Source organism: Protopterus annectens, chromosome 1.part0, assembly GCF_019279795.1.
Source record: "Protopterus annectens isolate FY-2018-M chromosome 1.part0, PAN1.0, whole genome shotgun sequence".
In the NCBI taxonomy this organism is placed as follows: Eukaryota; Metazoa; Chordata; order Ceratodontiformes; family Protopteridae; genus Protopterus; species Protopterus annectens.
Window position 1 is genome coordinate 1,443,765,539 of NC_056725.1, and position 72,089 is coordinate 1,443,837,627.

The window sequence follows — 72,089 nt, forward strand, 5'->3', positions numbered from 1 at the left end:
GTATTTTAGCATTTATCCTTCTGCACAAGGGCACCTATGGACCTAAGAAACTACCAATTCATAAGTCTGTCTAGTCTCATAAGCCATGGAAGGAATAATCATAGACATGATAAATAATGATATAGGAATCCTTCCTAGTTTTGTTTCATCACCACACGCCATGCCTTCTCAACCTGGTGGATTTCTTCAAGAAGGTCACAAAAACAACGGATGAGGCAAAACAGTATATACTGCCTATTACAACCTGACAAAGACATTCATCGCAATACCCAACCCGGGCATTGTAGACAGGCTCATAAAATTAAGTATAAACTGTTATGTCACACACTGAATAGCCAGTTGACTCACAGACAGGAGATAAGATGTCAGGATAGGTGAATCAACCTCCACAAAATGCCATTCTCTACCATCCCCATGTCTCAGTGCAGGGCCTACTCATTTTTAATATCTACATCTCTGAAGTTAAGCCCAACATCAGATATCTCTGGCAGATGATTGCAAACCTGGTACAGTCATAGAGTCTCCCAAAGACATAATTATCCTCCAAGCTGCTTGACACAGACTAATAATTGGTACCAGAGTGACAGTTTAAAACTGAATGCAAAAAAAATGATTAATACTATCTTTTGGAAAGACAACCACCCCTAAGTAGTATGTCATTGGTAACACAAACCCTAAGATTTGACCTGTAGTCAAGTATTTGGTAATATATGTAGGCGGTGACTTGATCTGACCATAATGTGTTTACTGTAGCAAGGAAATCATTCCATGTTGCACAAGTTATAAGCAAGGCTATGGCATCCAGGTCCAAATATGTCATTGTTGTGCTGTACTCGGCCCTCATTAGGCCACTCATTGAGTATAAGTCCCCTTTCACTATGTATCTATTATGGCATATGCAACAAATGGGACATCCACAGAGGTTCGGCACAAAAGGAATACAAGGGGTAGACAACTTATCTTACATGGACTACCTCAATGCCTTACCCTTATACTCAGTCTCCTACAGACTACTCAGAGTTGATCTATGTCTGGCATTCAAAGCATTCTCTCATCCAGCTGTTACGGACCTGTTGCACATCCACAATGTAAACAGCACCAGAAATACCCTATCTAGGGACCTAAACCTCTTCCGTAATATAAATAATACATGTTGGAGAGAAAGGTGTGTGCTCTGAGGCTACCACTTCTGTGGGACAGGCTTCCCATCCATGTGAAACAGAGTTCTTCCCTGCACTTGCTGAAGTTTAACTTGGATCATTGGTAGGGAATCATACATTTATCCCTGATCTGCCACCTACTTTCCTATTAGAAAGAAGAAACTTGTAAATAAATGACCCCTCATGCCAAAAATATGCCCTCTATAAATTGAGTGAAATCAAAAAACTGGCAAATACATTTGGGAAACATGGGTAGGCATAAAAGGGTCCTTTAGGGTAGTTAGACTAGTAATCACCAATGACCCTTCAGTATCCAATTTTTTTGCAAATGTTTCTACTGTTGCCATACATATTCAGTTGTTTGATAGATGTCTGCATTTTGTTAACAATATCTAACAATGAAACAGTGATAAAAGGCAGAAAAAGGAAACATTTACTTATAAACTAACTCCAGTGTCATTTATGAATGTGTTTAACAGAAATGATTCCAGTGATGCTTGCTGTGGCATTTACTTAATATCCATCTCCAGAATGTCTGCTTAAAATCTCTTAACCAGACTCTTAGTACATTTTTTCTCCCTTATCTGTCATACTGATGGCTGTCCCAGTGCCCCATTTCCTTTTCTGGGTCTATCAGTATTTCAGCCTTCCCTGGTCAATGCTGAATTTCAAGGCAAGGCTAATGAGGATCTTAAGGTGTCTGTCTATCTTCAATCTGGGAAGGGGGAGTTCTTTTATGACCTAACTAAGATCCCCCTCCCTTGGTGACTAGTGGTAATATCCATATGTAAGCATGCAGTGGAGAATGCCACAGTGTATTACCCTGACTCCACAGCATCTTAGCCATATCCACATATCAACCACCAGAATTTCACCTCCCAATGCATAACCTCCCCTGTCTCCAAAAAGGATTGTTGTAAGTGACTTCCATGTCACTGCCCACTATCCTGGGATGGTAACAACTCTCCCTCCCTCCCTGCTCCTCTATCAGTCACCTGAGCTGCTAATCAAACCCAGGAACACTGGGCCAATGTCAGAGTCACATCCCTCTTCTCCATTAGAGCAGCAAAGAATCATAGCGATCATAGAGATACCCTCCCCTCTTCCTTTACCCAACTAGACTCCCTGAAGCCCTTTAAAGCTTATCTATAAACTTACTTTTTACAAAATCCAAGCTGTACATTTGAAACACATTGTCATCCCCCTTAATCCCATAACTTATTTTACCAAGAATCCTGCCTTCTAACACCTCTGATTTCAATATACTCCATTGACTGGAAATAATTTATTATTTGTCCATTACTATGTGTCTATTTTTTCTATATAGTTTACCTGTGATATGGTGCTTGTATATTAATTTGTATAACATTTGTTTTCAATTATGTTGTTTATGTGATATTGGTTTGTTTTAACTGTGGAGCCTTTCTCCCCAGATCTGTAATTTAATTGTGTAATATTTTTCTTTTTGTTGTTTGTTTTAACTGTGAATGTTTTCTCCCCAGACTTTCACTGAAAATGGGTTTTCTGCCCAGTGGACCTTCCCGGTCAACAAATGCCAATAAATAAATAAATAGTAGGCCTTCTTCTTATTAATATATTTTGATCAATACTAGCTCACTGTTAAGTATTAAATGCTATGCTGAAATCAGTGCAAGTTACACATGTAATCTTGTTTAATTTTTTACTTATGGACTCAAAGCACTCATTTATTGATTGGATTTAAAAAGGTCTGAGCACCATAACTTGTTTTACTATCCTGAACTTAAAGTTCATCTCTGCCACCAGTCATGACATCATCCAGGAGGGCGGTACGCACCGAACTCAATGCTATGAAATGCTGAGGTACTGAAAGAATGTGTCCTGCGATACCAGGACAAGGCAAGGAGATCATAGTAGATTTATTGCTACCTAACCTGATTCTCATTGATTTATTTTGATCAGTAATACATTATCTGATAAAGCTTGCAGTGCCATGCTAAAATCAATGTCAGTAACACACATAACCCTGTCTTATGCATGACTTATGGACTCAAAGCACTCATTGAGTATGTCCCTTTTCAGTATGTATCTATTACTGTATATGCAACAAATGGGGCATCCACAGAGGTTCATCACAAAAGGAATACAAGGTGTAGACAACTTATCTTACATGGACTACATCAGTGCCTTACCCTCATACTCAGTCTCCTACAGACTACTCAGAGTTGATCTATGTCTGGCATTCAAAGCATTCTCTCATCCAGCTGTTCTGGACCTGTTGCACATACACAATGTAAACAGCACCAGAAGCACCCTATCTAGGGACCTAATCCTCTTCCGTAATATAAATAATACATGTTGGAGAGACAGGTATGTGCTCTGAGACTACCACTTCTATGGGACAGGCTTCCCATCCATGTGAAACTGTTCTTCCCTGCACTTACTGAAGTTTGACTTGGATCAGTGGATGAGGAATCATAAATGTATCCCTGATCTGCCACCTACTTTCCTATTAGAAAGAAGAAACTTGTAAATAAATGACCCCTCATGCCAAAGATATGCCCTCTATAAATTGAGTGAAATCAAAACCTGGCAAATACATTTGGGAAACATGGGTAGGCATAAAAAGGTCCTTTACGGTAGTTAGCCTAGCAATTACCTATGAACCCTTCAGTATCCAATTTTTTGCAAATCTTTCTACTGTTGCCATACATATTCAGTTGTTTGATAGATGTTTGCATTTTGTCCACAATATCTAACAATGAAACAGTAATAAAAGGCAGAAAAAAGAAACATTTACTTATAAACTAACTCCAGTGTCTTTTATGAATGTGTTAAACAGAAATGATTCCAGTGATGCTTGCTGTGGCATTTATTAAATAACCCACTCCAGAATGTCTGCTTCAAATCTCTTAACCAAAGTCTTAGTACATTTTTTCTCCCTTATCTGTCATACTGACAGCTGTCCCCATGCCCCATTTCCTTTTCTGGGTCTATCAGTATTTCAGTCTTCCCTGGTCAATGCTGAATTTCAAGGCAAGGCTAATGAGGATCTTAAGATGTCTATCTTCAATCGGGGGGGGGGTTGTTTTGTGACCTATCTAATGTTCCCCTTCCTTGGTGACTAGTGGTAATATCCATATGTAAGGATGCAGTGGAGAACGCCACAGTGTATTACCCTGACTCCACAGCATCTTAGCCAGATCCACATATCAGCCAGCGGAATTTCACCTCCCAATGCATAACCTCCCCTGTCTCCACCAGGGATTGTTGTGAGTGACTTCCATGTCACTGCCCACTATCCTGGGATGGTAACAACTCTCCCTCCCTCCCTGCCCCTCTATAAGTCACATGAGCTGCTTATCAAACCCAGGAACACTGGGCTAATGTCAGAGTCACATCCCACTTCTCCATTAGAGCAGCAAAGAATCATAACGATCATAGAGATACCCACCCCTCTTCCATTACCCAACTAGACTCCCTGAAGCCCTTTTAAGCTGATCTAAAAACCTACTTTTTATGAAATCCAAGCTGTACATTTGAAATATATTGTAATCCCCCTTAATCCCATAACTTATTTTACCAAGAATCCTGCCTTCTAACACTTCTGATTTCAATCTACTCCATTGACTGGAAATAATTTATTATTTGTCCATTACTATGTGTCTATTTTTTCTATATAGTTTACCTGCGATATGGTGCTTGTATATTAATTTGTATAACATTTGTTTGCAATTATGTTGTTTCTGTGATATTGGTTTGTTTGAACTGTGGAGCCTTTCTTCCCAGATCTGTAATTTAATTGTGTAATATTTTTGCTTTTTGTTGTTTGTTTTAACTGTGAATGTTTTCTCCCCAGGCCTTCACTGAAAATGGGTTTTCTGCCCAGTGGACCTTCCCAGTCAACAAATGCCAATAAATAAATAAATAAATAAATAGTAGACCTTCTTCTTAGTAATATAGTTTGATCAATACTTGCTCACTGTTAAGTATTAAATGCCATGCTGAAATCACTGCAAGCTTCACATGTAATTCTGTAAAATGTTTGACTTATGGACTCAAAGCACTCATTTATTGACTGGATTTAAAAAGGTCTGAGTACCATAACTTGTTTTACTATCCATAACCTAAAGTTCATCTCTGCCATCAGGCATGACATCATCCAGGAGGGCGGTATGCACCCAACTCAATGCCATGTAATGCTGGGCTGCAGTGAAGTACTGAAAAAATGTGTCCTGCTGTAGTAGGACAAGGCAAGGAGATCCTAGTAGATTTATGATTTATGGACTAAAAGCACTAATTTAAATCTGGATTTCAAAAGGTGCAGGGTAGCATAACTTGCTTTACTACACTGATCCTGAAGATTTTCCACAAACCCCAGGCATGGCATCATCCTAAAGGGAAAAGTTCACCCAACTCAGTATCATGCAGTGTTCAGGTACTGAAAGTATGGGTGTTCTGGTACGCCAAGAAGAATTTAATGGCATTCTGAAACAAAGGGTAATGAATATCATTATCCATTCCATTTGGAGCAAGGTTTTACTTCATTATGCAGCAGACCAGCTGAGTCTGGTTAAAGTGGACTGGTGCCACAGCTCCAGTATCATAACTGCAATACAGACAGAGCTGCACAGCCTCGAGACTATTTTGACAGCAGTGACACCTGAAACTTGCACAGAAGAATACATAGATGACAGAGAGCATGACTGGGCCACTAACCTAGCAGGGTTTAATTTATTTTTAACAATTCTACGTGTGGAAGTCATCCTCTGAAATTTTGGGGATGACTTGCACACTACTTAACTGGGCATATAAGTGGTACTCAGCTGCCCACCTTTGACTCCTCACAGAAACAGAAAAGCTCAATGTGGAACTTGCTACTGTAGGTAGTATGGCTTCCCACAATGTATTGACTATAGTGATAGGTACCCCTAATCACTGGGGCTGTTACTACACAGCAACCACCAATAGACTTCAATGGCCTGTTCTATTGCTTTAGGGTTGTACATTGCTGACCTTTACCAATGTACATCTTCAAAGTATTTCACATTACAAGCCTAGTTCTCCATTTGGAACTATGCATAGGGTTCCACCAGTCACCATTAACTTATATGAATGAGGATTTGTGCAGTTATTTATTTTATTTAACATTTGTTGACCGGGAAAGTCCGACTAGGTTCCACAGATCCTGTGGGAGGAAACCGGAGTACCCAGAGGAAACCCACGCGAACACAGGGAGAACATGCAAACTCCACACAGAAGGCACCCCAGCTGGGAATAGAACCGGAGAACCTCTTGTTGTGAGGCGACAGCATTAACCGCTGCACCACTACGCCGTTATATATTCTGCACTCAAATATAGGATAACTGCTAGCTACAGTGTGTTACTCTATACCCAAGTCCTTTTAAAATAAATCTATCTGACTGTATCTTCTTGCTTTAAGCTAGTTCCAAACATTTTTTCCAGTCACCACAGGCCATTAATTAGTTCTCTGCATTCGACAATATTATGGTTCTATTTTAAAACTGTTTTTCATTGTTATTGCTACTTTTAACATTACCATTTTGATATTACAACTATTAGTGTTAATCATACATCACAAGAAAATTACTATGTGTTATTGAATTAGTTTATTACTTCCATCTAACTATCCAGACACATACCTATGTCTAATTCTTTGGGTCTACAGTTGTTATCGGTATGTTATAAAGTTGTAATGTTAATACCTTTAGTGGAAATTCCAGGAATTTGAAAATAATCTAATTAAGAGCTTATGCTTTAAACAAATCACTGTGACTGAATGTAGTACTAAGAAAGTATAAATATCATTGTCCCTGATCTTAGTGGCCCATAAACAATTATGCTATTCATGGACATCCAAGTCAAAAAGTTAGTTTATAGCCAGATGTTCATAGCCATCCTGCAATGATGCATACATTCATCATGTGCAAAAAGTCATGTCCACAACCGTTGAGTATCCTGATTCTTGAACCCAGATCCCATCAGTCATCATTTCTATACCAAACCTCTCCCTCTTTCCAGAAGGGTACACAAGACCACCTAGGGCATCACTCTGAACCAGACACTCATGTGCTCAGGATGCATGAAGGTGCCTTGTAGCATGAAATACTGCACAACATAGAACAGTTCAGTAAGGCATTGCAGACTTTACATGTAATTACTTATTAAGAGACAATAAACATTACTGAGTAGCACCATATAATTACTTAGTAAGAGACAGTATACTTTACTGAATAGCTACATGTAATTACTTAGTAAGGTAGAGTATATGTTATTGAGTATCTCCATGCAATTACTTAGTAAGAGACAAAACACTTTACTGAGTAGCTACACATGCTAATCTGATAAGGGGCAGTGCACTTTACTAAGCAACTTCATGTAATTACTTAGTGAGGGACAATATACTCCACTGAATCGTTACATTTAAGTACTTACTAAGGAAGAGTGCACTTTACTGAGTATCTCCATGTAATTATTTAGTAAATAAGAATATACTTCACTGAGTAACTACATGTTATTATTGTAATTACTTAGTAAGAGACAGAATACATTACTAAGTGGATACATATAATTGCTTAGTCTGGGACAATACACTTTACTGAGTAGCTTCAGGTAACTCCTTAGTAAGGGATAGTACACTTTACGAAGTAACTACATGTAGTTACTTACTAAGGTATAATATACCTCACTGAGTAGCTGCATATAATTACTTAGTAAGGGATAATACACTTCACTGACTAGCTCAATGTAACAATTTTAGATGGGACAGTAAAGGTTCTTGAGTAGCTACATGTAATTACTTAATAAAGGGGTGGTACATGTAGATCATTGTGCGTATTGTACTTATTCAGCTACTGTAGCTAGATAGCACATCCATATAAGTTACTGAGCACGTGTAAGATCAGTGCCATTTTGTATAGTCAGTCAGAGTGAATGCAGGCATGAATGGAGATGCACATGTAAGTGTGTTTAAATTAATGAGTCAGTCATTTAGCTTAAATATATGTCCTAATTACAGGTCCTAATGAGTTTATATACAATATACAGCCTGAACCCTTCACAGAGCCTCACTGTCTCATTTGAATATAAGAGACATGCGCCACGGTGTCAGAATGGGATCCAAAGTTGAAGCAGCTTGCAAACTATGAGGCACACAATTACAACTGGAGATATATACAGGAGCCAACTTGCAAACAGGTCTGTGATTATTCCAAGGCACTTAAACTCATTTAAATGATTTTTCAGTTACTGAATAAGTGGTAAATCATTCAGAACGTTTGAAATAATTACTGAGCTAAACGATATGTCCAAAATAGAGACATACTGATAAAAATATTCAAAATAATACAGGTGTTCAAAATAATTTCTGAAATGTTTAAAATGTTTAAAAAGGCTAAAATGACCCACTTTTTTCACAATGTAGTACTTTTTTGCATTAACTGAAACTCTTGGAAGTATCCAAAGTTTCTGGAATGTTCGCAGTTTTTGCATTGTTAAAGTGAAGCATTTTCAGAGAGATTGTTGTGCAGTTGGGCATAATTACAAGTACCTGGTCTATGCTTATGTGACAACACACCACTGGCCAACAAGTAATTAAAGGAGTCACAATCCTCATCACTGGAAACAGTGGATGACGTTCACTGACAGGCTGGCAAGTACACACATAGTATTTCCAGATGCAGCTCTCTGCATCGAATACAATTTCCCTTAAGAGCACACAGAGACCATGGTAAGTCCAGGGCTGGTTTCTCCCTCTTCCTCCAGATCCCCAAAAAGACTCCCCACTGGCACAGATATAGGGTTGAGATCTCAGCTGAGTTACCAAGCTGAGTCCTCCAGCACCCTCTCTGCCCAAGTAGCTGACATGCATACTCTTTGAAGTTTGATTTACACACACACACACACACACACACACACACACACACACACACACACACACACACACACACACACACACACACACACACATGCACACACACACCTGGAAAAGAAAGGCTGGCACAAGTTTAGTAGCTATGCCCCTTTCTGCCCAGACTATAAGGTAGTTATTACTGCCACCAGTCACTCCTTATCAGCTACTTTAGAGCTCTTAACAAAGAGTGTCCAATCTTACTGTGTAATATTAATATTAAGATAAGGGGTAGTTTGACCAAGAGAAGGCTATTAGGAGTAGCCCACACAGTGTGACCAAATAAATATGCAAGTACTCTCAAAACATAAATATCTCTACACAGATCAGCCACAATAAAAGGTTTAAATATATTTAATAACTAATAAAAGAGCAAGACAATACTAAATATATATTCACAGTGACATCAGAGTTCAAAATCACAGGAAATATTTAAAATAACATTGAAGTACAGTCTCAAATAAAGAAAGAAAAACATCTAAACTAAGCTTTACTATATTACTGACTGTATCCAAGAGAATTGTTATTTTCTAATAACTTACTATTAGAGCAAGGCAGATGAGGTGAATGGATCTTCTAGTTGTAGTCAGGTCCAAGACAGAATAGAGAATGCTCTATCTCACTAAGAGGCTTCTCAAAATAATATCTCAAATATTACTGTTGGGATGGCTTCCAGAATGGCATCATTTCTTTTCATCTGACTTCCAGTTCCCAAGCCAAAACCCCCATTGTTGAAGCTGGCAGTATTTAGCATCTACCTGTAAAAATATACAGAGAAGGGCTTTTCCTCAGATCTCTGGCAGATGCTGAAAGTCATCAAACAATTGCATTCCTTCATGCTTTCAAGACTAGTAATTAATTCACCCTGAAGACGATACAGAAAGTTTCCTAGCACAGACATTGCGTCTCTTGCTGAATTGAAAATTGAACAATACTATCTTTTATTGCCTACCATAAAGTAATTTAAATCGAGTCATTTTTCTGAAGTTTGCTGGACTGAAGCCAACTTCCTGCATTCCAGTTTCCACTGTCAAAATATATACATTTAAATAGTTACAATAGTGTGTGTACATTTCTGTTCTCTTCCAGTAGGGCACACTGTGGATTCATTTTAAAGACAAGCATTTTACAAATACTTGTTCATCGCACACACACACACACACACACATGCACACATACACACACACACACACACACACACACACACACACACACACACACACACACACACACACGCACGCACACACACACACACACACACACACACACACACACATCTGTACAAACAGTCTGATAACTACATAACATACATTCTAATACATTTGTATAACACAAGCATCTTATATAAATCATTTCAATGTTCACCAATGACATATAATTATTTACAAAATTTCAACTAGCTATGCTAATAGCATAAACCCTCATCACAGTTTATTTTTAAGCGAATTTTGTTGTTATGGCAGAGGGATTTTGCAGACCTGGCCCACTGGTGTTTGATAATAATATTGCTGAGAAATGGCAAGCTTTTGAGCAAGAATATGATTTATTTTCATACAGGCTGCATTTTCTGATAAACACGCATGTACAAAGGCATTCATACTTCTTAATTTAGCTAGCTTGGAAGCTATTGAGAGGGAATTTTCATTTGTGTATGCACTTGCCATGTATAAAGGGCAGGGGGAGAACCATCGTATTCTGATACAGGCTGAAACGTGGGAAGACCCTGAGTGCTTAAAACATAAATTTAGAGAAATGTGTAACCCTCAAACAAATATTACAATGGAAAGACACATGTTTTATACAAAAAAATCAAAAGCCTGGTGAAACTATAGCAGCATATATTACCGACTTAAGGAATAAAGCAAAAATGTGCAGATTTGGTGATCTGAGAGATGAGTTGATAAAAGGCAGGCTTATGTGTGGTGCTAATATTAATAATGATGCAGTGAGAAAGATGTTGCTTTGAGACAATGATTTAACATTGAGCAAAGGCATTGAGATTTGTCAAATATATGAGCTTACAGAAAAGTACACAAACAGCTTACCAATGAGAAAAACATGCATGCAGTATTTGCCAGTGCAAATGTCGATAGTGTACAATACAAAGCTAAGATGAAAAAGAAATATAAACTGAATGGGGCCACAACACCCAACCGTATTGTTAGTTGTCATTATTGTGGAGGCAGTCATGAACATAAATGAGAGAAGTGCTTAGCTTTTGGTCAGCAATGTCACAAATGTAAAAGTGGAATCATTTCAAAAGGCTTTGCAAGTCTAAAGTGGCACATACTTTTATTAAAAGAGAGCATCTGAAGAAACAAATAGATCAAATAGAGATCTGTGAGCAAACTTTTCTATGTTGATGGTATATCTGAGATTAATAAAACAGATAACACAGTTTTATCAGTTGTCAGCAAAGAGTGAAATATTTTATACTGTACAAATTAATGGGAAGCCTGTAGAGCTTAAGATAGACACTGGATCTACGTGCAATGTTATATCAGCACAAATATTTGCCAAAGTAAGAGCTGATGAGAAACCTGATTCAGCAAAGTGTGCAAACCTAGTTGCTTATGGTAGTGAAGAGATTCAAACTGATGGCACAGTAGTTCTTTTATGCCTTTCTGCTGGAAACAGCTATAACTTGCAGTTTTACATAGTCAAAAGACATGTGCAGTCACTATTAGGCCTCAAAGACAGTTTGACAGTGGGAGTGATTTCATTTAATAAAGAGGTCCACCATGCAAGTCTGAACAACAACGATAGTTTTATATTTTTAGTGAGCATGCTGATATTTTCAAAGACGAGCTTGGCAAACTTCCAGTCACATATTCTATGAAGTTAAATTATTGAAGTAAGCCCAGTTGTCAGACCAGCAAGCAAAGTTCCAATAACAATCCAGAGTAAAGTAAAAGCAGAACTTGACAAAATGGTGAATTTAGGTGTCCTTACTCCAGTAAAAGAACCAACTGAATTGGTATCCTCCATGGTCATAGTTCATAAGAAAAGATCAGATGATATTTGAATATGTATTGATCCAAGAGACTTAAACAAAGCACTTAAACACCCTCATTATCTGATGCATACAGCAGAAGAAGTAGCTGCTCTCATGCCAAATGCCACTGTTTTTCTGTCTTAGATGCGAAAAGTTCCTTTTGACAAATTTCGCTGGATCAGAAATCTTCATTGTTTCAGTGTGCCATTTGGTAGATACAGATTTTGAGAATGCCATTTGGGTAAATTCTGCCAGCAAAGTATTTCCATGTGTGATGGAGCAAATGTTTTCTAGCTATCCATGTACCATCATAGTAGATGACATTATTGTAGGGGGTAACGCTGAAGTCAGACATAATAGAAACCTCCAGAAGGGTCTAGACCATACATGTGAAGTCAATCTTAAACTCAATCCTCAGAAGTGTAAATTCAAACTGAAAAAAGTTACTTATGTGGGTCATCTGTTTACCAGTTCTGGCTTACAACCAGATCCACCTAAGCAAGCAGCAGTTCTTGAGATGCCAGTTCCAGAAAGTGTCACATCAGTTTCTTGGTATGGTCAATTATTTAGGAAAGTTCATTCCAGACCTAAGTGAGCTTTCAGCTGTGTTACATGAATTGCCATGCAAAAATGTAAACTGGACCTGGTTGGAACAACACCAAAAAGCATTTGACATTCTGAAACAGAAAATTGCCTGTCCACCCACATTGAGATAGTATGATGTTCAGAAACCTGCATCTCTTTTGTGTGATGCTTCAAAGCATTTTCTTGGTGCAACATGTCATCAAGAAGGCCTGCCAGTCATCTATACATCCAGAGGTTTAATCCACCTGAAATGCAGTATGCAAAAATTGAAAAAGAGATTTTGGGAAGTGGTGTTCCAGTGTTCTAAGTTCTATGATTCTATGAATGGCAAACTTGTTCAAACAGAGACTGATCACCAGCCTCTAGTGACAATTCTGAAAAAAGCCAAAACATACAGCCCCTACATGCCTACAATGCATGATGTCAAAATTGTAAAAGTACAATTTCAATACAAAAGGCAAATTTCTATACCTTGCTAATGCTTTGCCAAGAGCACCCAGACAAACAACAGAACAGCATGACAATGACAAAGCCGACTTCAAAGTCATAGGAGTCATGGAAGTCAGGCATTTTTCATCATCACAGCTTGATGAACTCAGAATTCATGCAGCTTTAGAACCAGTTCTCCAGAAGCTGTAACATGTTATCAGTCAAGGATGGCCAGCACAACAAATATTTTACTCCTTGACATACAGAAGTATTTTCCTTATAGAGACAAGATCATGATGGAAGATGGAATCATCATGAAAGGTCCCAAAGTGGTAATTCCTTCAGCATTACAACAGGAATATATTATGGAATCATCATGAAAGATCCTGAATTGGTAATTCCTTCAGCATTACAGCAAGAATATATCATGGAATCATCATGAAAGGTCCTGAAGTGGTAATTCCTTCAGCATTACAACAGGAATATATCAAGATTTTGCATTGTGGTCACCCTGGTACTGATCTACCAAAAGAAGGGCAAGACACATAGTATTTTGGCCTATGTCAAAAGATACAGAGAAGGAAACTCTAGCACTTTCAACACTACAATAGTGCTAAATCGCACCAAAAAAAAAAAAAAAAAAAAACACTTCTGCTAAACCAGATTCCTGAATTACCATGGCCAACGGTTGCTGCTGATACTTTTGAATTGAATGGTCAACATTACTTAATATTAGTAGACTCTTATTTGAATTGGTTTGAAATTGACCTTCTTCCTAACTTAACATTGAGCACTGTCATTACAAAACCGAAGAGACATTTTTCTGTTCTTGGTAGTCCACGCAAAGTCATATTTGAGAATTGTGCACAGTTTACAAGTCAGCACTTCAAGAAAGTTGATGAGTCTTGGGACTTTGTCCATGTTACTAGTAGTCTTGAGTATCCACAGTCCAATGGATTAGCTGAGCATGCATTTTGAAGTGCAAAGGACTTGTTGGAGATATCCAAGAAAGATGGTATCATTTTTTTCTTAACCTACTTAATCTCAGTAACATTATTTGAGATAATTTGCTTGGTTCACCTGCTCAGAGATTGACATCCAGAAAAGACTAGAACAACTCCTCCAATCAGTAACCAATTATTTATTTTAAATGAGAATGACACAATGGTCAATTTTGAGAAAATGCCAGTCACAAAAGTTGTACTACAACAAATCCAGCAAACCATCTCAGACCATTAAGACAAGGAGAGATTGTGAGAATGCAAATTTCTAAAGGATATGACCAAGTGAGAATTGTCAAAACTATTTGTGAAGAACCAAGACCTTACATTGTACAATGTGATGGAATGGATTTCAGAAGTAATTGAAGATGCATATTACCAGTCTCCGAACCAGTGATGCAACAAATTGCCTGCGCCAGGGACTCAGTTTCTCAGACTGACTCTACACTTGTTCAAATTCTGGAGGACAGTGTATCTTCTTCAAGTAATGCTGATGTGGTATCCAAAGTTCCAATTGTAAACGAATCCCCAGAGACTGGCCCATGTTCTTAAACTCTGTCACAGTTTTTATGTGACCAGATCAGGAAGAATTTCCAGACCCAATCCAAAATACACAGCGACTTGGACTTGAATTCATTTGTTGTTAAATGTCCATGTGATATCTAGCTTGTAAAATATCTTATTCTCCTATTGCATGTCAAACAAATCAAAGAGGGAGGTTGTAGATCATTGTGTGTATTGTACCTAGTCAGCCACTGTAGTTGGATAGTATGTGCATATAAGTTACTGAGCACATGCACAATCAGTGCGATTTTGTATAGTCAGTCAGAGTGAATGCAGGCATGAATGGAAATGCACATGTAAGTGTGTTTGAAGTAATAAGTCAGTTAGATAGCTTAAATATATGTTCCAGTTACTGCTTCTGATGTGTTTATTTGCAATAAACAACCTGAACCATCATAGAGCCTCAGTGTCTCATTTGAATACAAGAGACATGCGACAGTACACTTTGTTGAGTATCTACATGTAATTACTTGGTAACAGACAGTATACTTTATTGAGTAGCTGCATGTAATTATTCAGTAAGGGATCATATGCTTTACTGAATAGCTACATGAAATTACTTTGTAAGGGAGATAATACTTTACTGAGTTTACTGTGTACGGTGTACTTTACTAAGTAGCTGCATGTAATTACTTAGTAATGGCTAGTACATTAATGATTAGCTACATGTAATGATTTAGTAAAACGCAGTACACTTTAGTTGCTACATGTAATCATTTAGTAAGAAACATACATTTTTGAGTAGCTACATGTGATTACTTTTTAAGGGGCAGCATGCATTACTGAGTAGCTGCATGTAATTACTAATGGGTAGTATACTTTACTATCTATATCAAATTACTTAGTAAGAGACAGTACACTTCACTGAGTAGCTTCAAGGAATGACTTAGTATGGGACAGTATGCAATTCTGAGTACAAACAAATAATTACTTAGTAAGTGACCTTATACTTTACTAAGCAGCTACATGTAAATACTTTGTAAGGGACAGTGCACTTTACTGAGTAGCTGCATATTATTATTTAGTAACAGACAAAATACTTTTCTGAGTAGCATCATGTAATTACTTAATACAGAACAATACACTCTACTGAGTAGCTACATATAATTATTTAGTAAGTAACAGTACAATTTACTGAGTGTCTACATGCAATTACTTTGTAGTGGACATTATACTTTACTGAGTAGCTACCTCTAATTACTTAGTAAGGGACACTATACTTTACTAAGTATGTTTTACTGAGTAGCTACATGGAATTATTTAATATGGATGGTATATTTTACTGAGTAGCTACATGTAATTACTTATTAAGGTGGTCATTTAATTTACTAAATAGCTATATGTAATTACTTAGCAAGGGACATTGTACTTTACTGAATTGCTACATGTAATTACCTAATAAAGGAGCTGCGGTGATGCAGCGGTTAGCATTGTCACCTCAGAGCAAGAGGTTCTCCCATTCGATTCTCAGCTGGAGAGCCTTCTATGTGGAGTCTGTATGTCTTCCCTGCAGTCGAGTGACATTTAAAGACATGCAGGTAGGTGCATGCGTGAATGGGTGTGCCTTCTTTGAAGGTTTGGCATCGGGCTGGCAACTCAGCACTGTAAAAATCCACTGCCAGTCATTAACGAACCAGAGTTCCCCTGTGGCGACCCCTAACTGAGAAAACCCAAAAGAAAATTACCTAGTAAAGGATAGTACACTTTACTGAGTAGCTGCATATGATTACTTAGTAATGGACATTATATGTTACTGACTAGTTACATGTAATTACTTAGCAAGGGGCAGTACACATTATTCAGTAGCTGCATGGAATTGTTTATTAAACGACAATATACTTCAATAATTAGCTACATGTAATTCCTTAGTGAGAGACAGTACACATTACTGAGTAGCTAAATGTTACTTAATAAGAGAGAGTACCCTTTACTGAGTAGCTACATGCAATTACAGAAACAGATGCTTGGTGCCATGGGCTCAAGCTCAATGCCAAGAAATGTATATTTATCCTCTTTGGGAAAAAATATGTACCCGTGAATTACCAAATAGGTAGCAGTACACTAAACACCAAAATTGTGATAAGAGACTTAGGGAGACAGGTGGACAGTGGTCTCACCTTCAATAACCACATCTCCACAACAGTCAGAAAATCCTTCTATGTGGCACACCCCCATCACTAAATGCTTTTCTTCCAGAAAAAAAGAGGTCATTGTCCCACTGTACTCATCCCTCATTAGACCCATTATAGAATACAATGCCCCATTTGGTATGTACCTCTCAAGACATCTGCAACAACTGGAAAGGCCGCAGAAATACCTCACTAAAAGAATCACAGGCCTAAAGCAGATGCCCTATGCTGACCATCTAAAATAACTCCAGCTATACTCTGTCACATATCGTCTAGAGGTGATCTCTGCTTAACATACAAGGCCATGTCAAACCCAGAGCTGTTGGAAATGCTACACTTAAAGAAGTCCCAATCCCTCAGAGCCACATGCTCCAGGGATCTAAACCTTGTCATCACAATGAACAAAACATGCTGGAGGGATAGGTTCCTGACCCAGAGACTCCCCAGACTCTGGAATAGACTGCCCATACATGTCAAGCAGAGCACCTCATAGGCCCTCTTCAAAAGGAACCTTGACGATTAGATGAGAGATAGGAAATTAACCCTGGGGATCTCGTCAGTTGCCCTGCTAGACAGGGGTCCAGGGAAGTAAATATTGTGGGAAGAAATAGCCAGGGAATTGTTATGGTTAGGCTTGTATAGGCCCTAGGGCTGATAGCCTAGTACCAACCAATGGACCTATTACTTAATAAGGGACAGGGCACTTTCCAGAGTACCAAAATGTAATTGTTTAGTAAGGGACTGTATACTTTACTGAGGAGCTACATGTAATTACTTACTAACTTTACTGACTATACTTTCCTGAATAGCTACATGTTATTATTTAGTAACAAACATACTTTACTGAGTAGCAACATGCAATTACTTAGGGCAAGACAGTAAACTGTAAAGTGTAGCTGCATGTAATTACTTAGTAAATGAGAGTGCACTTTACTGAGTAGCTAAATGTAATTGCTTGTTAATGGACATTATACTTTACTGAGTGGCTACATATAATTACTTAGTAAAGGACACTACACTTTACTGAGTAAGTGCATGTTATTTTTTGGTAAGGCACATTACACTTTACTGAGTTGCTGTCTGTAATTACTTAGTAAGGGACAGTATAATTTACTGAGTATAATTAATGAGTAGCTACATGTAATTATTTAGAATGGGACAGTATATTTTACTGGGTGCCTACATGTTATTACTTATTAAGTGGCCACATACTTTTCTGAGTAGCTATACATAATTACTTAGTAAGGGATATTGCACTTTACTGTGTAGTTACATGTTCATAGGTTCATGGGTTCATAGGTAGGTACTAGGCTATTGGCCCTAGAGCCTATACAAGCCTAGCCAAAAAGGTACCCTAGCTTAAATTATTTTCCTGTGCCCCTGTCGAGCAGAGCCACAGAGGTGATCCCCAGGGTGAATTTCCTATTTCCCAAGCAATCATCAAGATTTTTCTTGAAGAGTGCTAATGAGGAGTTTTGTTTGATATAGATAGGTAGTTTGTTCCAGAGTATGGGAAGTCTCTGGGACAGGAATCTATCCCTCCAGCATGTTCTATTTATTGTGGTGACAAGGTTTAGGTCCATAGAGCATGCAGCTTGGAGGGATTTGGATTTCTATAAGTGTAGCATGACCAACAGCTCTGGGTTTGACATAGCTCTGTATGTTAGGCAGAGATCACCTCTGAGTAGGCAATATGTGATGGAGTATGGAGTAATGCTGGAGTTGTTTGAGACGGTCTACGTAGAGCATTTGTTTGAGGCCAGTAATCCTCTATGTGAGGTATTTCTGCAGCCTTCCCAGTTGTTGTAGATGTCTTGTGAGGTACATACCAAAAGAGGTGTTGTACTCTATAATAGGTCTAATGAGTGACGAGTAGAGGGGAACAATGTCCTCTTTTTTCCTGGATGAGAAACCTTTTGTGATGAGGTGTGCCATGTAGAAGGATTTCCTGACTACTGTGGTAATGTGATTATCAAAGAAGAGACTACTGTCCACCTGTGTCCCAGGGTCTCTTATCACACTTTCAGTGTTAAGTAGACTACCACTTATGTGGTAGCTCATAGGTACAGAGTTTTTTCCAAAGGGTATGACAATGCACTTTTTGGCATTGAGCTTGAGGCCATGGCTTTGACACCAGGCATTTGTCTAAGTGAGGTCCTTTTGTAGGATGTCCACATCATTAGGAGTTTCAATTATGGCTCCTAGTTTGCAGCTATCTGCCAATTTCATTAGCCAAAGACCTTCTGTGTTAGCCTGTACTTTAGAAAAGTAGATAGCAAACAGGAGAGGACCCAGGACTGAACCCTGTGGTACTTTACTTGTCACTGGTCTGAGGTCAGATTTGGAGTCTGCTACATTCACAGTGTGGGTTCTGTCAGTGAGCCAGTTGGCAACCCATATTGGGACACAGGGATTTATACCTAGTTTAGTGAGTTTATCTATAATTCCAGAGTGGGGGATGGTGTCAAAAGCCTTGGTGAGATCTAGATAGGCTGTGTGAACCACCTTACCCTCGTCTACGGCTTTGGTGATTGCTTCAAAGAAATTAATCAGGTTTAGGAGACATGATCTGCCTTTTACAAACCCAAACTGGGAGGGGTCCAGAGTTTGGAGATTACCAATGTATTTGTTTATAAGTTCCATGATGATACGTTCCATGGTCTTGCAGACCAGGCTCGTTAGGCTAATGGGGTGGTAGTTCCTGGGGTCCGTGGTGGCTCATTCTTTGTGGAGTGGGATAACCATCGCTGTGCACCATTCAGTGGGCACAAACCTGGAGGTGAGGCTATGATTGAACATGGTGCCTAGGTGGGGTGCCAGTTAATTCTGTAGTTCATGTAGAATGCATCCCAGGCTGCGTTCTACATGAACATGGTGCTTAGGTGGGGTGCCAGTTCATTCTGTAGTTCATGTAGAATGCAGCCTGGGATGTGGTCAGGTCCCATGGATGCTGTGTTCTTGGCTTTACAGAGTGTGTTTTTTACCTGTGCAGCCATGATTACAGGAACTTTGCATTCTTCCAGTATAGATATCGGCCCTTTAGGGGGTGAGGGGGGGGGGTAAAGTTAGCACTGAACCTATCTGTCAGGATGTTGGCAATATCAGTTGGTTCTGTGTATTTAGTGCCATTGTGCTGTAACTCAGAGCAGATCTGATTGTTGCCATTGAGATTCTTGACATAGCTATAGAATGCTTTGCGGTTGTCTGTAGAATCTGTGGCGATTTTGTTTTATAACTAGCTTTGGAGGATTTTATAAGGGATCTCAGCTTCATACTGAGGCTGACCATGGAGTTCTTCCAGTCATGGGCTTTTACTCTTTTTTGCAACAGTTTCTTTCTTCTGTTGTAGAGTTTGTTTATGGCAGGGGACCACCAGATTGGCTTCCATTTTTTGGAAGGATAGCATCTTGGTTCTGTTAGGGATAGCACAATCCATGCACTCGTGTAAGTGCTTATAAAGTGCATTTGTGTAGGATTCAGCAGTCGTACCTATATTGTTTGTCTGCATGGGTGTCGTGAAGTTTGCCACTTCTGTCTAAAAAAGTGTGAAGTTGGCTTTGGAGAAATTTTTTCAGTGGTTTCTGTTAAATAAAAACAATGATAACAACACAGGAGGCTCAGATGCAAAAGTTTACTAGTGTACACCAGGAGGCAAAAAAACATACAAGTACAGAGTTTTGTCTGACATGATGCAGGAAATACACAATTTTATATAGGTTTAACACTCAAGCTGTGCCCACCTTACTGACGTGGTTAGTCACAGGGCACCTACATCACTATGGTCTACAATATTCTATTCATAAGAAAAAGCTGATGTTATACATTTTAAAAGTTTTCCCATGGGAATAATACAGCCTTGCAAAGCACCTGGTTAGTTATAATGTCTTTCTGTAAATGTTACTCCTTCAAGGTTTCAGGCCTGCTCGAATACAATAGTTGGTTCAGTCTTGTAATATACTTCTTTGTTCTTCTTGCAACATTACTTTAGCAGCTGTGTCTTATCTTTGGTAACATTCACAAGGCCAATTATCCCAGAGGAAGGAAGAAGATTTTCAATGCTTTATACATTTAATTTCCTGACCCAGCAGATAATCATTAGTGAAAAGCTAAGCTTGCTGAGCTGGCTACTGCCAGGGTCAGAGTTCAAATACACTGCAGCTCCAAAGCTTCAAGCAATTACATGTAAAATCATTCTTATTGCCATATTGTAAATAGAATAAAATGCATTATATACTATTTGCTTTTAAACTAGCTCTTTATACATGTTCAAATACATATTTTTCTAACATTTTCCTCCCTTTTAATACTTTTTATTCTATTCAGAAATATAAACAATGTTTTATCATCCCCTAGCCTTCTCCCTTAAGGACTTTCAACTAGGCAAGTCATTCAGTTTATATTTCGGAAAGAGTTTCGTCTGGAATTAATAGTTCCAGTTCAATGTCTTGATACAAAGTTTCAGTTACAGATATATCAACAAAATCTTTGACTAATCTTTTCATGCAGGGGATCCCACAACAGACACATGCTCCCAATAGAAGCAGACCAACACAAATAGCAATCAAAATATTCATTAGGATAGAACCCCACCCACCAAACAGACTCTGGAAAAAGTTCATCAGTGGGTTTGGGCCTGGTTCAGTCATGGCCGATACCTGCTGTATTACCTCTAGGTGGTCATTAATCTCGTGTCGATTGTCTGGTATGAACGCACAGCATTCTTCTTTGATAAGCCAAGACGCACCACCTCTCCGCTAGGGTGAAGTCAAGAGCCATTCGATTTTGTAGCACAACAGTTCTCATTGCATTCAGTTCATCAGTCACTAGTTCGAGCAGAAAAGTTATGTTACTCATTACTTCAGAAGTTTTGACAGCTTTCTCAACCCCCAGATCGATTTGACTGCTCCATATGCTGGAAGTATTCCAGCCCAGGATATAACACTGTCACTCAAGTCCATATGAGTCAATTTTTCTTTATTTTTTACGGAATGATGGCCCTTCCAACCAGCTTCGATTTTTCCCACTGGATTTACAGGTTTTCCGATTGGATCTTCAGGTTTTCGGGCTACATCTCTTACATTTCGTATCTTACCTAGAGGTAATTCTGCAGTATGCCTTATGGCCGGAACCAGATAACCCAAAAAACAACTGCCGGACCAATTCTCAGGTAGCCATTTGTATGCCTTTTTCCCACAAACAAAATAACAGTTTTCTAGTTTAGTACTGATGCGGGTTAATTCTGAATGAAACATTTTCTTATCTATAACAGATAATTGTTTATGTAAAACAGGATTTCTCTGCACATCTTTTAATGTTGTTTTCATTGAGCTCAAATATGAATCATAATTTGTATTACAAACAGTACCTTTATCTTTAGCTTTAATATAGCATTTATAAGATATAGTTATGTTACAGTTACTCCAACCCACTTGGAGTGTATCATTCTTGTAGAAACATACAATTCCCTTCTGTGTAATAGGCAAATACAGTGCAATTTTGTCCTGTGATCTTACAGAACCTGTATCAAAAAGTAAATTTTCCCAAGTCTCATTTATCCCCAAGGGGACAGCGGACATCAACAGTCCTCCATATGCTGTTGGTATAGCAGTACAAACCCAGCAATTTGAAATGTTCATAGTCTCTACATATACACGCTTCATAGCTAGGTATGTGTTAAAGTTTGGATGCCAGTCTATAGACAGTTCATCACGTCTCTCCACTTTCACTTGTGTGGTTATATGTAGGAAAAACCACAACAGAAGGAAAGTCATCACAATCATAGTCAATAAATGCATAGTTAGCAAGATGATTAAACAACATCTTTGGGGTTGATCTGTATTTTTACTCGTTTTGCTCTTGGCCATCCTGCCTTTGTTGTGTGTCAGTCACAAAATGTTTATCAAGCTGAAAATTCTTTACCAGTTACAGTGCGTCAGATGGACCCAGGACGACCTCTCAGCAACTTTGACTGCAGTAGGCATCGCCAACAGCACCTGGTATGGTCCTTCCCACTTTGGACTCGCCCAATTCTTCCTCTTCGTGACCTTCAACCACACTCAGGACCCCGGAGTCAGCACTGCTTCCAACAGTCTGGTCTGTCTTTTATCTGAAAAAGAGTTCAACTGCAGAACAGTTTTATTTGTTAACAGTTTCCTCATATAGCTAGCTAATGAGCTGTCAGCCTCTAGTTCTGCAGGCATGAGAGCTTTCCACTGTGGCACATAATATGCCCATCCAAATATCACTTCAAAGGGGGTCAACCCCTTTACATTTGGAACTGCTCTCATGCTCAGCAGTGCCAAAGGCAAACAGCAAATCCAATTCTTCTGTTTCGTTTACTAACTTCCTTAACTTGCTTTTTAAAATTCCATTGTACCTTTCCACCAGTCCTGCAGACTGTGGGTGGTAAGCACAATGATTCTTCAAGGAGATCCCAAAGAATCTCCCAAGTTGGTGAATCATCTGATTAACAAAATGTGTCCCATTGTCACTATAAATTCTTTCCGGTATGCCAAATCTAGGAATTATTTATTTTATTAGGGCCTTTGCCACTGTTGCTGCATCCAGATTTTTAGTTGGAAAAGCTTCTACCCATTTGGAAAACATGTCTATAATTACTAAACAATATTTTTTCCTTCACATTTGTTCAGTTCTATGAAATCCATACAGATAGTATGGAACGGATATGGTGGTATAGGAAAACTCCCTTGCTTGGGTTTGAATGCCCCTTGTGCATGATGTTTGTTACAGATATGACATGCTGCACAAAATTTTTGTGTAAAGTTTGTGAATCCATATGTTTGGAATATTCGATTTACTAACTGTACCATCCCCCCTGTTGAGACATGGCACTGCCCATGGCTCAACAAAGCTGCATATCTAAATAAATTAGATGGCAATATTGTTTTTTTCTCTTTGGAGATATACAGTCCATTTTCGAGGATTGCACCTCGTTTCTCCCATTTTTGTTTCTCAGCTCTTGTAGTTAGTGTCTGCATTGTTTTTAACATTTCTAGATCTAAAATCTCAGAGGGTTGTAATTCCTCGGTTAAAAGTAAAGTTTCTGAGTCTGAGGCTGCTTGCTTTGCAGCTGCATCAGCTTTTGCATTTCCTTTTGAAATTCTATCCTGTTGCTTTGTATGAGCTAAACATTTACAAATAGCTACTTTAGTAGGTAACTGAATGGAATCTAACAAGTTCAAAATAAGTTGCGCATGATTAATCGGTTTACCATTAGATGTTATCATTCCCCTATTTTTCCATTGTTGTGCAAAAACATGCACTGTAGAGAAAGCATACTGACTGTCAGTATATATGTTCACACATTTATCTTTCGCTAGAGTGCAAGCCCGTGTTAAGGCTATCAGTTCTGCTGCTTGAGCAGACAGGTTATGCTGCAAGGGTTGGGCTTCTAAAATCTCTGTATCTGTGACTACTGCATATCCTACTAGATTTTTCCCTGTAGGACCCTTTCTGCATGAGCCATCCACATAAAATGTCACCTCGGCATCATCCAAGGGCATATCAGTGAGGTCTTGTCTGGGCAAAGTTATTTGCTCAATTTCCTGCAGGCAACTGTGCGGTGTGCCATCCACAGGAGTTGGAAGTAACATTGATGGATTTAATGTTGTACAACGTTCAATTACCATATGAGGTTGGTGCAGCAGTATGGTCATACATGAAAGATGTCTAGCAGGAGATTGATATGCTATTTTTTCTTGCAGTAAAATTATCGTGACTGCATGAGGCACTCTCAATGTGAGAGGGTGGAACAACACCACTGAGGCCGAAACCTGTACTGCCATTGCAGCTGCGACTACTGCTTGCACACAGTGAGGCAACGATCGTGCCACTGGGTCTAACTGTGATGAATATTAAGCTATGGGGCATTGCTTATCCCCATGCTGTTGCGTCAAAACTGACGTCATGTATCCCTGTTTACAATCTACGGTCTGAAAAAATATTTTGTGGTAATTTGGAAGTCCTAAAACTAATGATGAAGCTATCAATTGTTTTAGTCTGCAGAAAGCTGTTTCTGCTTCAGGTGTCCATTGTAATAGATCTTGTGCTGCCATTGGTGTTTTATATATTAAATCAGCCAGTGGAGCAGATTCTAAAGCATAGTTTGATATCCAGCTTCGACAAAAATTAGTCGTTCCCAAGAAGGACATCATTTCCTTCTTGGTTGCTGGTTTAGGTGCCTGTAAAATCGCTGTTTTTCTGTCTTCGTCTAATATTCTACCTTTATTGGATATTACATATCCTAGGTATCTAACCTGTTTTCTCCAAAGTTGTAACTTACTTTTGTTTACTTTGTGTCCTTGTGCTGCTAAAAATTTCAATAATGCTATCATATCCTCCCTGCATTGATGCTGGGTAGGGGCTGCTAGCAAGATGTCATCTACATAAAGTAGAATCTGACTACCTCCTGGTGGGGTAAACCCTGCCAGGTTGCTTGCCATTTCTTGTGCAAATATCGTTGGACTTTCACAATATCCCTGCGGTAGCCGAGTATAGGTATATCTTTTACCCTGAAATGTAAATGCAAACCAATACTGGCTATCAGGATGTATAGGTATTGAAAAGAAAGCATTGCTTATATCTACCACAGTGAAATATTTTTGTTGTGGTTTCAAATCATTCAACAAGGTGTGTGGGTCTGGCACCGTAGGTGCTCTGGGTATTATTGCATTGTTTACAGCTTGTAAATCCTGTACCATCCGCCATTCCCCGTTAGCTTTTTTAACAGGAAATAGAGGGGTGTTACATGGTGAATCAAGAGATTCTACCAGTACTCCTTCCTTGAGTAATGCTGCTATTATAGGCTTGATTCCTTGCTCTGCATCTTTCCTCAAGGGGTATTGTCTTTTCTGTGGTCTAAATGCTGATTTTGTTGTAATAGTTACTGGTCCTACTGTTTGAATAAGTCCTACATCTGATTTACCTGCTGACCAAAGACTGTCTGGTATGTCACATAAGGCTTTTTCTTCTTCTTCTAATAAGAATGCTAATCAGCTGTCTTCACTAGTTTGTAAGTGTACAGCTGGATGTGTCTGTGTTAGCCAATTCAATTTCTGTTTTTGTATTCCCTGCTCTGATAATTCTAACTCAGTTTGTTTTTCCCATCTTGTTACTTTTTCTCCTAAGTCTGCCCATCTCACATCCTTATTCTTTGTCAAGCTGACATGTGGTAGTCGATTAGATTTGTATAGTGTCATAAATTCCTGAGGCAATGAACAGCTTACCACACTGTTTCCCTCAGTATCCCAATACAAGGTTCGTAATACTAATCTGTTAGCAGGATTTTTGAATAATTCTTGCTCATATTCTTTATCAGGTCCTGGCATGCTACAGTAGTATAGAGTACAGTGTAATAAATGCTGTTGATCAGTGTCAAGGGAGGGGGCCTTACTGATGGCTACATTCATCAGTTCCTCGGTTACTGCCCCTGGACCAGTCGTAACTAGGTCCTGGCTGTACCAGTAAAATGTTTCACCCTCCTGTCGCACCACAAAAGTATCCATTTGTCTTTGTGCCTCCATACCCTGCATAGTGGGAACCATCGCTATGCCAAATATCTGCATAAGATCTCTCCCCTGTAAGTTTACTGGACATTTTGCAGAAACTACAATTTTACTTTTCTGAGTCATACCTGAAACAGGGTCAGTTATTGCTATATCATGGGAGAGTGGCTCCCTATATAGCTGTCCATTTGCTGCTTTCACTAATATATAGTCAGGTGATTCGGAATATTCTGGTAACTTTGAGGGGTGTATCAAAGTTCGTGATGCTCCTGAGTCACACAAGAATTTCACTTCCCTTCCTGCCACCAGAAGTGTAACTTCCGGTTTTGTGTCTGCCAAATAGAGCTCCAAGCTCAGTAATGACAAATCTAAAATTTCACTTTCTTCATCCTCTAGATCTGCTTGCACTTCCTCTGTTCCTTCCACTGCATTTACATTTGCCCTTTGTTTGTTTTCCTTCCCTGATGATTTCTGATTTTCATCACTATCATATAGTCAGTCCTCATCACCTTTATTTTCTGTAGTCACCTTTTTATTTAGCCTGCAATCCCTTGCTAAATGTCCTTTCTTTCCGCACTTAAAGCACTCACCTTTCTTTTTTCTCTCTTCAAAATCTTCTGACCTTTTGTCAGATTGTCTATTTCCCTGGGTATTTTTCTTACCCTTCTTACCTGACTACTACAAAGACCTCAGCTCCGTCTTCAGCTGTGAAGACCTGCGTCTTCTTTTTCTTTTTACTATTAAAGTGTCTTTCAGCATGTCTAGCATATTCAAGTAAGGCTTGTAGCCTACTTGTTCGATGATCTATCATATGCTTTGTAATAAAGCTACTGATAGGTGCAATGCAACCTTTTAAAAACGCATTTTTCAGTTGCTGTTCATACGAGGTATCATGTGTCTGATTTTCAGGAATAGCCATACCACTATGGTTATTGAAACATTCCAATAATCTACCATAGTACCCATCTACAGTTTCATTCTCTTGTTGTATGCATTGGTTAATGCAAGTCCAATCTGCTCTAGGTTTCCATTTTTCAGAAATTCTGTCTGTAAGACCATTCACTCTGTTGTCTAATTCTGCGTCACTATGTGGGAGTGGTTTAAGCTCTGCATTACGAGGATTCCAGGTGCCACAAATCATGTGCCAGTCTGGACCCACAATCTGTCTAACTACCTTTTCTACTTCTTCCCCATTCAAGTGGTAACTTAGTCTCATACCTTGTAAATCTTGTAAAAACTTTCTGTAATTAACTTTTGGATGAGGGATTCCCTCTGTAACTTTCCAAATATCTTCCGGTGTCCATGTTCTATATACTAGAAGAGTTGGGTCCTGCCCTTCCTGTCCTGCCTGAGGATTTGGTACCTCAATTAGTGGACAGATTTCTTCCTCACTCTCGTCTAGTGTGTTTCTCCCTATTTGATATAAGTCTGTGTCCCCAAGTGTTTTACGCGTCATGGACCTAGTTTCAATAGGATCTCTAACAAATGGTTTTAGTGTTCTTGTGACTTCAGGATAACGTGGAGGTGGACCCGCTTGTCCTCCTGCTTCATATCCTGAAAAAGGCATTGGAGGGGGCAGAGGGGGAGGGGCCGTCGCTATTACTGTATTATTATCCTCTTTGTCTAAAAATAACATTTTAGCATTTTTAGTTTTTTGTTCCCTTCGGTTTACTTCCTTAATCTACCTGTGTGCTTGAGGAATGCCTAATCACTGTTGTTTTTTTGCCTGACCTTCTGCGTCAGATTTAAGCTGTTTTAAAAGTTTAACTAATGAAATCTTATTTAATTTACCGTCAAATCCGTATTTATTAACCCATTTTGTATAATACCTTACCTTCTCAGCCCGTTGTAATTGCATATATTTTGCGTCGTCAGTTAGGGGCGGATCTCGCGAGTTTTTAGTGCACTGATTTCCCATTCTAAAAGAAAATGTTACGTAACCCTTTTCACCACGTGGTATTTCAGTTCTTTACACAGTTTATCTAGAATAACTGCCTACCTTATTCTGTTTCCCTGATCTCTGACAAAATATACAGTAATTTCCTTTTGTCCCTGATCTGTGTAACAAATCTCTGACAATGACATTTACTGTAACCTAGTCCCTGATCTAAAACAGAAAAAAAGGCAAATATCTTCCTACCTGAGCCTCCTGGGTTGACCAGTTCGAGACCGCTCTTCGGCCGCAGATCAGAAAGTGGCCAGCCTCTCAAAACGACAATTCAGTCGGAGGTCTTTGTGTTTCAAGAAGAACCGTTTCGGTAGCTTCTCCTGCACAGTATTCGACCACCAAGACACTCTGATCTGTAGCTGTCTGAGGGCTTCCGTTTATCGAAGGACCAAACTGTTAAATAAAAACAATGCTAACAACACAGGAGGCTCAGATGCAAAAGTTTACTAGTGTACACCAGGAGGCAAAAAAACACACAAGTACAGAGTTTTGTCTGACATGATGCAGGAAATACACAATTTTATATAGGTTTAACACTCAAGCTGTGCCCACCTTACTGACGTGGTTAGTCACAGGGCACCTACATCACTATGGTCTACAATATTCTATTCATAAGAAAAAGCTGATGTTATACATTTTAAAAGTTTTCCCATGGGAATAATACAGCCTTGCAAAGCACCTGGTTAGTTATAATGTCTTTCTGTAATGTTACTCCTTCAAGGTTTCAGGCCTGCTCAAATACAATAGTTGGTTCAGTCTTGTAATATACTTCTTTGTTCTTCTTGCAACATTACTTTAGCAGCTGTGTCTTATCTTTGGTAACATTCACAAGGCCAATTATCCCAGAGGAAGGAAGAAGATTTTCAATGCTTTATACATTTAATTTCCTGACCCAGCAGATAATCATTAGTGAAAAACATAAGCTTGCTGAGCTGGCTACTGCCAGGGTCAGAGTTCAAATACACTGCAGCTCCAAAGCTTCAAGCAATTACATGTAAAATCATTCTTATTGCCATATTGTAAATAGAATAAAATGCATTATATACTATTTGCTTTTAAACTAGCACTTTATACATGTTCAAATACATATTTTTCTAACAGTTTCCCTAATGGGGGTGGGGACGGGATGTGAATGTCTAGGCTGATTAGCTTGTGGTCGGATCTGACCAATAAGGAATTGACCTCTGGTGTCGAACACCAGTCGCCCATGTTGATAATGACCAGGTCTAGGATATTCCTGCCCCTGGTGAGGGTGTGGATAAGTTTATCCAAGGCGTTGGGAATTTATGAATTCCAGAAAACGTTGAGCAAAAGAGTTGGTACATGAGTAGTTTTTCCAGTTAATGGTGGGGCAGTTGAAATTGCCTATTATTAGGGTGTTGGATTGTACCCTAATATTTTCCAGTGTATCAAGAAATGAGGAGTTTGAATCCTGGGGCATGGTAGGGGATCTGTAGCAGGTTACAATTTGGATTGCGGTCTTGCCCAGAGTTAGTTGCACTTGGATAATCTCGGATGCATTTTGCTGAGCAACTAGCCTGGAGGTGTGGATATCCTTAATGAATATGGACACACCTCCACCTTTAGTGTTTTAGTCCAGGTTAGGTGGCCAAAAGGTGTGGTATGAATTATAGCCTGGTAATGCAGAGGTGCTCTCTGGAGCCCTGAACCAGGTCTCTGTCACTGCACAGATGTCAATGTTCTCCATTTTAAGGAGTGCCTCGATTGAATACATTTTGTGGTTTAGACTTCTAGCATTGAGTAGCATTACCCTCAGATTTTGCATGCTTGTACCTGTTATGGTGGTGAATTTGTCATTTGAACCTTGCCTAAAAAAGCACTATAGGGGTGGCAAGAGCCTTAGCCAGTATTCGGAATCTCAGGGGCAACAGGTGCAGGCTATCTCTGGCAAAGCATCGTGGTCTGTCGATCATGTCATCCCAGGCAGACAGATAATGGATCCCCTTAGAATGACACCAGAAGCTTAGCCAATTGTTGAAGTTAATCATTTTGTTCTTACACTGTGGTATCATTCTGGGTGATGGCAGGATGCTACTCAGGGCTAGGGTCATACCTACCTGGGCTATTAGACTGGAGAGCTCCTCCATGTCTCTTTTCATGTAGTTCAGGGAGGTATGTCTCAGGTCATTCACACCAACATGGACAATGACAGTCATATTTGTACTTGTTGTGAAGTGACCTGAATGCATGCATTATGTGGCGGATCCTGGCACCCAACAGGCAGCTGACAGTAACTTTTTCCTTGTTGAGCCTGGTGAGTGGAACATCAATGTGCCTGACAATAGAGTCACCTATGACTAGAGGGTTGGGTACATTGTTATGCCTTAGGGGCTGTGATTGAGTGTCACACTGTGTTTGTGGGCTATGTGTCATTTGGGTTGTGTGTGGGGGTGGAGGTTGCATGTGTTTCTGCTTTGGAGGTCTCTGTTGCGTGAGCAGATTTTTGAGAGCCTCCACAAATGTAGGTGTGTGTTTTTTGTTGCTATGTGTGTGTTTTGGTGGTGTACGTTTTAAGGGACTATGTAATGAGTGTGGTGTGGTGCAAGTGTTTACCTTCTGCTCTTGACTGTCTAGTCCAGTCTTGGGTGAAGAGAGCTTTGCTTCTAGTTTGGCTATATAAGTGTATCTCTCACAGGTTGTAGAGTTGGGTGGTAGGAGGAGAGGGTTGTCTGTGTACATGAGGTGATTGCTGCATTGCCCCAAGATGCCTAGATTCATCAGGTAGACAGGAGAAATCACCAGGAGCTGACCCTTAGACATGCCTGGATAGGTGCTCATTTATTAAGTACTAAAAACTGTTTTCTTCTAGACAAGTGAGGAAAGTTGAGAGCTGTAGTAATTTGTAGCTTATTTAGTGCTTACTATGAGTTCTGAACAAGTGCTGAGCTCAAAGAAACAGATTTGAGTGCTAAAACTAAAAAAAAACTGGCTAGTTCTAAGGAAAAATTTGAAGAGCAGACTTTATGGCGCCAGGAATAGTTTAACCCTAGCTAAGCGGCGATGCATAAAGTGTATTTTTTTTTTTACTATAACAGTAGCAAATGAGCAAACTGATTTAAACAAATTAACCAATAAAAAGCTAAAAACTGAGCCCCATCTCAGCAGTCTTTGATCAGACAAGTTCTAACTGCACACTCCTGCCACTAGGGTGCAGGGGAACCTTCTCCAAAAAAGATGGGCTGGATTAGTGCTCAAGTTATACAAACAAAGCTAGATTCAGCAGGTCTGAATTTCGTCTATGCTACAGCAAACAAGGCGTACCAATTTCAGAAAGAAACAGTTCAAATAAGCAGGCACAACAAGCCTTTAACCAGAAACTCCCAGCTCAGAAGGGCAGAATCTACTCTCTCCTCCCACAAGAGTGCAGACCACAACTTCTTAGTGTAGAATAATTACTTAGTAAGGGATTGTATACTTTACTAAGAAGCTACAATTATTTAATAAGCCAAAGTTTACTTTACTGAGTAGCTACATATAATTACTTAGTAAGGTATGGCATATTTTATTGAGTTGCTCCATATAATTTCTTAGTAAGGGGCAGTTCATTTTACTGAGTAGCTACATGGAATTACATAGTGATGGGCAGTACACTTTGCTTAGTTTCTACATGTTATTACTTAGTAAAGGACAGTACACTTTACTGAGCAGTTGCGTGTAATTAATTCATAAGGGGCAGTACACTTCACTGAGTAGTTATATGTAATTACTTAATAAGGGATAGTATACTTTACTAAGAAGCTACAATTATTTAATAAGACAAAGTATACTTTACTGAGTAGATACATATAATTACTTAGTAAGGGACATTATACTTTTTCTGAGTAGCTACATGAAATTACTTAGTAAGGGACAGTATACTTTGCTGAGTAGCTACATGTTGTTACTTAGTAAAGAACAGTATGTTTTACTGAGTAGCTCCATGTAATTACGTATTAAGGGAAAGTACACTTCAGTGAGTAACTACATGTAATTACTTATTAAGGAACACTACACTTTACTGAGAAGCTACATTTAATTTCTTAGTAAAGGATAGCATAATTTACTGAATAGCTACATGAAATTGCTTAGTAAGGGGCAGTATACCTTACTGAGTAGCTTGACAAAGCCTGGTATTTATCCAGGCGAAAGCGCTTGATGACATTTATTTTTGTTTTATTTTCAAATAAAGTTTTAAGTGAGCTATCTTTGGTTTGGTTCACTTCTTTCTCAGCCTTTGGACTTATTGCGTTTACTGAGTAGCTACATACATACCTCCCAACCATACCGAATTACTCAGTTTTTATTGAGTTTTGGGTCCAAATAATGGGGTGCCACGATTCCTGACTGGCACCCCTTCATTTCTGATTTTTTTCCACTTTGTTTACTTTTATGCGGTTTCAGCTGATGTCATCATTGTGTGTGATGACGTCAGCACCACCGGGGCTACCAGCCTATCGGAATTGAGCTCAATTGCTCACATGCATGCATTTCTGGCTGGATGCAAGAGCTGTTCAAATGCTCTGTAAGCGGGAACAGTTATCGTCACAGCAATGTATTTGACTAATGGATTCTGGTAAAGACCATGTTTCATTTCTGATGGATGACAAACTGGTAAGGATGTTTTTCAGAAAGAAACAGTCTGATGAATGAAGGGTGTGTGTTTATGTGTGAGTCTGTACAGATTCTATGGGAAAATACTAGAAACGTTCATTGTCCTATGGGTTAGTTTACATAACATCATCACCGCACACAATATGGAACATGATTATACACGTCTCAAACTACCTGCTTCTTTCACACACCTTACCTTTTTAGTTTATTTGACTATAAACACACATGATTAAATATAACAGCTGAGTAAGTAACTAATCTATACATAGCATTTTGAAAAGCCTGACATAATTTAACAAAATTACTAAAATCTCAACAAAATACAGAGATTCCTATAGCCACCACCCCCGTGTATTTAAAATGTCAAACATACTACAAGTGGTAAACTTTGCAGAAAATTATAACAAACTTCTGCAACCAAAGGCAAACGGACACTCCTGTGTTTCAGATTTGTGTAGTGCATCTCTCATGTTTTTCCATTTGAACGGGATTTTGACAGTGCTATCTGAACATAGTCCCCAGCGGAGTAATATATTGTTATTTATCATGTGGCTACTGCATGCTTTTTCTTGGTATACATGATGCCATGTATATATGAATGCAATAACGGCAGAAATTATGAAGCTCTTCATTCAGCAACAATTCCATATGGGTGAGTTGCTGTTTGAATTATGTTGTTCATTTAACTTGCTCCCCTATCAACTTTCTTTGTAACTTCTTGAATTTCCCCTTACCCACGTGCATTTTGCATTCTCCCTTTGCTCTGTTGTTTACAATAGGTGTTTTAGAAAAATAAATTTGCATAAGTCATGTCAAACTTACCAAAGCACATAGAAGGACAGGTGGTTTGTATGCTGTATGTCTGAAGTTGGTTTATAGCTGAAGATTGATTTAGGGGTAGTATGGCCGAGGAAGTCATTTTTCTAAATGTTTTTTTTTCATAAGTTGTATACTTTGATGTGTTTATCATCTTGACATATCTGTCAACTATGCTGGAATATGTGGCATTATGAACTCTGTCTAACAAGTGTTCTGTATTATACAAAGAATATAATTTAATAAAGTCAGGAAGGTGTATCAAAGAACACATGTATGTTTCCTGTTTTGTGTGCAAGGTGCCATTGATTTGAAAACAGCCCAAAGGTAATCTTTATCCACCACTGGCCAGATGCATTTTCTTTGGATGTGGTGTGGGTTTCAATGCTGTTTTAATGAACGTGAGTTTCAAGGGCAGAGAAGTTTTAATGCCAAGTCTATTTTCATTGTGAGACAGTATTGCTTTGTTTAGCAGGTGTCTATTAGTGTTTGTGCATTGTGCTGTAAAGTGTAAAAATAAAATCCAAATATTCATTGTAGAAGTAAAGCAGTATGCACATATTAGTGTTTATGGTAAATGGGGCAAAATAGCCAGGTAATGTGGCACTGGAATGGCTGCAGGGGGACTCTGGTGCCATATTTTGGTTGTCTGTTCTTCAGTTTGCATTTGAAAGTTGGTGTCCCACAATCCATTGGAGTGGGTGGGATTACATAATTATGTATGCAAATTTTATGTTAAACATCGTACAGATTTGTACCTATTTTTCATGGGCCTTGTTGAGATTTTTGATGTTTCCAGGTTGAGAGGTATGGCTACATATAATTACTTAGTAAGTAGCTTTATATAATTTCTTAGTAAGGGACTGTATACTTTGCTGAATAGCTGCATGTGATTACTTTATAAAGGATAATATACTTTACTTAGAACTGCATGTAATCATTTACTAAGGGACAGTATACTTTACTGAGTTGCTACATGTAATTATTTGATATGTGACAGTATACCTTACTGACTAGCTACATGTAATTGCTTAGAAAGAGTCAGTATACTTTAGTGAGGAACTGCATGCAATGACTTTGTAAGGCACTGTACACATTACAGAGTAGCTATATATTATTATTTAGTAAGGGACTGTACACTTTACTGAGTAGATACATGCAATTACTTTGTGACAGCATAATTTACTGAGTAGGTACATGTAATTAATTAGTAAAGGTCAGTATACTTTATCGAGTTGTCTGTCAGTGCTGTATTGCTGTCTTTTATCACATATGGGAGCAAGTCATGCAAAGGTTTCATTACCTAGCCATGCCAGTAGACTAAGGGTCCTACCATTATGGCAATGAGGGTATCTGGTGCTGTGTGAAGTTCCACTGGCAGAAGATCACCAGCAATAATATCAGGGACAACATTTTAGGCTGCAGTAGAAATTTTACCTCCACCACAAGAACCGCCATTGCTAATGGTGACTGTCATGTCATACAAGAAGGTCTTATTAATTTTGAATTTACTATACTAATACTAATATTGTGATTGGCTATGTCATTTGAACAACATTTTAGTGCGGGAAGGAGGATAGCAATACCACTATCCACAGTTAGACTGTATACAATTGGATTACTCCAACTGAGATCAACTGGTAATGCAAAGCATATTAATTTATGACTGTCATACATTCATTAATGGTGAAATTTGAATATGTATTTTCTGCTTGGGCTACAATGCCTACACACTAGGGTTAGCCTGAATAGAATGTTTTACTCCATTATGTTACTGTATTTATGAATCACAACATACTTTGCTACACCAGTTTATAGAGCATCAGGCCTGCTGTACAGTTTTTATGAATAGTGCCCATATATCACAATGTACAGAGCTGAGCATGTGCGCTGATGTAAAATTTGGCAAATACATACATAACAAAGCTTATGTAAAATAAAAGTGCCACCCTTACTATAAGCAACAGCTTTGCTTCCCTGGTTGTCACTTTTTGTATGATGATATGTATTTCTCTTTATGGTGCTTACTTTATTAAATATTTATTAAATTTGGCAAATACATCCATAACAAAGCTTATGTAAAATAAAAGTGCCACCCTTACCATAAGCAACAGCTTTGCTTCCCTGGTTGTCACTTTTTGTATGATGATATGTATTTCTCTTTATGGTGCTTACTTTATTAAATATTTAGAGAAAATATAAAAAAAAAATAACACTGTCCATAATGTAGCATGTGGTTAGCATGTGGTTAACTTCTTTATTTCAGATTTTTTTTTTATTATTTTAATATATGTGCAATATATACACAGAAAGGAAGAAATTAAACTTTGTATATTGTTATACAATGATAGGAATGAATTGAATCATCAAGGTAATCTTATACAATTTAACACATTTTTTTTCTTTTTTTATTTATTACATTTGTTTACCGGGTTTGTCCAACTGGTTCAGGGGTCCATTTTCAGTGGAGAACCAGGGAGAAAAGCTCCACAGTAGTACACTATAGCAATAATACAATAAAAGAAATAGTACAATACAATCATAGTACAATGACAAGCAATAATACAATACAAACAATAGTACAATGCAAGAAATTGGGTATTTTATATACTAAAACAATTTAAGATAAAGAGAATAGAAGTTATGATGAGAAAAGTAATAGAAGTGGGTAAATAATTAACCCAGAGAATGGCAGGAGAACAACCAATGACTGGTAAGGTGCTCCTTTAGGAGTGATTTGAACTGATTGTGGATATTTTTTTTTCTATGGTCACTGGAAGAGTGTTCCAGAGTTTGGCTATTTTGTATGAATAGAGGGAGTCACCAGGATAGTTGTCGGAGTTGGACTCCTTTAGTAAAAGTTTGTTGGAAGACCTGAGAGATCTAAGATTAGTACTAGGTTGAACTAAATAGGAGATAGCAGGGCAGTAGCTGGGATGGTAAATGATTTTGTGGGCTAAGGTTAGTTGATTAAGTGATTAAGTTGGGGTTGGGAGGTTGGCCTAATGGCTAAGGTGTTTGCCTTACAAACACAAAGTGCAGGGTTTGAGTCTCACAAGAAATAACTGGCTAGGCTTAAAATGGTTTACAAGGGTAGTTAGCCTAGTACTAATCTATGAACCTATGAAAAGGTTGGGGATCTCTAACCAGTTTAACTGTGAAAGAACTGAACAGTGATGAGATTTGTGTGGATGATTAGTGGCAAATTTAATGATCTTATTGTAACATGATTCCAGGTTGTTGAGGTCCAATTTTTGAAGGTTTGTGAATATGAGAGAGCCATACAGGAGGTTCGATAGAAGGTGTGTGTGAGCAGTGGCTGGCCTGGCGGTTGAAGTTAGGTATGGTTTGGCCCTGTATAACATGTCTAGTTTGATGTGAACTTTTTTGATAGTTTGGGCAATATGTATATCAAATTTGAGGTTATCATCTATGGTAACACCTAAAAGTTGAGTGTGGTTTGTGGGGACTATCTTGGTTCTGTTTGGGGAGAAGATTGAGAGAGGGAGGTGGAAAGTTTTGGGTTTTTTTGTTACTGAAAACTATAATTTTGGTTTTGTTGGGATTTAAAAAGAGTTGGTGTTGAGAGAGGTATACTTCGATGTCCTGAAGAGAAGATTTCATTTTTAGTTGGAGTTCTTCGGGTGAGGAGGCAGAGCCGATAAGTGTACCATCATCGGCATACTGTACTATGGAGGCTAGTTGACTTGCTGAACTAAGGTTGCTTGCTAATATGATAAAAAGAAGAGGACTGAGAATAGAACCTTGGGGTACACACACGGAGATGGGGAGAGGGAAGGAAAGAGAGTTTTCCCATTTTGTAGCCTGTTATCAATTGGAAAGACAGCTGTGGAACCAAGTTAGTGATGATGGACTGAGGCCATAGGAAGACAGTTTATTAAGTAGTTGCTGGTGGGATATGGTGTCAAAGGCTTTGGACATATCAAGAAAGATAATAGAGACAAGCTGGCCTTTGTTCGAGAGATGATGGATGGTGTTATTGAAGCTTAGGAGGGCAGTGCTGGTACTATGTTTAGGTCTGAAGCCATGCTGAGAACTGAAAAGGAGGTTATTGTTAAAGAAATAACTAGTGAGTTGGTTCTAGATGCATTTTTTTAAGATTTTTCCAATGGGGGAAAGGATGGCTAAGGGATGATAGTTAGTTCTTTGGAGGGTCTACCTTTATGGAGGGGTATAATGTGAGATATTTTCCATAGAAGTGAAACATGTTGTTATTTAATAGAGCGATTGATCAAGATCGAAATAGGATAGGCAATTGAAAGCAGTGGCAAGTTTTAGAAATTCATTAGGGAGTTTACCTGCAGTTATGCAGCATGGTTTAAGTTTGGTTAAGATAGCCATTATATAATTAGTTTGTATGGGTGTGAAGGAGAAAGGGCTGTGCTTATCTGTGGCAGGGCTGGGGACAGAAATTGGCTGGGTTGGTTGGTTTATAGGGAGGTGACAGTGTTGATGAAGTGGGAGCTGAACAGAGTTCAAATAGGGTCTAGGTTGTTTGACATAACTGGAGGAGGGGTTGAGGTTTTACCCTGGTTGAGGAGCTGGTTGATGGATTGCCAGAATTTTTGGAGGTTATTTTGGTGTTTCTGTCGACAGGATAGGAAGTACGTTTGTTTGTCTTTTTTGATTTGTTTCTTTAAGTTTCTTAGTTGTTGATAAGTTAAAAGTTCAGATTTGTCTTTGGATATATGGTAAGTTGACCAGGCTTTATCTCTATGCTTCATTAGTAGTTTGGTGTCTTTGGTTAGCCATGGCAGGGGCTTAGTTTTAGTGCAAACTTTTCTAGTGAGGATCAGATTATTAAGAATTGTAAGGAAGGTTTTGTTGAAGTACTGAACAGCAGCATTTAACTGTAGGTGTTTAAGTGGGGTCCAGTTACACTGCTGGGGTAGGAGGATAAAAGAAGTTGGGGAGAATTTTTTCTTGGTAATGATGTATTTAAAAAAGATGTTGCTTTGGGTATTCACACGTTAGTATTTCAATAGCAACATTTCAAGGTTATTCCAATAACTAAAGGTCTTATTATAATTTATAGATCTTATTCTGATCACTTCTTTTTCAGTTTTACATAATATTTTTGTTACATTTAAAAATTCTTTGAATGTAGGAACTAAGTTCAGTTTCCAAATTTTATGTAATAACTTTTCTTGCAACTACCAAGAGAGCCAAAAAAGAATATATGCTCTTGGGATTTTACATATACAGGAAGTGTAACATTCATTAGTGTTACTGGTCTAGTTAAAGAGCAATTATCAAATCATAAACCATCAAAAAGTACTTTTATCTTCACAATATACATTTAATTGTTCACAGTCCATAAACATGTGTGCCCAATCAGTTTTTACATCTTTACTACATCTCCAACAAACTGAAGTTCCAGTATAAACTTGAAATTTGACTAAACGATTTAAGTATCAAAGTTTTATTCTTGCCAATCTATTGAGTCATTCAATCTACCACTATCTAAAAAGTTCCAGAATTTTGCATCAGAATTATTATTATTTTTTATAATTAACTTACATACCTTGGACAAGCTTCCTTTGTATGTCAAATGACCTTTGATAACAGCATTCATATACTCATATAATGGGGGAATAATGTTCTGTTTCTCTTCACTCATGTTATCCACAAATTCATTTAATTTCTTACTGATGGATAATATTAACTAGTTAGCAGATTCATCCCACTTACATTATTTCATTAAATATTGTGAGGATTACTTTTTCATTTTTCAAAGCAATCAGACCATAATACTAATCAATTCCTTTTTGGTAAATTCATTTTAACATTGTTCTGAGTTTCCTTAAATCTAGAGGTATATGCAGTATGAAAACACAAAACTTTCCATTTTGATATTAATGGAGTTTTAAAAACATATTTATTAACTGTCTTAAGAACCGATTTCATATACTCAGAATCTATAGACTGAAATTAATTTCCTTCTGAGGTAAATTTTGTTAATCAAATGAAAGGTTTATTACAATTTTTTTAATTTCTAATCTTTCATAAACTTATAAGAATTTAGTATAATCTGTTCCTGGTGGTTTTCCATTGACTAATGTAGACTGACCCCGGGATTCATGAAGCTCGCTGCTAGGATGGCATTAGGCTTGCACCGACCATGCAGCGTAGAGATGGCACAGTAGCGCCATATGCATATTAATGAAGGCACGCTGCCGCCACATCCACGTGCATAGGAAACATGTGCGAGTGCATGGGGCATGTCCAAGCGCCACACGGAGGCGTGGACATGTCTTCTGTTCACGCGCAACCTAAAATGCTGAATATTATAGCCTGCCTCTAATAGTAATCACACCTGTCAGTGTCCGTGGATACTGAAATGTTTGCAAAGCATGCAAGACAGTTTAGCAAACACAAAAATAAGAAGCAAGCACAAATACACATAGCTGAATATTGAGTACCCATCCCTTGAACAAATGACATTTAAAACCCCGTGCCCGTATTTCATTGTAGTGTCAATAGTTATACCAACTGGAAGTGAAACGCATCATGTTAGCACGCCGCCAATAGTTATTCTAGCCCAATGCCCAATAGTCAGGGTTACCACCCATCCCACATTGTGAGGGACAGTCCCCCTCTGGGCAGTTGTGTCCATACCAAAACCATTATAAATGTAAAATATCCTGCGATCGTAGGACATAATTATGTCCCACATCTTATGTAATAGTCACATACAATAGTTATTTCCGTATTTAAAATACCTACATGTTACAAGAAACAGAATAAGCAAGTAAATGAAACAGAAGAAGCAGCTAAACTGCTACAACAATAAGCTTACATTTAGGCATAAAACAAAAGTACTATCCGTTGTACTGACCGTAGGTATGTGTTGGCCTGTAAAATCTGATGTGTGTCCCAAATATATCCCATCCTGGCCATATGAAAAGGTGGCAACCCTACCAATGGTCAGAGCATTTTCCCAAAATCTGCCCATTTGGGGTCCAAGGCTTCCTTGTCAGAATGGGCCAAAGATGAACGGGTATTACCCGGGTCTACCTACCATGTCATGAAAGATAAGTATTTGCATGTACCTATGTGCGTGATGTACAGCATGTGGAAGATGAAAAATGATAGGGTAGTCCTCACAACCATGCAGGTACAAGAGATATGTAGTGTATGCAATGTGTTCCCTTGATCATGCCATGGGCCATCAACCAGAGAAGGGATGGATGGAGTGTGTGGAATATGGGTGTGGGGGGACAGGTAATGTAATAATTTGCCAAGGGGAGACTGTGTTGGATGCACAATAGGTGAACTGGAGGTGTATGAGGGAGCAGTGGGTGAATCAGAAAGAAACATAAAGAACAAACATACACATCCTCAATACAACCTGACAGGCCATACATTAGAACACAATCCCACAAACATATGAATATTAAAATGTGTGATACACATGTGCAGAAATGTCACCAGCACATACCCACATAATGGTCTGGCCTGAACTGAGCCATCCAACCACAACACACATGGATGCATAATTGAATACCAATCATCCCCTCTACAGCACATAACCCCCGCATTCCTGAACGTCCACCAAATCCAGCAATACTTGGGCTGCTAGCTTGGCACAGCCATATCTGCACATAGTGACCACTACTCATATCTAGTAGGCAGTCTCACCCTAGGCAGTCTCAGGATTGCAAACTATGTACCCCTTGCTTGTATAACCCTATCACATTTTCGTAAATCCAAAAATATCAAAGTTTATTGGTCTGTTCAATTTATGGATATCCCTCAAGGGATAAGTATCCTGTGTAAACATCAGACTTGGTGTCATGACATGATGTCCAGTCCTATAGACATCTGGACACAAGTTGTATGTGCAGTGGTGGTTCACGAGACTGCTCATCCTCCAGCCGGTCATGCAGAACCTACTACCCAGGATTAAACACCTGACCGTGATGCACAGCTCCCCACATGCATTATCGAGAATATATACTTTACACATTCGCATAGTGGCAGTTGGATATAGGGTGATTAAGGCACTGACGTAAGCAGGGTACCTCCTGTCCCACTTTGTGAGGGACAGTCCCTGTTTGGGTAGGTGTGTCCTGACCAAAAAAAATACAATGGCAAATGTCCTGTGATTGTAGGAAATAATTATGTACGATATTTTATGTAACAGTTGCATAAAACTGTTATTTCTGTATGCAAAATACGTAAATCTTACAAGAAACAGAATAAGCATCTAAACTACTACAAGAATAAGTTCTCATCTAGGAAAATAAGTAAAGTTCTGAACCCTGTACTGACCGTGGGTATGTGTTGGCCTGAAAAATCTGGTGTGTACAGAATATATGCCATCCTGGCTTTATGAAAAGGTGGCAACCCTACCAATGGTCAGAGTATTCGCACAATAACTGGCCAGCCTCTTAATCCCCTCTAAAACCAGTGACCTTTGGAGGAAAGGTGGAGAAGTACACTGAATGAATAATGACAATAATTAAGAGTAACAGACGTCTTTTACTTCAGAAAATAAGTATTAATACATACGCTCTGATTCTGTCAACGTTTCAAATTAATAGTACTAATATTTTAAAAGTGCCTGTGATTGTCCCTGATTTGTCCTTGCCTTGTCCCTGTTACTGTTAAAATTAGTCCCTGAGTGGTAGAGAGGTCCATACACATATGTACACCAATCAACTGTCACATTTGTTGCCAGTACTGTTGAATACCTGTAGTGAAGTCATATATCCTAGCTACCATCCATGCGGAATGTACCACAGATGGTGTAGTGGTCAAACCGGTGACTAAGGTGTGTCTGTTTCTGGGTCCAAGCCATGCAAGGGTCACTAATTTTATGTGATGGCCAGAATAATGTCTGTCGGATATAGGGAGGTAAAGCCAGTGGGGATGAGTGGTGGACATTCAACATTATGGGAAATGTAAATAGGTATGTAGGTGTATATGTATGTACAGACAGATATATATATATATATATATATATTATGCAGTGCCGACTTATCAAGCCGGTCAGTGGTGGGCAAACCTCTGCGTCTGTAAACACAGGTAGAATGGTAACATTGGGACTAACTCTGTCCATGTACTAATTCTGACTTTCAAACAGGTACAGGGCTGTTCTGGTCTCCAGTCGGACAAGCCTAAACCCTGATGACCACATAAACAGCCTGACGATCAAACACATGTATGTGCCAGGACTATAAGCTTTGGAGTTCTGAATATCCTCGGAGTGAGTAAACATGCAGCATGGGTCCAGAGCAGTAGGGAATAGGGAACGGTGCATGTGTAGTACTGCAGTTTTCCCAGCAGGAGAATGGATGCCTGCTGTGTAAGTGATGTGTTGCGGCGTGTGTTCAGGTAACTATGAACCATGGGTATACATATAAATGAAGCAGAACACCAATAGTGTAGTGGTTAGAGCATCCACCTAACATAAAGGCATTCCCTGTTCAAAGTAGCACATATAATTTTCCTTGTGGAATGAATGTCGCTGCACTGTAAAGCCAACATTTAAACATGTAAAGGTGAACGTGTATTTCGCATGGGGCCATTAACCGGATTCCTTCAATCAAAGTGGTACTGTTATAATGAATAAGGCACACATAAGCACAAATAAGTGGCAATAAACATATGTAACTTACAGTAAGCATATGCGAGTGTGCCTGCGTGGGTGTAAGCAGCTCCCAGCATAGCAAATGTATGTTTTTATGTACAGATGTAATTCATATATATATATATATATATATATATATATATATATATATATACATATATATATATATATATATATATATATATATATATATATATATACACACATATATATATATATATATATATATATAGATACATATATATATATATATATATAGATACATAGATATATATATATATATATATATATATATATATATATATATATATATATATATATATATATATATATATATATATATATATGAAGAATGAATGCCGTAAGAATAAAGCATACACAAGGGCTGTGAAGGGAATCGAGAGCAACTAAGGTATTATATAGTGCTTGCAGCGTATGTCAGATAAAGCTGCCCAAGTGTGAGCAGAGCACCGCTATTCACACCACAAGCAGGGTTCTATTAGTGGGCATAACATCGTTGAACTGCTACGTCTACATTACACACAGATGGAATGTAGTCCATGTTGGGACCACCCACACTTGTAAACCGCAAATGGCCGTAATCCATAACACCAGGAAAGGCACGTATGTGCAAATATAAATGGCAGGAAACCCTGTGAATACACGAGGTGGGACAAAATGTGTGTAGGGCCCCAAATGCTCTGGTGAGGGCAATGTGTAAGGGTGTGTCATGGCTGCGATATCAAGTGGATAATGGCTGATACGCGTGGAAACTTAACACGGGTGGGTTGGAGGAACTATGGGTATGCGATTATGGATCCCGGTGTGCCAGGGTTGGTTGAGCCGGTTCCAATGGACCGCCCCGTGTAGGTCAGCTAGTACGTAATAGGTATATATGCATATGCACATAAAGACAACAATATGTTGAAGTACATTCTCTGTAACACATGCACTCCATTTATTGACAGAAATAATATGAATGTGCACAGACAAACAAAGACAGTAGTTGGAATAATAGGCTGTGCAGACAAGGAGCAGGTCAAATGACACTGTATCACATCCCAATTACCATCAGTAATCTGTACATGAACATATTGCGACATCAGTCCTCTGTTTAACGTGCTAAATACCGATTACAAGATAACTGGAGTGAAGTGTCGGTGTCATAATGACTAAGGCAATAGTATGCTGGTGAAGCACATATAAAACCCAATACGCATGTTTAAGTGTGTATGGCCGGGAAATGTATTGGTCAACAGACACACAGATGTACATATATATATATTTATATATATATATATATATATATATATATATATATAGATATATATATATATATAGATATATATATATATATATATATATATATATATATATATATATATCTATATATATATATATCTATATATATATATATATATATATATATATATATATATATATATATATATATATATATATGGATATATATATGTATATATATGTTACTGTAGATATACACATGTACATACCTAGGTTACATTACAGCAATTATGGGTAACATATGTTCAGACCGGGCATATGTTAGTGGGAGATCCAATAAAGAAACGTCTACCTCCCGCACCCCCCCAGCTAGGCCGGTGAGACATACAGACATGCAATAAAGGTAAATACACCGCTGCTTTCCAGACCACCGGCAGGAAATTACCAGTGGGAGAGATTTGAAAGGTCTACACTTTAAACACGGATCACAGGGTCCTTTGTGGGACACCAAAAATTTCCCTTTTAGGCAAACCTGTGATGATTGATGCAACCAGGATGTAGCTGTACACAGAACAGTAGGTTATGCAAGTCTGATAACACATGGGTTGACAAAATGTATGAAATGTGTCCCGACACGGGGAGAGTGTGCACTGTGTAGGGGTGTGTTCATACCCCAGCTGCACTCACAGTAAGGATGAGTGCTGTAGAGGGGTGTCAGGTAAGGGAATCATGGGTATGCAATCATGAGCCTAAGTGTGCAGGTGTTGGTTGGCAGAGATGTATTAGGCCCGTCCCGTGGAAGTAATTAATATTCCTATGTGGGTATAGCAGATGCCCATACCTCCCAAACCTTAAGAGCACATCTACTGGATAGTCTGTAAACTATTGGGGGAACACATAGGGACTATATCAGTGAACTGTACCCGATTATCATGGAAGTCCGTGATTATGAATTAGAATCTAACACAGTCTTAACTAAACCCTTCCAGAACTAGTGATATTAAGTGGATAGGTGGCAGAATACACGTAATGACTAATGACAACATGTATGAGTCATAAACAGCATGTACCTCGACGATGTGTATGAATACATATGCTCTGGGACTGTCAATGCGTCAGGTTAATAGTACCAATCATCTAAACGTGTCCCTGAGGGTATTATGCAGTGTCCCTGATTCAGTGTTCATTCTCCCCATTTGTATGTGAGGTCTGCTAGTGATGGAAAGTGCTAATTCCGCTGACAACCTTAGGTAGATGATAGCATAATAGGTTGGGGTTACCACCTGTTCACCTTTACGAGGGACACTCCCCTTTGGGCAGTTGTGTTAGTATGGTACATGGCCTGTAATTTAGGGCAAATAATCCATATATTGTCTGTAGTGGTTGCATAAAACGATTATATTGTATCTGAAACACCTAGATGTTATAGGAAACAGTATTAGCAACTATAATGCTACAAGAATAACCTTTTATTTAGACAAACCGGTGAAGTAGTCTATTTTCTACTGGCTGTGGGTATGTGTTGCCCTGCCAAATCTGACATCTCTACATATAGGTCCTATAGGGCTGCCACCTTTCCAAATGGCCATAGTGGGACCTGCTCCATAGAAATGTCAAAGGTACCAGGTCAGAACATACCTACAGCCGTGCATAGTACAGAACTATATGTATTTGCACAAATAAAATCTTAGTCTAGCAGCAGTCCAGTTGCTTATGCTACTTCACATAACATATAGAAGTGTCATATATACAATAACTGTTACATGGAACTATTAGAGAAACGTAGAATATAATATTGTCCTGTAATCAGGACATTTGCTATGTCTTGATTATTTTCGCATGAAACATATGCCTTAGGAGGGTCTGTCCCACACAAAGTGGGACAGGTGTTAATCTTAAAGTCTCAACTCGGCCAATTTAAAAGCTTTCAAACCTACAATAGGTATGCAGTAGCACGACCCTACAGGCGGATGTGGGTCCCAAAACACATTTACTTGTCTGCATTGCAGAGTATCGGTTCCCATGTATCAGCCAGATGGGAGCAGATTGTATGACGAACATGCATATAATATGATTAACTCACTGGACAGGCCACCAATTCCGTACAGTCGAATGCCATGCCGTCGCCTAATGGTCAGCCATACCGATACTGTAGTCATGTAGTCCGATGTAATAGGCATCACAAGGGATCACGCCCACCAGCATGAGTGACACATGCATGCACCAATGTCGGTGCATGTGCAAGTGAGGGATTGAGCAAGTGTAAGCGTGTTTGGCTACCAGTATGTGAGTATTGCACTGGTAAAGAAATGTGGAGTCTAACCAAGTGTAGGAAGCTGTAACAAGAGGTCAGCAGTGCTTAACACCACGCAAATCCAGGCACAACTGTTCCCAACTGCTTCAATGTGCCTTACTCACTCCGTATCCAATGGGCTTGTTCTGGCCACAAACAAATAACCGTCCATTGTAAGTGTTGGTAGAAACACCCTGCGCACAAAGCTAATGTGAATTATCAATACACCATGGCAAATATACAGACAATAGACAGTACCACACACATACCATACAGCACAGTCATCCAACAGTATAGCAATGTACAGGCAGATATGTCCGGACCACTGGTGTTTGCAGACCTGGCCATCTTGTGTTTATGTGTGTGAGCATGCCCAGTATGACCATTCTGCATGTTGTCGACTGACATTGCCGTAATACCTTCATTTGTTTGAGCATGCCCGGTATGGCCAATTGTATTGCATGTGTTACATGTACAGGTAGTCAGTACTGTGGTGCCAACCTCTGCATTGTACACTGACAGGTGGCATGCTTTGTCTGCAGGGTATCCATTGGTCATGTGGCATTGACTGTTGCTACATTTCTGCACAGCGTGGAGGTACATCCAACTGTATCCACATTCCTACACAGCACCCGAGGGGGTGCACCTGACTGTTGCTATATGTGTACGTTGGAAGGGGGGGCACACCTGACACTTGTACACTTTTGCTACTACTGTACTGGTATGTCAGATACTCCATTTCAGTGTGTAGACCTACCTATTGTGCTGGCTTGAGGCATACCAGTGTACTCCAGATCTGAGCTTTAATTACCAACATATTAGTTTCAGACATCTTAGCCTTCACAACCTACATCCAACTTCCTGGCTTGCTGTAGTCTGTCTGTGTAGGTCTTTGGGGGGGGTCATCCATTGGGCATATTCAGAGGCCATAGTATAGCATTTGTCTGTGTTGGTCTACACCTGTCCAGCTGGTTGAGACTTGTGTAGGCTGTATGGACACACATGATGCACAGCCCATTACCCGCAGTGGGTTATGACACCCTGTGTACTACTGGCTACTATGGTGACCCCGGTATGTGCTAAAGATGTCATGGTGCCATTATGGACATCTACTGTCTGCTGCCTTAATATTCGGCTACCAAATCCCCTTGCATGCTCACATCCATACCATAGCTACAGGTAACAACACATTCTAATACAACTGCCAACTGGTAGGTTGATTGACTTACCTTGAGGGTGTGCTAGACCTGAGGATGGTGCTGGAGGGCGGCCTATGTTGGATGCACATAGTGCACTTCCTATACATGGCTGAGCACAGGTAGTGTCATGTTTGGCATCCCTTTTACTGTCTGTGCGAGTCAGAGAGGGTGACATTCCCTGGGTACCTACTGTGTCAGTGCATATGCTATGCATTGCCTCTTTGCCAAGGACAGGTCATACCAGGCATGCCTCCTTCCACCTACTGGTCCAGCTCAGGTTGTTCCTCCTCCCAGTCACTCTGTGCCTGTACAGACCTTGGCATTGGTGGGAGGCTATGTGGCCCTGCCCCATGCTGTTCCTGTTGCAGCTGTTTCCGCAGGATCATATTGTATAGCATAGCACATATCATAACAATTTGGGTGCATGTAGCTGGTGAATAATGCAAGGCTCCACCGAATGTGTCCAGACACCAGAACCGTGACCTGAGCATCCCAAACACATGCTCTATTATATGTCTGGCCTGTGCATGTGCCTCATTATGGCATAGTTGTTCAGGTGTGTGTACATTTCTGATGGGTGTCATCAGCCATGGCTCCAGTGGGTACCCAGCATCCCCCACTAGGTGACCATAGGGGATGTCCATATTGGCAAAGCTGTGGTACAGCTGCGTCAGATGCCATATATCAGAATTGTCATAGCTTTCAGGGCAGCCAGCACACACATTCAGTATAATGCCTTGGGCATCACATATGACCTGGCAGTTGATGGAGGGGATGCCCCTGCGGTTAATATAGGCCCTACCCTGCTCACCAGGTGGTGCTTTGATGCGTATGTGTGTGCAGGCTATATCACCCACTACCCCAAGGTAGTCTGCCATTTGGTGGAAGAGACGCATATTGCTGGTCAATACCTCATGTGTGTTGATGAAATGTACGTGCTTACTGGCAAGTGGTGACATGGCATCCAGGAACTGGTGGAATACCCTGGATGCAGATGCCTGTGAGATCCCCATGATATCCCCAGTTGTGCTTTGGAAGGTACCTGTGGTTAGTATACCTAGGTCTACACATACCTTGGTATCCACTGAGATGGGTTCCCCTCGGCCTGTTTGATGTGTCAGGTGTGGTCGGCAAAGCTCAACAATCTGCTGTAGGATGTTTCTGTCCACCCCATAGCGCTCCACTATCTCCAGCTCATGTAGCCCCTGGTAGGTTACCCTGGGTCTGTACAGTCTTCTCTGTCTCCTCACTGAGGGTTGTTCGGCAGAATTCACATCCTCACCACCTTCAGCCTCCTGCACATGTTGGTCTATGTTGCCTGCTGCAGCCCTTCTCATTTCATTGGATTGTTTGGAAAAATTTCCCTGCATGATATACACCGATGGTGTAGAGTGTGAAAAAACCTGAGGGGATGGTGCTTGCTCACTTTATCGTAGTGTTCTGGGCCGGGCTGATCTACTGGGCCTGTAATCTGCTTATTGTGATAACTATCACCTGTTTGCCCAGCTTGTTCACCTTGACTACTCTCCTATTGCTGTTGTCCCTCCCAATTGCACTGGGCAGGTATAGACACACCCCTAGCTTAGGCGTGCTAAGCCAGGAGCAATCCCAAGACACAGGGCTCCAATCTACGTACAGTATGCCTGACACACACCCCCATTGCTTTCATCTGTATTCGAGTCCTGCACCCGGCTATCTATACACATACACTTTTGGGACTTGCATCACAGCCTGGGGATAAACGGGATTCACTATTTTCCACCTCTTTTGCATAGTATTGTCTTCTAATGCATAGTTACATGACCCATGCTGAGCCTCCCCAAAAATAACCACTGCTTACTGTCGCGCAGACCCGCACACAACTGGTTAAAAGTGCCTTACCATTACCATATTCAGTGTACCTTGTTCTTCCCAGCAACAAAACAACTGACCTCTGCAGGGCTTGAAACCGGGACCCTGCACACCACAGACGACATGCTTTACCACTAAGCCATGGCAGATATACACACATCTGTGGTTATCACGTACAGCTCATCCAGCACAGGTATTCAACAGTATAGGACATGTATTCCATCTTGTAGATTTATGAGTGCTAATGTCTATATATATATATATATATATATATATATATATATATATATATATATATATATACACACACACACACACACACACACACACACACACACACACACACACACACACACACACACACACACACACACACACACACACATACGTAGATATAGTATATATATCTCAACAGGGGACCACATGACACCAAAGCATTAGACAAGAATGAAAAGGAAACCACATGCACCTCCTGCATTATGTACTGGTGTTAATGTCAAAGCAAGTGTGTTTCTGTGTGTCACATGGGTTCAGACTGTATTAAAGGTAAGATTAGGGCTGCTGACATTACTCAGCAGACCTATTGCCGAATGTATGTGTATGTCTTGCCAACCCACGCTCTTGGCCGGTTGTGGCATTTATGGCCACTATATAGGAAAACAACAAAACACGCTCCTCAACACATCCAGTAGCTAGCTACTCACAGACACCAACACATAAAATATGACTGCCAAACGCACACTGTCATGCCTTGGAATAGAACACCTACCTTTCTATTCTATCACATTACAGCATTACACAGTTACAGAATGAGCTACCAAGATTACTGGGACACAGCACTCCCAGAGGTGTACTTCTAGGTGGGTGACATCATCAACAATGGCAAAGTCAGCAATAGGGATTGTATGGAGTGTGAGCAGCCTAAAAGCATTATTCTGCCCCCAGGCAGAGACACACACGCACACAATTGGCATGGCTGGGATTAGAACACCAACCTAACTACCTTAAAATACTACAGCATTACCCAGTTACAGAATGCGCTACTGAGATTACTGGGACACAGCACTCCCAGAGGTGTACTTCTAGGTGGGTGACATCATCATCAATGGCAAAGTCGGCGATAAGGATTGTATGGAGTGTGAGCAGTCTAAAAGCATTATTCTGTCCCTAGGCAGATGGGGACACACACACTTGTCATGGCTGGGATTAGAACACCAACCTAACTACCTTATCACACTACAGCATTACGCAGCTACAGAATGCGCTACCAAGATTATTGGGATGCAACACTCCCAGAGGTGTACTTCTAGGTGAGTGACATCATCAGCAATGGCAAAGTCAGTGATAGGGATTGTATGGAGTGTGAACAGTCTAAAAGCATTATTCTGTCCCCAGGCAGATGGAGACACACTCACACTTGGCAAGGCTGGGATTAGAACACTGACCTAACTACCTTATCACACTACAGCATTACGCAGTTACAGAACATGGGGTTTGGCCATTTGTTGACTGGACCACTACTATCGCTATACAGGGTTACAATGGCCATGCCCATACACATAGAGGCACATAACTGACACAAGGTGTTACTGGGCATGCTCACACAGTAGCACACAGCCATTTGGAATGCACTATGTGTCCATCTATGTGTCCATCTACATAACGTTATACTGGGCATGCTCGCACACTTAGTAGCACAGGGCTGTTTTGTATGCACTCTGATTCTAAATACGGAAGGGCACAATGGCCATGCTATTACAGTCAGACGTGAACAACACATTGTAATGGACTCCGGTGTCGATAGTTGTCATTGTTAGCAGGAACGCTGCACTACATATATCTGACACTGGTCTTCTACACAACATCTTCTGCTGTCCATCACCTTAGATGTACCAATCTAAACCTGGCACACTACTACAACCCATTGTGATGTCCTGCCAGGAGTGGCTACTTCAGCCATATAGTGCCATTCATAGTTGAATGTCCTGAGACCAGGTTAACACCCTGACACCTAGAGGGCAACTGCATTGTATGTGTATGCTAAACAGTGCTAGATGTGTAGCATTCATAATCACAGCTGCCCAATGTTGATCCAACAATGGGGAATACTGACATCTGTGCAGTGAGGAACACCGGGCTGAAGGCTCAGTTGTGCACAATAGCACTACCATCGTATACCTCGGATACAGACATGTGGGCCATAACACAGGTACGGACTGCTCCAGGTGGTGGTGTCCCCACGTACATGAAGGCCACTCACATGTACTGACCAGTACATCCTCAAAAGGCATTACAGATGTGTCAGGTGCAGATCACAGTGTCAAAAGCTGCATTCTAGAATGTAGCCCTCAGACATCACCATGTCCTTGGACCATCAACACATATCCATACATGTGATAGAACATATAATAGTACAACACGATGTGACCCATGACCAGTGGACTGTACCTAGCTCTACATCAACTATGCAGACTACACAAGTACTGATACAGTTGCATCATGTGTTTTGCAATGCAATGATACCACTGTTCGTAACCAGGTTGGCTGTACACATAACAGGGTCCCTGGGTCATATACATCAGTAACAGATGACTGTTGCTGTACACCAGTAAACACCCCCATGTTTGGATATGACATACATGTACCTGCCATGAATATGTACATGCCACACACACAACACATATGTATATAGCAGAGCTGTTGCTGTCCTTCATGCAGACAGGTGGCTACAACAATTACACACATGCACATGGAAGGTAGGTCCATGGCTGTTGAATGCTAACAGTCATAAGGTGTGATATCAATGTTGACTGAGTTAACATTCCCTCTGTACTGGTTACCCATGACAATATCATATCATACAACAGTCAATGTGTGATGTATGTCATCACACATGTCCACCAATTGCAATGCCTACAAACATGGCTAAATGACAGGAATGTAAGACCTACACACATGTACATGTAGTGGTGTGCATTCAGCTACCATGCGTGTGCAGTAGCTGATGTTTGCAGGTGACATGTGTCTTACTACAACATGCAGTTGCAATGCAGCTCCATCATTGCCAACTGTATATGGTGATATACTTACAGTACGGTAAGATGTACATCAGGTATGGACGGATGTGTGGACATAACTAAGTGGTGGGCCATCTTTGCAGATGGATGTTTGCTGAGGACAGCTCACAGGTGTGTCAAAAGCAGTCCTACAATAACATGTGCAAACACTAAGCTATGTTTCTGTTAATTGAAGGGGAACACATACAACCTACTCAGCGGCCAGGGTGTCACTGACTGTAAATCACTTGAAACCTGTAACACTTAAGACCTCCTGTGTGCATATATCAGCACAATTGCCAAAGCTAGCGTCGGTACACATTGTAATGCGGGCAATACTGCTGCATGTCTCTCATACATATCATAAGATAGCAGGTGTTTGATTCACACTACTGCCATGTGTGTTTGCTTGTGTGTCCATATATGCCACGTATGGTGGGGAATACATCCCAATTGTTACTCATTCTCCTGTACACTGTTGTAGAGATCTGTAGATACTGCATTGTAGAAAGCAAGACATAGGCAGGGGTGGGGTGTGCATCACACACATGTGAGCTATCTGTATGTGCATGACATAGGTGCATTCAATTGTGGACTCCACAGTGTGTGTGTGTGTATGTATGTATGGCTGTCTGGTCCATGGAGTGAGGATGTATGTTACCATAGTGAACAAATAGGATCCCTAACCCCTCCAGGTGATGCAATCTACTACCTTGTTGATGCCGTCGATCTTAGGCATTACTGACTACCTGTACATGTGTATTCTCTGTGTCGCATCATGTGGGTGCATAGTACTGTAATGGTGATTACCACATAGGCAGGGGTCCTCACCTCAACACTATCAATTGTGTGTGTGTGTGTGTGTTACAGTGTCGTTGACCTCATGAGTGTGGGCGTGTTACTGTATGTCTGATACATGTGTGCAGATACCTGTGTGTGTGTGTGTGTGTGTGTGTGTGTGTGTGTGTGTGTGTGTGTGTGTGTGTGTGTGTGTGTGTGTGTGTGTGTGTGTGTGTGTGTGTGTGTAGTTGTGTGTTCTCATCCTGAAATGTGAATGTGTATTACTGCTACACAGTGAGGCCTCAATCTATCAACTGGCCTCTACCCTTGTCATCACCTAGACTGCTATGTAAACTCCCCGCACCATGTAACTGTACCTGTGATGTCACCCAGTATGGATGTCATGTCTCTAGCCACTGTAGCTTAGTACACAGCTCCCATGCTCCTGGATCAGTAGATGTGTAGACATCTTTGGAATGTCAGCCTTTCTAACAGTGAGGTTGAAACTAGAAATAGCATGCTGGTATTGCCATACATACCTGTGAGTAGTCCACATTTACACATGGGAAACTAACTGCAAACACTGACAGTCAATGGCACATGCAATTAGACCTGAAGAAGGGAAGCAGGACATCATGACAAACATGCTGTTACTGTTGTTACCAAGACATATACTGTGAACAGAAAACAATGCATTCTAAACCTGCACTACATGGTATGTCTGCTGCGTGTCAACAGTACACAACAATTGTAATCTACACTTATCTCGCTATTTTGTTCACCCTGTGCATAAGACCATATGAGCATCTCCCTGCACCAATGGTGTAGATGACAGGGATGCGGCACAGACATCATCATATGCACAGGGTGATAATGTTTGCCAGGGGCCTAGGCTGCACCAGTGGATGACATTATGTGTGTGGGTTAGGGCCTGTGATCTAATTGGCCATGTGTGGTTGTTATGCATGTGTGTGTTGTGGTGTCCTACAGATGTTTCTGGTGTGTGCGTGTATGTGTGCACACAGTTCTGCCATGTGTCTGGCCTACACAGTGGTATTTTTGACAGCTCCAGACTGTACAGACCAGGTTTTGCAACTCACGGTGTCCGGCCATGGCCATGTGACCTGTGCCTGCCATAGGTTGCACGGGCACTACCAGGCAGAGGTGCAGATTGGGTACTGTCCAATGACTCATGTCCACTGGAACCGTGTCCCTGTTGGGACTGTCCAGGGCCATGTGCACGTGGCCTGCTGTGTCCTGGTGTGGACAGCGCAGCACCAGCTGCACTGCTGCTGCTACCACCACTATGGGAGCGGGCATGTGATGTAGCTCGTTAACGTAGACCTGCACCAGGTGATGTAGCTGGCCTACGTTCACGTGCCCTACGCCTCAATCCTACCAGATGTTCCAGCACAGACAGCTCATGCTCGTGGATTGTCACAGTTTAGGATTCCAACCATGTCACCCAATCATCTGTCCAAAACCTCAGCAATCTGCTGTTGAGCATTTGCCATTGCCTGGATGTTGTTGTTTAAAGAATGGATAGCAGCCCTCTGAAGCCTCTGCCCTTCTCTGTTCTGCCATTCAGCACATGCCTGTGCCACCAATACAGCCTGAAACATGTGTCTGGTGACACCAGCTGCTGCGCTCTGTCCTGCAGGGTCATGTCGGCCAGAGGTCCTCCTACGAGCAGCACTGGCCACATGCCTGTGTGGCCCATCTCCAGTCATTTGCCTGACACCATGGTGTGAATACACACCTTCCATAGCCACCACACTTTCCTGTTCCAAGCTACCACATGCCAACTGTCCTTCCTCTATGGCCACTGGTGATGGGGTATGTATTGGCATGAGATCTGTGTGCGGGAATGAGGGGGATATAGGTGGGATGGCAACCAATGGCACAGATTCAGCCCCTGACAACCCTGCCTGTGCCTCAAGCATATGTTCATCATCACTGCTAGAGTTTGTGGGGACACTAACATCAGATGGACCGCAGGAGGGTAATGCACCTACATCACCTGTGAGGGCAGACAAAGACTCTACATTACAATACAGACACACACAGACACACACCATGCATGTGATTTGACAGAAGGCATGCAACACGCATGTGATACAGCAGACGGCATGCAGCTCAGACAATAATAGTGGTAGTTATCATACATCCCTGGGTTGCACACAACAGCATGCATGTGTCATAGCAAAAGCCATGCATTTCACACAATCATGGTAGTAAGTATGCATCCCTGTGTTACATCATGTGGACCAGCACAGGTTAACAGTACACATGGCTGATGTGTGGCATATGACCTTGAAATTAACATGTAGTATGACATGTAATCTGCTGAGTGTGCATTGACATGCATACATGTTTAACACAATGGTGTCCTGTCACATATACAGTGGGGTAATGGTGTCACATTGCAGTGTTGTCTGTCCGCCCTACAGATAAAATGGACATTTAGCAGATGTGCATGACCATTGCAGGGTATTATGAGGTGTCTATATTACTATACAGTGTGAAGTACAGATACAGTGCCATTGCATGGAATCATGAGGCATCTCTATTGCTATACAGTGTGAATTACAGACACAGTGCATAGCCATGACTTTGCATACACAATACATATATACTGTGGATTGTGACCCATGTCTCTGAGGTGTATACACACGAAATTATGATGTGGAATGTGTGACACAGGTCACCGAAGGCCATACGGATGACAACCCTGCACATCTGCAAACATATTTTAGCTGCCTGGCAACCATGTCCATACATGGCAGACTTGTCAATACACCATGTCCCGCATGACATTTGTCTACCACACACACAAGGTGCACGGCTGACAGTGATGTCTAACAGCAGCAAGGGAAATGTACTGTATCTGTGGCCTGATGTGGTTGTCTGTGTATGTACGTGGATGCTGTACAGGTGACTAATGTCATGCTGTGACACAGTCATGATGTTCAACACATCTTATGTTGTTGAATGAGGTTATGCCTCCACAAGCTGTGCACAGGCCTGTAGGATGTCCAGTGTTCCACATCTGCAATACAACCATTCAATAGAGGCTATAGTTGGACCATGTGTAGCCAATGTACAACAGAGTGTACACACAAACACATCACATCTACTGTGTGTTGCTACATGTCTCTGGCCATCCTCCATGGCCATGTGTGAATATGTGTTGGCCAAATGGTCATGATGGCCATCTATCTCAAGTCTGTGTTGTCCCATATGACATACACCCATAGATGTCATATACTCCACTGTCCACAGGGTTATTCAGACAAAGGGTTGTATGTTTGATATGTGGGGTATATTTTATGGGATAGTGAGACAATGTTGCAGCCGGCCCACTACATGTCATGGACATGTCAGATAGCACATCAAAATGTGTGCACTCATAGCAGGGGCATAATCCACAATGGTGAATCCTGTGGGCTGCTCATACTCTAGCTCACTGTGTAGTACTGTTTGTGTACCCCACATGTGTAGTTCTGATGTGTAGTACATGTTCCTACATTGAACAACACCTCCACCATTGTATGCACAGCTGTCCACACATCTAGCAATGACAGTTTCTGAGGTTTCATTTTGGTGTTTCACTTAGTTTGTAAGTATTGCACATGGGTAGCCATTGTGATGGATTGCCGATGTGACCTGTATATTGTGACCGGACCATACATTATGTGTACATGTGTTAAATGGCCAAATGGTGAATAGATCTGTGCATTAACATGCCTGATACTTATAACTGCCTCACCTGCAATGGCCTGCTGTCTTAGCGGAACGCCAGAGGTACCTATATAGGGGTGACACAGCAGTATGATCATTATCCACACCTGTATGACAGCTACAGGGTGCAATGTGCATGTTAAAACATTCGCCAGTACAATAGGATATACTATGGAGTATGCACATGTGTGCATACACAGAATAGCATAGTATAGTATGCGGCATGTGTGTATACATGCCTTGCATATGATGTTACTTTACATACTGTACAGTGACACATGCAGCTGTATGGGATATAATAGTTATATGTGCAGTAGGGAATTACCAGGCAACTCCAGGCTTGGTGATTGAGAGACACCACCTCCATGATGTCAGCTAAGGCTTGTGGATGCTGTTCTGCTGGTGTCACCAGGTTGGCCAGTAGCTCCTCGGTATGTGTGAGTGGGGGCTGGGTTGGTGGCCCACCACCTGTTGCACCTTGTTCCCTGGTGATTGCATTCACATGCTGTTTCACCCATCTTATTAGGTCCATGCAGTGTCTGTGGATCTGCTGGTATGCGCGGTTATGGCCACCCACATCATTAACACTCCTGCAAAGTTCCTGTCACAGGTCATCCTGCTGCTGTTCATCCTGTGGCACATGGCTAAACAGGACATCATAGTTGTCTTGGCGGTAAGGTATAAGGGCCTCATCCTCCAATCGTGTATAGGCTGGCAGCCTTGCTCATGGCATACCTGGAAGACCTAATGATGGAGACAGGTCACAGTATCTCAGAGATGCACAGAGATACAGCTGCACATACATGTGTATCATATTTATTACATATAAATAGCTGTCTTTGCAAATCTTCATGACACTGACACCACTGACATGTTTGTGTCACACACATGTGCCACCCAATGGGGATTGGATATTATCACCATATATGTGTGTCACCTGATTACATTGCTCATAGTCCATGTGGATGCTGTCTTGATGTGGGCATGTCTGTTTGCCTGTACTGGTGTTCTTACCTATCAGCACATGCCTGGATGTATCCACATTAATGCTGTCGATGTTGATGCTGTGTATATGTCACATATAAACACATACACTGCCTTAACGGACATGACCTGTGACACTGTAGACATGCACACGGAAGGCTTTACATGCATGTGTTTTGCCATATACATCTACATGGCACTGTAGAGCAGTTCAACATCCTGTCACGTATCGCCTGTGTTGCACATGTGATACACATGGGACACTGGCTAGCCTGATGGTATTTGCAGGGATGGTTATCAACTATAGCATGTACGGCCAAGGTCATCTAGTAGTCTGTATGCCCTGTGCCTTGTATGAGCCTAGGATGTAAGGTTACCTAGCTGTAGCCAACAGCCGTGTTTCTGGCACCAGGTGAAGCAGTGCCACATAACTGATCCACACGGTTAATGATACATCTACCATGTGGTCATCACACCATGTCTGACAGAGGTGAAATGTGCAGCTTTGCTGGACAGGGTTGCATAGTATGGCAGGAGTATGTAACGTGTATGGCACAAGGATCTGTCCAGCATGTGGCGATCCTTGTACTAGGAACATAGATGTTCATGACGTATGTATTTGAAATCAGGATATGTACATGTAGCATGTCCAACATCACAGTGTTGGACATGGCTTTATGCAGGGTAGGCATCATGCTACATAGTGGAGATGAGGATTGTGAAGGCTGGTGTCGGCCATTCAAACATGGCCAATACCCCTTAAAGGTGATATGTAATCCGATATAGGTCACTTGAGTGATGAGTACGACTGAACAATGATCTCTATATTCATGGATGGCACCCTGTCATGACTAGGGTTGCCACTTATGACTACCTAATAGGCTTGGTGATGTCACTAGCTCAGGGAGGTAAACTGCACAGCAGCATCCTTTACACACAGTGTCCATTATGTTGGCCGCTGCCTAGGTGGTAGTTCATGGGTACAGGGTTATTAACCTAGCAATGACAATGCAATATGCAGTTATCAGATTGGGCACATATGTCGCACACCTCACCCACAAAGCCCTTTCTGTATGTTGTCCACAACACTGAGTCAGCTCCTAGGTCATAGCCATTCACATACTTACATAGGCAGATGCCTCCCGATTGTTTGTGTGGTATGGGCTACAATGAGGTGGACTACAATGAATTAACTCTGTTTTACTGTAACTGGCACTGATGTGATATGCACATATTAATCAGAAACCTTCTGTAGTGTTGGTTCTGTCAACAGTCCACTGGCAGAACACTCCTGTGACATACGAATGTACATCTAGTATACTGAGTGTAGGCGGAACACAGTATGGGTGATGATGTCCTATGACCTGTCACAGGTATGATATGCAGTGTGAAATCATCTGTACTGTCATCTACATCTGTACTGCTAACAACATATACGTTGATTAAGGTTCATGGCCTTTCAGACCAGACTCAGCAGGGTAGTAGTGCAGTGCCTACCATTATGAGTGGTGTCTCCACTTTGTGGGTTGCGATAACTGTTGGTGTGCACCATTCAGTGTTTTCACAGACTGACATGAAGCTATGTTTTACATGATGTGTATGTGTAGAGCAAACTGTTTTGCCATATGTGTATGATACAACCAGGGATGTGGACAGGTCCAATGCAGCCTGAGTGCACCTTGTACCATCATAGTTATGGTTACAGGGGCTCTGTAGTGTACATGGATATATGATTGTGTACCTGTTGGGGGGGCAGTGTGTTTATGTTATCCAACACCCTATCTCTATTGCTCATTCATGCTCAGCACTTGTTCAGAACATGTAAGCACTATATGAGCTACTAATTACTATAGCACTCAATCCTCCTCATTACCTACAGGTAAACACTGTCTGTACTTACATTTCTCACTTGCTTAGAGTAAAACAGCTCTTGTACACACTTTCCTCACTTATCTAGTGGGAAATAGTTATATATTCAGGCATTTCCAACTGTCAATTCACAGTGTTCTCACCTGTCTATATGATGAATATGGGCATCCTGATGCAGTATAGAAATTGTCTTGTGTACACAGTCAATACTCCCCTCCTAACATCCAACACTACAACCTGTGGGAGATGCACATATCTAGCCATGATGGAGGTAAAGCTCTCTCCAACCCAGACTGCACCTGACAATCATGTGGGGAAGATAAACATTTGCACCACAACACACTCATCACATAGTCTCACTAGATCTCCTTCACCACAGGCCACACATATTAAGACAGCAACATTTTTGGACCCTCTCAATACTACTCTGTTGAGGCAACAGAGAACTCCAAAGCATAAACGCAGGCAGCCCCCATCCCCCAACACAACACCAATTACTTGTAGCCCACAGACTCAGTGTGCCCATCAACCACAGCCAATAGGGCGAAATAACGTACCCAACACACTAGTTATAGGTGACTATATGCAGTCACACTGATGTCCCACTCACCAGGCTACACAAGGAGATAGTTACTGTCAGCTGCCTGTCGGGTAACAGGATCCACAACATAACCTATGCACTCAGGTCACTCCTCAACAGGTACAATATGACTGTATCATTGTCCATGTTAGTGTGAATGCCCTGAGATGTACCTTTCTGGACTACATGTAAACAGACATGGAATAGCTCTCCGATCTTGTAGCCCAGGTAGGTATCGCCCTAGCCCTGAGTAGCATTCTGCCATCATTCAGACTGATAACGCAGTACAAGGACAAAATTATTCATTTCAACAATTGCCTATGCTTCTGGTATCATTCCAAGGGTATCCAGTATCTGTCTGCTTTGAATGACATGGTCAACAGAACACGATGCTTTGGCACAGATGGCCTGCACCTGTCGGCCCTGGGATTCTGGATAATTGCTGATCCTATAGTGCCTGATTTAGGCACGGTTCAAATAACATTCACTACCATAACAGGAACAGGCAAGCAAAACCTAAGGGTAATGCTATTCAGTGCTTGACGCCTTCATCTCAAAAGCACTCACTCGAGGCACTCCTTGTAATGGACCACTTCGATATCTGTGCAGTGACTGGGACCTGCTTCTAGGCTCCTGAGAGCACCCCTGCACTACCAGGCTATTACTCATACCACACCTTTCAGTCATGTAACCAGGACCAGAACACCCACGGTGGAGGTGTGTCCATATGTCCTAAGGATATCCAACCACCAGGCTAGTTGCTTAGCACAATGCATCAGAGCTTATCCACGTGCAACTAACTCTGGCCATAACTGCTATACAAATTGTAGCTTGCTACAGATCCCCCACCATACCCCACGGTTAATGGTCCTCTCTTCTTGGTGTACTGGAAAGTAGGGTTAAAACAGACACACTACTGATGTGCGACTGACACTACCCCACCATTAACTGGGATACCAACTCATGTACGGACACATAGGCCAACGCTTTCTGGGATTCATAACCTCCAATTGCCTGGATCAACCTATCTGCACCACCACCAGGGGCAACAATATCCTAGACCTGGTCATTACCAACATGTGTGACTGGTGTTCCACACCTGGGGTTATCTCCTCGTTGGTCAGATCCGAACATACGCTAATCAACCTTGTTATCCACATCCTGGCACCACACCCTTTATGGAAAACACAGTACAATATTTCTATAAAGCCAACTTCAGGCTTCTTATGACAACAGTAGTAAACGTCATGACACCTGTGCAGATGAACAATACTATTACAACCGCTGAATCATACACAACTGCACTTAATTAGCACTTACACGACTGCATGGATCATGCTATCCCAAACAGAACCATAATGGTACCCACCAGAAAATGGAGGCCACTCTGGGGGTCCACTGCCATGGACATAATGTACAACAGAAGGAGGAGACTGTTGCAAAGTAGAGTGCAATCCCATGAGTGGAGGAGCTCCCTGGTCAGCCTCAGCAAGAATCTGAGATCCCTTATCACATCCTCCAAAGCTAGCTACGTAAATATAACCATGACTAATTCCAAGGACTACCACAAAGCATTCTAGAGGTATGTCACTACTCTCAATGGTGATACCCACATCTGCTCTGACATACAGCAATAAGGCATGAACATTACAGAACCGACTGATATTGGCAACATCCTGGCAGATAGGTTCAGTGCTAACTTTACACCCCTCTCACACCCTAAAGGGCCCATATCCATACAGGAACAATGCAGAGTCCCTGCTATCACAACTACGCAGTTCAAAGCTGCACTCTATAAAGCCAGGAACACAGCACCCATGTGACCGTACAATATCCCAGGCTGCGATTTCCACAAACTTCAGAACGAACTGGCTCCCCACTTAGGCACCATATTCAATAATAGCCTTACATCAGGCATTGTGGCCCCTGAATGGCGCACAGCAACAGTTATCACACTCCACAAAGGTGGCGCCATAATGGACCAGGGGAACTATTGCCCTATACACCTAGCTAGACTGTTCTGCAAGGCTATGGAGCACATCATCATGGATCTCATTCACAGAGACATTGGTGGCCTCCAAACCTTTGATCCCACCCAGTTTGGATTTGTTAGGACTAGACCATGCCTCCTAAACCTGGTGGAGTCCTTTGAGACAGTTACCAAGGCAGTAGATGAGGTTAACCAGGTTCACACAGCCTATCTTGACCTCTCAAAGGCCTTCAACACCATTCCCCACTCTGGTATTATCAAAATATACATCCACCTGCACATTAACCCCTACATCACAAGATGTTATGCAAAGTGGCTCATGGACAGAACCCACACAGTGAGGGTAAAATACCCTAGGTCCTACTGTAAATCAGTTACAATTGGCGTCCCCCAGGGCTCGGTCATAGGGCCCCTCATGTTCGGTATATGCTTCTCTGAGGTACAGGCTAGCACAGGAGGACTTACCCAGAAAATGTTTGCAGACGACTGCAAACTAGGGGCCATGATTGATTCCCCAGCTGATACAGACTCCCTCCATAAGGGTGTCACTGGGACGGATACCTGGTGTCAATAACATGGCCTCAAGCTGCATGCCACAAGGTGCATAGACATCCTTTTTGGATTACACAAATCATCCACAGACTATCACATAGGTGGTAGTCCCCTACATACGTAAGACACAATAAGGGATCTTAGAACCCAAGTAGATAGCATTCACTCCTTTGATAACCATATTGGCAAGGTGGTGTGGATATCCTTCTATGTGGCTCCCCTAATCTCTAATGGGCTTTTAGCCAGAACAAAGGCAGCCATTGTGCCTCTCTACTCATGACTTATGAAACACATTAAAGGGTACACCACCCCATTTGGGATGTGCCTTACGAGACAACAGCAATGGGTTGAAATACCACAACATTACCACACCAAGTGGAATACTGACCTCCGAAGGATGACGTATGCATCCCAACTACAGAAACTCCAACTGTACTCGTTTGCATACCGCATGCTCAGAGGTGATCTCTGATGAACATACAAGGCCCATGTCCAAAACAATATTGATGGATATGCCCCACATAAGCAAAAGCCCCTGAGAGTCAAATGCTCTGGGATATGTACCTAAATGCAACAATGACTTGGATGTGCTGGAGGGATACATTCCTCACCCGGACACTCCCTATGCTTTGGAACATGATTCCTATGTACATCAGGCAGGGACCCTTACTAGCAGTCTTTAAGAGATACCTCGATGGGTGGATGGGAGACAGACATGTACACCAGGAATCACTGCAGTGGCTCTGCTGTAGAGGTGCAGGAAACTAATGGCTCTGCTGTTCAGAAGCACAGGAAACTAACCTAGGGAGGTGCCACAAGTCAAAACACTGTAGCTAGGCTTATGAATGGCCTTGGTCAGACAGCATAGTATCTAACTATGAACCTATGAAGTTATTACATGTCCTTTGTGCATGGATAATTGACTAGCTCTTCCATTTCAATTAGCTATCATACTGATACACTGTCTGGTGACTACAAGTCATATATATATTGTTATTGTGTATTGTACATGCCAATAGACATAACTGATGTTTGCATAACATAACAGTAATGCTATGTAAAATTTTAGACATATCTACCTACAATACTGTACATTACACATTTTTGCCACAATATCCCACAATGCAAATCATAATTGCACAGCAGGACCACCTCAGACATGTTATTCTCAGTTATACGTCCATACATATGCCTACTGTTACAGTATATCAACATATACTATCCCTTGTTATGGCACATACTTGTTGGACCAACCCTGCCACTGACAGCGGCTGGAGTGGAATTGTTGTGTTTAAAGTCCTTATATAGCATCCCTTGTGGTGTATGAGGTGTTTACCTTGTGGCCTACAGCAGTACACACAATTTCTACGAGAGTTACTATGCTCAACAATACATCACTGCATAATACCTTTTCCCACTATATGCATTGCATACACTTTAATTATTACAGAACAGGTACTACATAACGCTGACATACTGAGTGTTCTACATACCTTATTAGTAACCCGAGTTGTCGTTGATGGTTATATAAATCCTAATCGTTTTGTGTTGCAATCCTCGTTGTAACGTTTTTCTTGTATGTACAGATGGTTTGAATGTATGACAAGCCATCCTTTTATACTTAGATATCAGTTACATGTGGTATCCTGCCACTAATTGGTGTTCCGGAGTAGATGATTACATGCACATCAGCTGTGCAGCTACTTCATTAGCCAATGACATGGCAACAGTGGTGTATAATTGAATACTCCACGTGGGCATTGTCCCTTTGCCCTACCTTCGAGGAAGATGGCCTAGATGTGTTGTTTGTGATGAATTGCAACAGCTATATGGAGACACACAAAGATATATTCACTTCATGGCCCACCTGGATTGTGTGTAATGGCTAGAGGATGTAGTTCTACATGTGAGTCTAGCTGTTATATTTCTGAACATTGCTACTTCTGCAGGATTTGTACCTGATACATCTGCAAATGCTAGGTCTGGCAAGGATGTTTGGGCAGCTCAAGGCTGTGTGGCTATGCATAGAACGTTAGGTGTTTTGAACTGTGCTCACCTGACATCTTTGTTATACTGTACATGTCTATCATACTGTGCTGTTAATCAATAATTGGTAACACTTTCTGGTGTACACACAGCCGTTTGATGTGGGATTATTTCAACCAAACCCTGTAACATCGGTGTCTGTTCCATTGTACAACAGCAAAGATTTCACATAGGGCCATTATAGTGTGTCTCGGACAAGGTATGTTAAGGCTTCTGCAGATGTCATAGAGTGAGTGGATGTTTGTGATGTTATTGTGGTATGTATTGCAATTGTTTCGGGTGTGGGGGAGATGTAAGTGGGTGTACATAGCAGATGCAGGTGTGTAGGAACTGTATTTATACATATTCGATATGTGTATGAGGGCTCCTTCCCTATTTGAAGACCTATCATTTAGTGGACTAATACTATGGTAATTGCAGGCTGATTCATTAAGCCATTGTTAATTGGTTTCTGTATAGCATGCAGGTGATGTTGGTCCTTCAATCCCTTCGGAAATACATTGGTATGTAATGAAATGTTGCTACATCAAAGCTGTCTCGTGTATTTCTGTCACAGATATTTGCACTCATTGGAGTTGTGTTGGTGACCGAACCTCTTTGGCTTGGGTTGCCACCTTTTCAAATGGCCATAGTGGGACATTTGCAGGACACACATTGGATTTTAGAGGCTGACACATACACACGGTCAGTACAAAGTATAGAACTTTACATATATGCCTATATAAAAGCTTATTCTTGCAGCAATTTACTTGCTTATCCTGTTTCTTGTTACATGTAGGTATTTTAGATACAGATGACTATTTTATGCAACAATTACATTAAATATGGAATATGCCAAATGTCTCAAGATTGTTGGACATTAGTATTTGTACTCATTTTGGTCAGGACACTACCACACAAAGAGGGACTGCCCCTTGCAAGATGGGACAGGTGGTAACCCTATCTTTGGCTCATGTCCATAGCACATATTTGTAATAGTGTATAGACATATATACTCTCCATATCCTTTGTTCATAATGTTCGGTTGTGGCGGAATGTGTGATTGCTATGGTCCATGTTATACACATATTTGAAGACTTCAACCACTGTATATGGCATACCCATGGATTCAGGAATGCACACACTTCCAACGACCACATTACCATTCCCAAACTGCCAAACCCCACAATACCGAACACGCAAACTCGTGACAGTCAAACTCCCAGAACTAACACAAACACAGAACACACACATGCACACATAGGCACACTGCTACCCATCACATCCAAACAAACCATCCTACACTACATATGGCCAGGTGGCCATGTCCCCATACATCCCCATGTGGGTGATTGTGCACCCCACACCACACCTACTTTAATAATCTACCTCAGAGATAGCACAAACAGACACACAAAGCAAACCCACACACAAACATTGCAGTCCCCCGGAAACACACACCACACTCAGAATACACACTTACACACAGTACAGCAATCAGAAACTCACTTACACACAGTACCTACCTGAACCGCAGCACCAGAAGCACTACCTAAATGTCCCTTAACATCGTAATAATAGTACTCACGGTTCTAGTGTTTCGGTACTGTGGTCTTTCAGTCTTTAAGCCTCATGATTACACGCATCGGTATGTAAAGCATTCGGTATTTAGTAGTATCCTATTTATATGTACCTCCATGGTTGTGCAGATGTTGTTAACCTATCTATATATTTGCATATATATGTATATCCATATATATCGACATATATCTCTATCACTTTCTCTCTATATATATATATATATATATATATATATATATATATATATATATATATATATATATATAGAGAGAGAGAGAGAGAGAGAGAGAGAAAATACACCTTTCATTGGGTACATGGTGGTGTATACTATTTCCCGAAGTCCGCCCTTTTGTGTTTTAACCTGTCACATTACGCACCTGCCGTTGGTACATCTCAGGTAGCTTAGTGGTAGGTTATTGTGAAGATTGTGTACATGGTTGTGTGTTCTACTCCTGGCTGTGGTCATTTTACCTCTCAGAGCAGGCACTATTAGTACAAGGGTAAATAACACACATTTCAGCAGTTCTGGGCAGCTTTGCCCATGATCTGCATGATATTCAGCAAAAGTTAGACCTGTGTTGCGCATATCCATGTAGTAATGTTTAAACGCCACTTACCGGCACTTACCAGTGCAAAAACCCACTAACATGTGCTTAAACGTGCTTTAATGACCTGCATCCAACATCCATTATTTGGGACATCAGAATTACGTAACAGCTGTTGCAGGTCGTGGAACCGGGACCATGAATGACACAGTCAGTGGCTTTACCACTGAGGCATCTGGGATATGTACAAGTGTTATGGTGTTTAGTATGTAGAGTGTACTACAGCTGTTCCTCAATACTGCAAACAAATGTGTAACTCAGTTGGTGTACATATAGATGATACCTATTAATGGTATGTCCAAATGAGGCTTAATGGATATGCTCCAGCTATGGGAATCCATGTCACATTGAGCCACACATTATAATGAGCTACACCTTGCCACAGCCATAACTGGAGAATGCTGGGGTGACAGATACCTGTCATGGGTACTCCCCATGCTTTGGAACTACATCCCTGATTACATTATATGGAGCCCCTCATTAACACACCAGGGAATCCTTGCAGAGTGGGTGAGGAACAGTGGTTACACCCCAGGGATCCTGCAATTGGCTCTGCTCCACAGAGGGACAGTTAGTTAATCAATGGGGTGGCGACAGCAGACACATTTTGGCTAGGCTTATGAATGGCTTCTGACAGGCATGTACCTACCGATGTACCTAGGAACCTATACATACAGTATCAACTCATGCTGTTAGCTTAATTTACTGTTCAGGTATTGACTTACCTTGTGCCAATAGCAGTTGTGTGTGCAATAGTTGAGGGCTGCCTATGTAAGATGCACACAGTAGACCACCTATACATGACAATTTACAGGTGGTTGTGTGTGTGTGCCATCCATGTTTACTGTGTGTGCAGGTGTAGAAGTGTGTCAGTCCATAGGGGCCTACACTGTCAGTGTATGTGCTATACGTTCCCTCTTTGCCAAGGCATGGGCATACTGGGCATGCCTCCATCTGCCTACTGGGGCTGGCACAGGGTGTTCATGGTCTGAATCCCTCTGTGCCTGTGGTGCCCTTGGCAATTGTGGTGGGCTGTGAGGGTCTTCACCATTATGTCCCTGCTGCAGCTGTTTCTGCAGGATCATATTATGTAGCATGGCACATACTTGAAGATGTAGGCACACGTGCCTGGAGAGTACTGCAAGGCTCCACCAGATATGTCCAAGCAACGGAACCGTGATTTTATTATCCCAAACACATGCTTTATGATGATTCTGGTTTGTCAGTGTGCCTCATTATGGCATTCTTGCATGGGTGTGTCTGCATTTCTGATGGGAGTCATCATCCATGGCTCCAGTGCATAGCCAGTATCCCCCACAAGATGGCCATATGGGATGTCACCCCTGAAAAATACCTGGTACAGCTGTGAGGCATGCCAGATGTGGGAGCTGTGGTAGCTTTCAGGGCTGCCAGCACACACATCCATGATAATGCCCTGGGCATTGCACACGACCTGGCAGTTGATGGAGTGGTATCCCTTGCCGTTTATGTAGTGCCTACCATGCTCACCGGGTGGTGACTTGATGTGTATGTGTGTGCAGTCTATTGCACCCAGTACCTCCGGGTAGTCTGCCACACAGTGGAAGAGGCACATATTGCTGGCCAACTCCTCCTGCATTCGTGGGAAGTATATATGCTCATTGGCATGTGGTAACATGGCATCCAGGAATTGGTGGAGTACCCTGGATGCTGATGCCTGTGAGATCCCCATGATATCTCCAGTTGGCCTTTGAAAGGTACCTCTGGCTAGTATTCTCCAGCTTACACATACCTTCATGTCCACTGGGATGGGTTCCCCTCTGTTGTTTCTGGCTCTGAGGTGTGGCCTGGCACAGGTCAACAATTTGCTGTATGATGTCCCTGTCCACCCTGTAATGCTCTAGTATCTCCAGATCATCTAGCCCGTGGTAGGTTACCCTTGGTCTGAACACTCTTCTCCTCCTCCTCCGGTGCCTGAGGTGTTTGTCAGCATCATCCTCCACACCACCTTCAGTCTCCAACACATGCTGATGAATCAAAGCTATGGCAGCTCCCAACATGTACATTTTAAAAGTTCCCCGTCTGTTTACACCGATGGTGCAGTGTTTGGGAATACACAAGTGTGTGTGTGAGGTGCCTTCACATTTTACACTATTGTGCTTTGGAAGCTGATGATGTCATAGGGTGTGTATGTACAATCCGAGCTGCAGGGTATCTTACTTATGGGTTTTACCGCAGGTCCTGCTATTGTGGGGCCTTTGGTGTTGAATTACACTTGGCTGCCGTGGATCATCTCTTGCCCTTGCCTTAATTTTTCAAACTGATTCCCCTCCCATTGTCAGGCATGCATTCAGCAGCCTGCTTTCTTGTTTTGTACTTTCCCAACCCAGGATTGTGTTGTGAAATGTGTTCTGTAGCCGATCTACTGCAGGTTTGCTTTGTTCTGCTGTGACAGTTCTCTTTTCTTTGCAATCCGGCACCTCCCCTTTCCTGTTCTGCAGGTTGCTGCTAGCAGCCTTGTTAGCTACCATCAATGACCCACTGTGAGTTAATAGGTGTTAATTACCCCGTTGTACTCCAGTTACCCTGCTGCGGCATTTCCTTATTGTCTTCCTGTAACCTTCCTGTTTTAGCTGTGGTGCATGCCACGAGAAGCTGTTTACCGGGTTTCGTGTGCATTGTCATCTGCGTACACATGCGCTTTCGGTCACCTTGTGTGCTTTCAGCTAAGCAAAGCGATGGATACATCCACAACCCCTATCCTGCGGCTTTGCTTAGCAACAGGCAACCCGGATTAGCAATGCTCCAATGTGCTTACAGCAGATTTGTTTAATAAGTTAGACAATGTAATATAAAAAGAGGGCTGAAAGAAGCCCAAATAGAATGCGTTGCTCCTTGACAATGGGACTTGGTTTATGGAGCAACACATCTGGAAGATGGGATCAATCACAGTGATGGAAGGCCTATAAGGTCAAGCTGGATATTGCTCCTGGAAGAGAAATCTGGACAGATGTACCAATAGGTATTATTTTCCAAAAGTAAAAGACTGAATTAAAAGTGCTTGCTATGTTTTAATTAAAACATTATACTGATTTAAGAACCTGCATTTAATTTCTATTGCATATAATCATTTTTGAATAGTGGGCTCAGCTGCTTTATTCTTCTAATCTGTATGTATGTTTGCACACATGTGCATGTGTGTGTGTGTGTGTGTGTGTGTGTGTGTGTGTGTGTGTGTGTGTGTGTGTGTGTGTCTGCACACGCATATGCATCTATGCACATGCGTGTAAGTGTGTGTGTAAAACAGTGACTACGGTACTATGGCTATGGACAAATTAAATAAGTCTAAAATAGCTGAAAGTAGGTGGAAATATAGGCAGATGATATTTATTGCTTAAATGTTGCCCATCTGTGCTTTTTCTGCTTTTGTTTCTAATAATAAGTGAAGGACAGTGGCAATATGGAACTATCGCTATGAGCACATGATAAGATACACTTTTAATGCAACATCAGAAACTTGTAGTTCTTGACACTGTTGAACTGTAATCTATAGTTAAACATTTTATGATGTAATTTCTCCATCCATAACAGCAGTTAACAATTGATTTGTCACTTTGACATTTTGTGTTAAGTACTGAAATTGTAGCACAATTTGTTAACAGTTTAATGATGCAGTACATTCTTACGTAATGTCAGCAGTACAAGCCACTTCATCAAGTCTGTCATTTCTGTGGAGATATAATTAGTGAGATCAAGAGATTACACACTGACCTGCAATTAACTGTTTCCAGAATAACTCAAGAACTAGTAATGGTAGCTGTACACAGAGAAGAGCAGATAAAACGAGTGATAACAGGACATAGGGACCTCAGGATATTGCCTTCCACTGAATGCATATAAAGAATTTGGAAGGTAAATGTTATTTTTCCTGTACTGTATACATTACATTATTACATTGGTATTTAAGATAGCATAATTCATTTCCTGGGTGAATCAGAAGCATAAAAGATTGCTTAACTTGCCCTTATTCTAGAAATGGCTGGAAGAAGGAATTAATCTACATTCTAGGTCTGCAAGGAGGGAACTGTCTTTAGCCAACTACTATATAATTATTGTTAACTGTACTGAAAAGTAAGAAAGTTTAACATTAATTTACAGGTAGTACATTCGATTGTTATTATTCAGTATGAGATTTTAAATACGTTAAAGGTTTTCCATCATTCTGAGGTCCATTTAAGGTAACATTTTGAAATAAATTCTCTTGATAACAAGTGATTACAGTTCAAAACAATCTGTCATTTAATAAGAACACATAAGATTACAAAACCAGTAAAAGAAAAAAAAACATATTCCAATACTGGCTGCAGCTACTTGCATTGTGTCCTTCTCAAAATACTCTCTCAGGCTCATCAAAGCTAATGGGTTTGTCTTTCTGCTTACTGACACGAGTCCAGTGCTTTGTCACTTAAAGTGT